At 46.8% G+C, this 71,799-nt stretch overlaps 1 protein-coding gene across 1 annotated transcript; it reads left to right on the top strand.

Moving 5' to 3' along the window:
- The first annotated feature begins 29,672 nt into the window (after positions 1-29,672).
- Positions 29,673-50,319, top strand: NMUR1 (neuromedin U receptor 1). The gene is made up of 2 exons (XM_020811254.3): positions 29,673-30,603; positions 41,424-50,319. The coding sequence occupies exons 1-2, from the start codon at positions 29,694-29,696 to the stop codon at positions 41,822-41,824; spliced, it is 1,311 nt and encodes a 436-aa protein (XP_020666913.3). The 5' UTR covers positions 29,673-29,693; the 3' UTR covers positions 41,825-50,319.
- Positions 50,320-71,799: the final 21,480 nt, after the last annotated feature.

The following is a 71,799-nucleotide window of genomic DNA, read 5'->3' as shown; positions in this document are numbered from 1 at the left end:
GTTAACCATAGCAATTATGCATTTAAACATTTACCATATACATTACATTCATTTACCTTTATTTATACAAACCAAATTCAAAACCAGGTACATTTAACTTTTGTCATCATTATATACACATAGTCCATGTTCTTTCGCCGTCTTCATTCTTCAGGTCTTCTTGATAAGGCGTCAGCAACACAGTTCACTGACCCTCTGACCACCTTCACTTCAAAGTCATAGTCCTGTAGGTTTAAAGCCCACCTCATAAGTTTGCTATTGTGGGTTTTCATTGTCTTTAACCATTGCAATGGTGAATGGTCAGTACACAGAATAAAATGTCTTCCCCAGATGTAAGGCTTGGCCTTCTGGATCGCGTAGACTATGGCCAAACACTCCTTCTCCACGGTTGCCAAATGTCTCTCACCTTTTTGAAGTTTCCTACTCAGGTAGGACACTGGATGCTGGTCACCATTCTCATCCTCCTGGCACAGAACTGCTCCTACCCCGCTGTTAGACGCATCGGTGTAGATGATGAACTCCCGGTCGAAGTCTGGAGCACGCAGGACAGGATAGTTGATTAACGCCTCCTTCAACCTCTGGAACGCCGCCTCACAGTCGCTGGTCCACGGGATGCGGTCATCAGCCTTCTTCCTCGTCAGATCGGTCAGCGGAGCCGCAATCTCGCTAAACCTCGGGATGAACTTTCTGTAGTAGCCCACCAACCCAAGAAATGATTTGACCTTTTTCTTGGTGTTGGGTCTAGGCCAATCACGAACAGCTTCTATTTTGGCCTCCAGGGGTTTTATCATTCCTCCCCCTACCATGTGACCCAAGTATTTTATTTCTGGGCTACCCAGCTGACACTTGCTGGCCTTTACTGTTAGCCCTGCTGCACTTAACCTCTGCAGCACTAACTCCAGGTGTATCAGGTGATCTTCCCAGGTATTACTGAAGATCCCTATGTCGTCAATGTAGGCCACTGTAAAGTCACTGAGCCCTGCCAAGGTCTGGTCCATCAGCCTTTGGAATGTGGCTGGTGCATTTCTGAGACCAAAGCTCAGGACTCGAAACTCATAGAGACCAAAAGGGCTGCAAAAGGCAGTCTTTTCTTGATCCCTGGGATCAATTCTTAATTGCCAATATCCCTTTACCAGGTCCAATGATGAGATGAACCGACAACCCCCTATGGTTTCAATCAGGTTGTCTAGCCTGGGCATTGGGTAGGCATCAGGAGTGGTTACACGGTTTAATTTCCTGTAATCAACACAAAACCTAATGCTCCCATCAGGCTTGTCCACAAGGACTATCGGAGAGGACCAAGGACTAGAAGAGGGGACGATTATGTTCTCCCACAGCATTTCGTCCAGCTCCTTCCGCACCTTGTCCCTATAGGGTCCCGTTACTCGGTATGGGGATACTGCCTGCGGGGGTGCATCCCCTGTGTGGATCCGATGCATCACTCCCTTCACTATCCCCGGCTTGTTGGAAAACACCTGTTGATATTTACTAAGCAGCATTTTTAGTTCCTGCTGCTGGTCTTGGGTGAGTGCAGGACTGATCTTTACCTCCTCTGGGTTGTATTTTACTTCCCCTCTACCCTCCCAGAAGGGTAATTCCGCTTCCTCACTCTCAGCTGCTTTTATCGCGAATAAAACCCTCTGTTCCCCTCTGTAGTAGGGTTTTAGGGCATTCACATGAACCACCCTCCTTGCTTGGTTCTCCTCCTGCTCTATAAGGTAGTTCAGGTCTGACATCTTGGAAATGACCCTATATGGTCCTGCCCATTTGAGCTGCAGTTTATTCTCTCTGCAGGGCCTAAGCCAAAGCACTTCCTCCCCTGGGTCAAAGTGCCTCTCTCTAGCTTTGTGGTCATACCATGTTTTCTGTCTGACCTTCTGAGCTTGCAGGTTTTCTGCTGCCAGCTCTAGATTTCGCTTTAGGTCATTCATCAGGGTGTCTATGTATGTCACAACGTCTTGTGGGTCATCCTGGGTGATCTGCTCCCAATCTTGTTTGATCAAATCAAGGGGCCCTTTCACCCTTCTCCCAAATAAAAGTTCAAACGGACTGAACCCGGTACTGGCTTGTGGCACTGATCGATAAGCAAACAAAAGGGATTGCAGCTTCTGGTCCCAATTGTTTGGATTCTCTGCCAAGTAAGCCCTAATCATGCGCATTAGAGTCCCATTGAACTTCTCAGTTAACCCATTACTTTCCGGATGATAGGCAGTGGTTTCCTTGTGCTTAATTCCACAGATTTGCCATAAGCGTTTCATGAGCTTTGATGTGAACGATGCGCCCAAATCTGTGATTATCTCTGAGGCAAATCCCATCCTGGACATATACCCCACCAAAGCATCGGCCACTGTGTTAGTTTCAATGTTAGTCAAGGGTATGGCTTCAGGATACCTTGTGGCATGGTCCACAATTGTTAGAATGAACCTGTTCCCCCTCTTTGTGGCCTTGGGCAAAGGTCCCACAATATCCACCCCTATGCATTTGAACGGAGTGTCAATCACAGGCAAAGGGCACAACTTTGCTTTGGTCCTGTCGCGGTTATTCCCCTGCCTTTGACACACATCACATTGTTTACAGAACTCCCTGATCTGCTTCCCTATGTCAGGCCAGTAGAAATTCTGTGTGATTCTCTGCTGTGTTTTGTTCACCCCTAAGTGTGCAGCAAACATGTCAGAGTGCCCCCTTTGTAAGATCATGGGGCGATACTTTTCAGGTACCACCAGCTGACTTCTGATCCCATCTCCCCCTTTTGAGATATTCCTCAGGGTTTCTCTATATAAAATCCCCTTTTTCTCCAGAAATCTCACTGGGGTTTCAGGTGTTAGCTGGGCGTCAGTCACCTGTTCAAAACACTTTTGGAGAGTGGCGTCTGCCTTTTGCTCCTGTCCAAATCTGCTGTCTGTGGTTAAGGTTTCCACCACAGCTTCTGAACTCCCCTCTGCTTCCGTCTCTGGCTCATCATTACCCCCCTGAACTGTCCCTGTGGTGGCTTGTGAGCGTGTAATCACTAGCACCCGTTTCACATGTTCAGCCAGGTCATTTCCCACGAGCACGGCTGCTGGCAGAGTCGATGAAATCGCTAGCCGCCAATCTCCCCTCCAGCCTTGAAAGTTGACAGGTACCTCTGCTACTGGTAGAGAGATTATCTGCCCCTCAATCCCTGCCACCTTTATGCTCTCATTTGGGATTATAAACTCCCTAGGGATGATATCTGGATGGCACAGGGTTACCTGGGAACAAGTGTCCCGCAGCCCCCTATACTGACGGTCAAGTATTCCTACGTCCACCCCGGCTGTCTCAAACAACTGAGAATCTGTTTTTACCAGCAAGCAGCGCTTTACCTCTATAAGAGGACCATTTTCCTCAGCCTGATCAGCAGAGGTAGCTGTTCCAGACTGAGTAGCCATGGCAACAGGCTCCCTCTGTGACACTGAGCCTTGCTCTTTCTGGACACAGAACACAGCTTTTGGCTTGGTCCCACTAGAATTCTGAGGCACCATTCCTTTTAGCTGCTTTAATTTCTCACACTCTGAGATTAGATGACCCTTTCCCTGACAGAAATAACATTTTCTTGTGTATTTTGATTCTCTCTCATCTTGTTTTGGTTTTCCCTCCAAAATCTGAGGTCTTTGTTTCATGTCTGAGGGCTTCCCTTCACCATGGGCCCCTCCCCCTTGCTGGCTTTTCCCTGGTCCCTGAGAGTACTTGCTGTAGGTTTCTTTGGGTTTACCTACAGATTTCCCCTCACCCAAGGGCTTTCTTATTTGGGAAATAAAATCCGCGATCTCTGCGGCTGCTGCCACAGTTTTTGGTTTCCTTTCCCTCACCTGGAATTTCAATTCCCCTTGCAGGACTGAATAGAACTGTTCCAGCGCTATCAAATCTTTAAGCTGTTCAAAGGTCTCTGTCCCCTCCTGCGATAGCCATTTCTCAAGCAGCCTCACCAATTGGGCCCCCACTTGGGTAAAAGTCTGCTCTGGCTTCTTGGTGAGGGACCTGAATCTTTGTCTCAGCTGCTCTGCATTTATCCCATGTCTGGCAAACACCAGTTTTTTAAACTCTGCAAAATCTTTCATCAGTTCCTCAGGCATCTCGGCATAAACCTCAGCCAGGCTACCACTGATTAAAGACCGCATGATGGTCATCTTCTCAGTTTCCCTCACTGAGAAGTCCACAAACGCTCTTTCCACTAAGGAAAAGAACACCTCAGGACAATCTCCCTTGTGGTACACAGGGAATTTCTTCAGGTCAGCCTTAGACAATTGGCCTCCCTCAGAATCCCGATTGTTATTATTGTTCTGGTTCATCATTTCCAGTTTTCTTAATTCAAACGCCATCCGTTCTTTTTCCAGAGCCATTTTCTCTCTCTCCAATGCCAATTCAAATTGTCTCTGTCTCTCTCTTTCCCTTTCCTCCATTTCAAATTGCCGCTGTTTCTCTCTTTCCCTTTCTTCTCTTTCCCTTTCCCTTTCCTCCACTTCAAATTGCCTCATCCTCAGTTCATGCTGTTGGGCTATGAGCATTTTTCTAAGTTCTGGGTTCTGCTCTCCTGTGCTATCACCCTGCACTGAGCCAAATTCATCCTCAGAACCTTGGTCAATCTGGGGGTCTTTCACATCACTCATTTCGGCCATCTGGCTTCGAGTCAAGGGCATAATCCCCCCTCAGAACAGGCTGCTTTAAAAAGTCAAGCCTCAAAATAAAACGACCGCTTTTTTTTTTCCTCTTGCCTCAGAACCAGCTTTCCCTAGAGATTGCTGCTGTTCTTCAGCACTCCTTGCAACAGTATCGAGTCAGAGCCTACCCCCCTCTGCTGGGCCTCTCAGCTGGCAAGCTAGCTCACTGTTGCTACGCAGTTTTGCCTCAGCTTTTTCCCGCCAAAACTAGGCTGCCTCAGAGCACCTTAATCTAAGTCTCCCCAGTTGGCACGTTCTTCTACTAGCGCACCTCCCCGTGAGGTACACCTAGAAGATTACCTACGCGCCTCAGACTGTCCCTGACTAGACCCCCCTTGCTCTGGGCACACTTGCCAAGGCTTTGCTGGACCGCTGGACAACTGGACCAGTCGTATCCCACACGCTGGACACCAATCAATGTGACAAACCCAGACCTACTGGGACCTGTCACACAGTTACACTAAGCTGCCACCAACCATTCCCTATAATAAGTCACACAGACCAGGGATGGATTTTCAAACAATAAAAGAATAAGGTTTATTTAAATACACACAGGGAAAAATAAACAATCAGGTGAATAGGATAAAGTAACGTGGCTTATTCTCATTCATACAAGCATACAGTTTGGTTCACCCAGAACCCTTAACTTGAAGCACAGACCCTGAACCTATCAGTTCTGGCTAACCAACAGACACCTGAACCTATCAGGTTGGTACTCTGACACACAGAAGTACCCTGTCTGACACACAGACTCCCACAACAGCTTCTTCTTCCCAGCTGCTGCTTCGTCACAACCCAGTGTCTCTCAGTGTCTCTCAGTGTGTGTCCCTTCACCACACAGGCATCACATATTTATACAGTACAGCCCCTCCTCCTGATGTCCCGCCTTCCACTCCCCATAGGATGGAACTTTCCCTCCAAACCCATGACAGACAGGTAACATCAGTGCTGTTATGTAACAGGGGGCACTCACTGAAAGCCTCTGAAGACGATCAAGGTCTTCCAGGCTAGTATATATTGGAGGAGATGATCCTTTCGCGAACCTGGTTCTCAGCTGTTTAGAGGCTAAAGCCAGCACTTTGATTTTACTTATGGAGACATCCGCCTGAGGGGTCTTCTAGACCCCGCATTTGTCTTGTCCCCCTTTTCAGCGCTTCATGTCAAAACAAACAGGGGTTTACCAGGATTTCCTCTAAGCTGTTGTTGACCGAATTCTAGGATGCCAGACTTTGGCTGAAGATCAGGAAAAAACTTCCTAACTGTTAGAGCAGTACGACAATGGAAACCGTGACCTCGGGAGGCGGCGAGGGCTCCAACCCTGGAGGCCTTCAAGAGAAATGGAACCACCCTCTTTCGGATCTACTTTGATTTGTATTCCTGCATCAAGCGGAGGGACTTGGTCCAACTCCATTGTTCTGTGATTCTATAAGCGCCTCTTAAAATGTCAAGTTCAGAGCCCTTCTCCCTAAGCAATCACAATCAAGGTTCCCTCTAAGGTGTATGCCTGTGAATGCCCTCCTCAATCTAGTTAAATCCTTAGTCAATTAAATATATATATATATATCAAAGGCTTATTATACGTATGTGGCATTTACAGGTTAGTCTCCGGAGTATCCTGCAGGTTAGTGCTTTACCTGAAAGAAATGCTGTCTCTTAGAAGACCTGCCTTGTGACATAAACACAAGCGAGAATCTGTAATTTCTTCCTCTAGGCTTGGTTGCTCCTTTGTTTTGCTGCTGTTCCAGATAGTTCTCCATTTTATGTTCAGTGTTTCACTTTTAAAAAAGGTTTCCCATTTTCTCCTTGCCCCAGCGAGGCTGGTAGGGGGATGCTAGGCTTCGTAGTTCCCACCCACCCAACCGAAAAAGATTTTTCCACGCTCTGATTTTCTCCCATCCTAGATCTCTCCCTCAACCTGCCGGACCGGGAGGCTGAAGGACGCCAATCCAGGATTTCCTTCCTTCTCTCCCTCCCGCCAGCACAACAAATATTTGCCTTGGATTGTCCCACACAATATCAGGCACCTTTTATCCACAAGGTTCTGTTCCACCCCTTTATTTCCCCCCCCCGTCTTTTGCTGCTTGCAGTTTTGGCCCTGATCTGCCACTTCCAGTGAGATCTGTGCCGTTGGTATGTATGGATTTGTTTCGAGTACTTCTTATTGATTTTTTTGGCCAGATGCAAGCTCTCTGTTGTTTTTCTGCTTGTTCTGTATGCTTTATATATAAAGGGTGACCATTTCAAGGACAATCACGGACCAAAAGTTATTGCTAGGTCTAAAACCAACCTGGTAAGGTAGACTGCCACCTCGCTGCCCTGCTCTGCCTGGATCAAGGGAATTCCAACCTTGGCAGGACACAAGGTGTAACTGAGCACAAACCCAGCACCCTCTCCTCCTAGAGTCCTTTGCCCAGAATTATGAACAGGTGGGCATGGTGCCGCTGTGGATTAAACCGCAGAAGCCTCTGTGCTGCAAGGTCGGAAGACCTGCCATCGTAAGATCGAATTCACACGACGGAGGGAGCTCCCGTCGCTTGTCCCAGCTCCTGCCAACCTAGGAGTTTGAAAGCATGCAAAATGCGAGTAGATAAATAGGTACCACCTCGGTGGGAAGGTCACGGCGTTCCGTGTCTAGTCGCGCTGGCCATGTGACCATGGAAACTGTCCACAGACAAAAGCTGGCTCTACGGCTTGGAAATGGGGATGAGCACTGTGCCCTAGAGTCGGACACGACTGGACTAAATGTCAAGGGGAACCTTTTATGAACAGGTAGGAAGCCAACCAGTGCTAAGGTATCAGAACAAGTATTAAAGTGCCTAAGAAGAGGTACCGTTTTTTAGCGATGCGGTTTTAGTTGAAAAGGAAAAGGACTAAGCGGGTGACTCCATTTACCCTGCTCTTTCTGTTGGATTGTGATGAATTCCAATTAAAACCCACGGACTGCAAGATGTACAGCTCAAGGCGGAGAAGCCTGTGGTGGAATCGTTTATGTGTGTGTGCAGGGAATGGCCCTTGTTTGGGTCAGCTGGCAGAGATGGATTGAGCCTTCCTTCTCTTCAAAATGACTGCCTACATGAGTGAGTGGCCACACGGCTGGCTACGTGAGTGACTTTTAGGTGGATCGTTCGGCGTGACGACTCCGACTGGGTCTTTATTCTAGTGGTGTTTACCTTCTCTCAGCCTGCTTTTTCTTTGCTCCTCTTGAGTATTTGCCTACTTCTTGCTTTTGCTCTGATATTATCTTTTAACGACATAAGGTGCCTCTTTACTGTTCTTACTTATTGCCCTGAAATATTGTATTTTAATGATGTGAATCACTGTTGTATATAGTGTACTCATGGTTTTTTGTTTTAAATATTGTCTCTCAAGAATGTCAGCTGCCTTGGGCCATTTTTAAAGAGAAAGGCAGGGTAAAAATATTTTAAACAAGTCAGTAAATATTAACCTGTTCTGCTCAACCTGACATCAGTTTTGTAAACTTTCTGCCAGGGTGATCCTGACCCTGTTACCTCCAGGAGTAAGGCCTGCTCCCTGTTTGTTACTCACTATTATTGTGTCTGTTTTGTTATTGTTGGGCAATGTAAAATAGACTTAACGCACTTATATAATGCATAATCAAGCCATTAAATGCAATTGCCTTTGGAAATGATGCTGTTGGTGTGCTCTCTTCCATCCTTGCCTAAAGGGAGGACCACGTCTCCCCTTATGAGCCTGTTCGGGTGCTAAGATCCTCAGTGAAGGCCTTTCTCTCGGTCCCGCCACCTTCACAGGTACGGCCACGGGAGGGGGCCTTCTTGGTGGTTGATCCTTTAGACTCTGGAACTCCCTGCCACCGGAGGCCAGCCTGGCCCCGTCTTTGCTTTCCTTCCTCAAGCAGGCGAAGACCTTGCTCTTCAGGCAAGCTTTCCCTCAGAGACGGGCTGCCTCAGTGCAGATTTTTTTAATGGCTTGTTGTACCTCTCTGCCTTTTGTTTCTGTCTATGGAGTTTTCTTGGCAAACATACTGGAGTGGCTGGCCAGTTCCTGCTCCAGTTGGATTGCATTGAGTCGGAACTCTCCACTATGACCTGTCCGTCTTGGGTGTCCCCGCGCACCATAGCCCGTAGCTTCTCTGAGTTACTCAAGCCCCTTCGCCACAACAAGGCAGCAATCCACGATTGCTGGAGGAGACTCTTGAGAGTCTCCTGGACTGCGAGGAGAACAAACCTATTCATTCTGAGGGAAATCAACCCTGAGTGCTCCCTGGAAGGACAGATCCTGAAGCTGAGGCTCCAATCCTTTGGCCATCTCATGAGAAGAAAAGACTCCCTGGAAAAGACCCTGATGTTGAGAAAGTGTGAAGGCAACAGGAGAACGGGAGGACAGAGGATGAGATAGTTAGACAGTGTCACTGAAGCGACCAACATGAATCTGACCCAACTCTGGGAGGCTGTGGAAGACAGGAGGGCCTGGCATGCTCCGGTCCATGGGGTCACGAAGAGTCGGACACGAGTGAACGACTAAACAACAGCCTCGCTGCACTAAATATGTTTTGATGTCCCTTATGCCATTAAGTACTGTACTGCGTTCATTCCTCCTTTTAGTATGGTCTACTCACGGTGACTAACTGAAATACCCTCTTTTAACTATTGTAAGCCACCTTGGGTCCTTTTTAAGGAGAATAAAAATGAATATATATTTTAGATAAATAAATCCATAAAGGGGGCATGGGCGACCGTAGGCAAAAGGCGCCGGCGCCTCTGAGCGTGTGCAGAGCGCTTCCCCCCATCCCACCCCGCCTGCTTGCCCGGGAAGCGCCTGGGCCAGCTCGCTGCCTCCCTCCCTCCCTCCCTGTCGGGCCAGGGTGGGCGGAGTTTCCCGGCGCCCCAAAGAGCCCAGCGTCCAGCCGGGGCCGGCAGAGGTCTCCCGCCGGGCCGAGGACGGACGGAGCGATGGCGGGGAGACGGAGCGCTCCCGGAGCCACCGGCGGGCCGGGGCGGGCGCAGGCGGCGGTGGCGGTCGCGCGGCGCGGGCACGCCCTCTGGCGGCGCTTTAAGAGCACTGCGAGCGGCGGAGGCAGCCTTCCAGCCCCGGCGCTCGGGCGCTTCGGACGGAGCGGAGCCGATCGGAGGAGCAGGAGGCGGCGGAGGAGGACGCGAGGACGCGCCGGTGCCGCCAGCGATCGGGGCAGGATGTGAGTCCGGCTGGGCGAGCCACACCGGCCGGCACCCGTCCCGAGAAGGGAGAGCGCATCCTTCGGGCGAAACCACCCGGAGCAGCCGTCGAGGAGGCAAACGGACGGGCGCCCGGCTTGCCCCGATCCTCCGATCCCCGCGCAAGTGCCCGCTTTGATGGACGGATCCCACCGCCGGCCGGCGGGCAAGAGACCGAGGTGAGCGGATCAAGGAACGGGCGCTCCCTTTTGGGGTCTCGACGAGAAATCTGTGGGGCTGGAATTCTTCCTATCCCCTCCCTTTCCCCCCCCCCACATCTGTCCTGGAGGCTTTGCTCCGTTTCCCTCCGTGCTTGGGGGGGGGTGTGTCGAGGAAGAAGACGCGCTTTGCACGGGTGAAGCAAAGGAGTCCTGTGATACCTTGCAGATTACGCATTTGTTAGCCGGGATTCCGGGTGTCTTTTGCCGCAACAGACCCGTCCTTTTGGCAAATCATTAAGGGATCCATCCTGCCCTGCCCCTGTAAGATTTCAGGTAGGTGCACAGACCCAGACCGCCCGGGTTTGGAGGAATGGGGGGAAAACCTAGCAAAGAGAGTAAAGAAGACAGGCAGACCTCCAGACGGGTGGGGAATATTTGCCTGGCCCGCCTTTGGAAGCCCTTGAACTGTTGCAAAGAGGACGGGTGGCCAGGGAGCCAAACTCAAGGCGCCAATGGTATATATATTTTCACCCCACTTTTCTCCCTTTAAAAAAGGAGCTCCAGGCGACTTGAATCAGGAAAAAATGAGATTTAAAAGCTAAGAACCCTAAGTGTAACAGATATATTCAAGCGAACCCTGTGCTTAGAATGATAAAACAGAATCAGCCCCAGAAACAGATTCAAAGCAAGGAGGCGGAAACATCCATTTAATAAAAACCTCTCCCAGACCGTCACCGGGTGAAAGATACCAAGTGGACAGACCAGAGATGCCATTAAAGATGGGCAGGAAATGGGCAGGCAGGAGGGAAAGACAGAGGCAAGCAGCTGGAGCAGGCTTGGGTAAAGTATGCAGAGAACAGAGCCCACAGGCTTCTTCCCTGTGGCTTTCCCATCTGTGCCCATCGCCTGATAATTGTATAATTCGGTTTGGAGGCACTGGGCGCATAGCGAGCTTCTGTCCGTGTGTTGTGCCGGCCGGGTTGAATAGAACACCGGTCTTGGGTCTTGTCCTGTCCTGGCTCTTAGAATCGGGCATCGCTTCTGCCGTCTCACTCTGTTGCTGGCAGGCCGGTTGTCCAAAGCAAACCTCAGGAAGGTGGGCTCGGTTTGGTGTCCAAATCATGCCCTTTCCAGGGCTGCCTTGCCTGGAGGATTTTGGGAGATGTAGTCCAAACCAGCAACTTTTCCAAATACTGGTGAAGAGATCTGCAGTATGTCAGTTTAAAATCACAGCCGCCTGGACTGTGCCGGTTGAAGTATGGGAAAGGTAGGCAAGGGAAGACTGGAGGAAGCCCATCCTCCGTTTTGACAGACTCTCCGTCCTGCTACGGCACGTCCAAGTTCGTTATTGAGACGCCAGTGATCCTCTAAGGAGCTTAAGATAGTGTATTTACCATATTTTTCCATGTATAAAACTATACTTTTGTCTAAAATCTTTAGAGTAAAAATTGAGGGTTGTCTTATACACGGAGGTAAGTTGAGGAGAGAGCAAAAACAAGTGGAAGGGAAAGCAGGGATCAAAGCGATCCTGCAGCGCTTTGATCCCTTTCCCCTTACACTTGCTAAGCCCCACTTAAATTTCTTAATTTTGGATTAGAAAAGTGAGGGGCGTCTTATACACAGAAAATACAGTCATTTTCTGTGCGTTCTTCTCGCCACAGCCCTGTAAGGCAGGCTACACTAAGAGTTTTGTGGGCTAAGTGAGGATTGAAAGGTTGGTCTTCCTGGTCACATCCAGGCTATGCATGGGGAGCAGCTAGAATGAGGTGGGGGTGCCCTTGGGTCAGCAGCCATGAACCCCCCCCCCCATCCAGGTTCTCTGTAGATTCTGTTCCACCTTTCAAGTAACATGAAATTATTGGAAAGCTCTTCCAGGAAACTGATTTACTCCACCATCCTTTTGATCTTTAGAGGAGACCCATTCAAAGCCACGGGACCTCAGTTACACTGATTACTGCCTTATTTAAAAGCAGTAATCAGTGTAACTTTTTACACTGATTACCCTTTTTAAAAATGGGTCTACTCAAGTATGATTAGAGCCAGATCTAACCCACTTTCCGTGATGCTGGATTTTTAAAGGGTTGAAAGTTGAAGCCTTTGTGTGATGCGACAGAAATTCAATTGCATAAATCATCTTCAGGAGTGTCTTTAAAAGCTCTGCCCCCCCCATGCAACTCTCATCATCCTTCGTCTATTGCAATGGCACCATTCAGAGTTTAGGGGTGTTGGTTATTGGGGGGGTGACAAGTCTCAGAGTCCCCCATCGGGTGTGTAGCTGGGAGTTGTGGTTCAAACGTTTCTAAGCTCTGGCGCCGACCCTGCAGTGTGGGCCAAGATCAGGCACAGGGGCCTCCCTTGAGTTTTGGCAAGGCAATGGCTGAATTTCGGCCTCTCCTCTCTCGTCGCTTGTCAAACACACAGGTGCGAGCCGAGTGGATTTCTTTCTGAGCCAACATTGGCTGAATCGGGTTTGGGTTATACGGAGCGTGCTGAACGGGGACACCTGCAGAAATGCACAGATGCAGCTGAGGGAAACAGCTGTTGGTCATACTGCCTGCTTGTCCACTGTGAGTGTGGGGGTACCCCTGGGGGGGGAACAGAAAGACCCCCGGAGTCTTCTTAGGGCACTTTGTCACCTCCTGGCTCGATGCGGTAGAGCAGTTAGGTAAAAGGTAAAGGTTCCCCTTGACATTGAGTCTAGTCGTGTCCGACTCTAGGGCGCAGTGCTCATCCCCGTTTCCGAGCTGGTGTTTTGTCCGTAGACAGTTTCCGTGGTCACATGCCCAGTGCGACTAGACACGGAGCACCGTTACCTTCCCACCGAGGTGGTATCTATTTATCTACTCACATTTTTGCATGCTCTCAAGCTGCTAGGTTGGCAGGAGCTGGGACTAGCGACAGGAGCTCCCTCCGTCGGGTGGATTCAATCTTACGACGGCTGGTCTTCTGACCTTGCAGCCCAGAGGCTTCTGTGGTTTAACCCGCAGCGCCGGTTTTGCAGTTAGAACCGGCTTTATTGAAAAATTTGCCAAGTGAGTAAAGAGAGACTGCAGTGCCCTGAGGGATACGCAGAGTCCGGTCCTCAACATCCCTGCTCAGTGCTTGCAAACTCAGCCGAGTGGTTTCCTTGAGGGAGTCGGTCCATCTCGTATTTGGTCTTCCTCTTTTCCTCCTGCCTTCCACCATTCCCAGTTTTCCTGTCTGTTTTCAGAGAACCCTGCCTTCGTGTGCCCAAAGGAGGAAAAGCCACAGTGTCAACACCTAGTGGCACATAACAACAATGTGCTTATCACTGGGTAATAATAGCAGATGGCCCGTGCCCACCTTAGTGATGCTAAGCACTGTACAGGCAGGGTGAAGCTTTACAAAAGTACGGAAGAGAATTAGGCAAACGCCTGGAAATGAGGAAGGTATGTGAAGTAGAACTTGGAAAAGTTGCTCCTTGGGGACTACACATTCCAGAATTCCCTAAGTCAGCAGGGCCTGAAGGATTCTGGGTATTGTAGCCCAACTTTCGCAGACTCTGAAATACATTTTTGTATAAAAATTCGTAGTGCCCCTTTTGTAGGGTGTCTGTCGGCAGCCTTGAAGGGGAACCCCCATGTTCGGTTGTACAGAAAGCAAGAAAATTTGGGAAACACACACACACACACACTCCTCCCCTTTCAAAGCAGCCTGGTATCCTCAGTGAGCATGGGATGATGACTGATTGTTGGACGTGGAAAAAAGAGGATGGGGGGGAGTGTGAGGATGGAGGAGTGGAAGGCGAAGGGAGATTTCCAGCAGAGGGTGGGAGAGCCAGTGACCGTGTCATCTGGGAGTTGCCGTGGAAAAAAAGTAGTTTTTCTGAGCTTCGGGCATTGATTTAAAATATTTACATGCCACTTTTCTCCTAAAGGATCCAAAGCAGTTTACAGCATTAAAAGTAAGAAAGTTAAATGCTAAATAGTAAATTATTATGATATTTTTAAAAGCACCAAATGCATATAGTATAAAAACATAAATGAGAGTAATATTGAGAGCTCAGGTTAAGCAACTAAATGACCCCTTTAAGAAATCGGGAACGGTGGATGGACTGGAACAGTGAATAAATAGGTTGGACTTCTTGAGCTTGGAAACCAGAGCTTCGAAAAATTTAAAGTTTTGGACTTCCACTCCCGGAATCGCCCAGCCAGGAGTAGCTCCTTCTCCTTTGAATTTTTATTTTTTAAAAAAACCAAATGCTTCTCCACTAACATCCCATGTGTCAGGTCACGATTTTTCTGGCAAGAGTAAGAATTCATGCTTCCAAAAATCGCCTAGGAATGACAGACAAAACAGGGCCACAAAAGGCACCGATCTGTTGGTATCGAAGGATTAGCTGAGAGAGCCTGGGAGTTCAAAAGGAGAGGGTGGGTTTTAAAATCCAGAGCTTATTTTTCAAACATCCTGACCTGATCCCACAGCTATCCCACAAACTGCACCAGAGCACAGACAGAGTTCTGGCTCCTGTCCTCTGAAGATGCCCATGGCCACAGAGACTGGCAAAAGGTTAGGAAGAAAAACCTTCCAAACACGGCCAGACAGATCCAAAAAACCTACAACCACCATTGGATCCCAGCCGTGAAAGCCTTCGAGAATACATCCCCTCTTAAATTGTGCTCCCCCCTCCCCATATAATAAGGAGGGGCAGGGCCATGAGCCTCGGTTTAAAGGGGGATTATAGTTATCAAAACAAGCATTTCCACATTTGAAACAAACTAAAGTAAATAGTTCAGAGGTTGCAGGAGCCCTTCAAAACAGGAAGGGGGCACGCACAGCCCGTGGTCCGTCCCCCCCCCCCCGTGGCCCTTTCTTGGACTGAAGGAGTGGTCCACCTAACGAGCCTCCAGCTCCAGGCAGTGACTGGCTGAATCCCAGCTTGAGGCAACAATATAGTCCTCCCTTGTGATTTTTCCCCTCTCCGTTTGACACTCAAGAGATGCATCTATTTGTCTCTTGCTCATATAAAACGCAAGTCGATATTTTGTGTTGCTGCTGCTTCTGGCTATAGGCAGACATGTTTGCAACGCAGAATTATCTCTCCCCCATTTTAAAAGCTGTGTTGGTGCTTCTCCATTGCTTCTCTAGAGCCTACACACAACCCTAAAATAAAAAAGCAACGGTAAAAAGCTTAAAAAGCCATTTTTTTCCTTTTCCATCGTTTCTCAGCAGGAACTCTACAATCCTAATTTGTTTTTTTCAAATCAATTTTGGGAGGCTCTGTATTCTCCCTCTATTTCCAGCCCTGAAACGTCTGGTTTTCTTGAAAAATAATACATTAATCGTCGTCGTCTTCTTATAACTGCATTGCTGGAAGGCAACCTGCAAATTATTAGGTCCAGCTTCTGTCAAGAAGGTGCGGTGGGGAATTGAACTCCCAGCCTCTGATACTGGACCCCCTGAGCCATCCAGCTTGGATTTATGTATGTAATTAATTGGTATATTTGAACCCCAGCATAACCTACAGAGGGCCAGTGTTGTGATAGTGTAGAGGGATTAAAGTGTTGGATATTCAAGGGGGCGGCAATGGTAAACCACCACCCCCTGAATATTGCACATACCTTGACAGCACAATTAAGGACCCCATAAGTCATATCCTATAGGCTTATTGCTATTAACCATCTATTAATCATCTGTCAGAGCTGCTTTGATTTGGATTCCTGCCTTGTACAGGGGGTGGACTTGATGGCCTTAGGGGCCCCTTCCAATTCCATTATTCTAGGCTTCTAAGATTATTAAATAGATCTCTCTTCAAGAAGTGCTCCATGGCTAATAGAGAGAGATGAATTACCGCCATGAAGAGGCAAAATCCAAAATTATTACTTCGCCCTCACCCCGATTCCCCCCAGAGCCTGTAAGTGTAATTTTGGACAAAAGAAGAAAGGGGGGGGGGTGGAAATATAACCATTGCCGTGAAAAATCCAGCAGTCTTATTTCCAAAAGAGTATTTTGAGGTGTCTTTAACGGCATCTTAAGACAGTTTCTTCAGGCTCAATGTGGTCCTCGTTTTTTATTTTTTGAACCATAAAAAATTAACTTTTCCCGTCTCTGATCGCTCCCCACCCTCAAAAAAAGGGAAGAAAGAAGCTGCCTAGAGTGGTCAATCGACTAGATAGGCAGGATATAAATAAAATAAAATAAAATAAAATAAAATAAAATAAAATAAAATAAAATAAAGAAAGAAAGAAAGAAAGAAAGAAAGAAAGAAAGAAAGAAAGAAAGAAAGAAAGAAAGAAAGAAAGAATTGCAGAGAAGTGTCAGCAGTAGAAGTGTGGAGTGCCCAGCAATACAGCTGCTCCTTCCCTTGTCCCTCCCATAATGCGCAGCTGGGGCGAGGGGACGCCCATGCGGGTATGTCGCTTTGAGAGCTGGTCAAAGACCTGAACGTCAGGTGCACTGCTGACCGGCTGCAGAGAGAGAGACAAATGGAAGCCTTTTCCGTTAAAACGGTGACAGAGAAGAGGTTATTTTAGTAAAGGGAGGACAAGGCATCCATCGTGGTGCAGGTTGGAAGAATGACAGAGACCATTAATTTTCATGCCAAAGTTGTCCACGGAAAAGCTGGCTGTTTGGCTGTAGATGAGAAACAGGTATGTCGTTGCTAGACGCTGATGGATGAAGCTGCTGTCCTGTTTCAACTGGGTGTTTGAAACAGTGAGGTTTAGAATTTGAAGAAGCCCTTGTCCAGCCAGCCGAGGCAAAGAGGCCGTCCGGAAACCAGCCAAAACCGGGGAGCTGGACAGGAGACAGATTGTATTTTTGTCTTCAGGGTGGAAGGGATGGTCATTCTTGAATTGGCCTTCTCAGCCACACTAGATGCTGTTCCAAGTCCTCCATTTAGAGCACATTACCATCGTCTCTTGCGACTGAAGGATGCCTACAAATAACCCCTCTGGAATTTTTAGCATGTAGTAGTAGGCATCCTTCAGTCTCGAAAGACTATGGTAGCGTGCTCTGTATGGAGGACTTGGAACAGCGTCTAGTGTGGCTGAGGAGGCCAATTCGAGAGTGACAATCCCTTCCACACTGGAGACAAATCCAATCTGTCCCCTGTCCAGCTCCCTGGTTTTGCTTCCTTTGTGACTTCCTCTTTGCCTCAGCCTGCTGGACAAGGGTCTCTTCAAATTGGGAGAGGCCGTGATGTACTGCCTGCCTCCAGGCTGAACGATCTAGCATGTACACATTACTGAAACAGTGGTGTCTATGTTGGCTCGGGCAAGTCATGAGAATGGCTGACAGTCGGATTCCAAAAGACCTCCTGTGTGGAGAAGAATTGCAGGGAAATCGCCCCAGAGGGAGACCCCAGCTGCGATACAAGAAGATCTGCAAGTGGGATCTGAAGGCCTTAGAAATGGATCTCAACAGATGGGAAACCTTGACATCTGAGCGTTCAGGAGGAAGGCGGGTGCAGCATGGTCTCTCCCAATTTGAAGAGACCCTTGTCCAGCAGGCTGAGGCAAAGAGGCTGTCCTGAAAGCAGCCAAATCCGGGAGCTGGACAAGGAACAGATTGTATTTTTGTCTTAAGTGTGGAAGGGATTGTCATTCTCGGATTGGCCTTCTCAGCCACATTAGACACTGTTCAAAGTCCATACAGAGCACGTTAGTTAGCACAATCTCTCAAGACTGAAGGATGCCTACAAAGCCTACTAGAATTGAAAAGAAAAGAGTCTCCACGTGGGAGAATCTCTACATCGCCAAAATTGTGCGTTCAGGATTGGTGGGGTGACAGCAATTGGGAAACTGGGGAGGTCAAGCAGATGGAGAATCGTCCAGGGAACATTATTTTTCTGCATTACAACTCCGCGGCTGGCTGGGAGATTCAAGCAGTTGTGCTCCAAAGAAGGAACGCTCTTCTTCTTGATCTCTTTTGTTGTGTGTGCATGTGTGCCTACCAGCACTGCTCCTTTTTCCTCAAACCTGTGTCTTCATGTGTCTGCCAGGTCTGGTGACAGTGGGAGGGCTGTGCCTTTGCTGTCCCCTGAACTCTGCTGCCAGAAGCAACTGCCTCACCCAGCCTAAAAACAGGACTCTTTGAATTACCTGGACCACTCTCTCTCTCTCTCTCTCTCTCTCTCTCTCTCTCTCTCTCTCTCTCTCTCTCTCACACACACACACACACACACACACACAAGGACTACTTAAAAATGCATGCACAGACATGCATTGCAAAACAGAGGCATGTATTTTGCATTTTGGAGGGAGGGTGTTCCCTTAACGCTGCAATTCGAACATACAGCCCTGCCATCGGCTTTCTTCCTTATGCTGGAAGAAGAATTTTCTGGGCGCTGTTCATCAGGCCAAAGGAAAGTTATGCATGAGTTAGAGGGTAGATCTAAGCAATGAAAGGCGCTACGGCTGCAAATCTGTTGGCCATGGAGACGCCAGAAGGCCCTTTGCCTTGGGAAACTGACTGCCAGTGTTAATACTACAGTCGCCATCCATGGCATCCATTTCAGTCGGTGCTAACTGTAGTTAGGAGCGCTGTGTATAAATTTATGGTCTACATATCAAGGGCCACACGTGTCACAATGTTCTTGTTCAAGCATTCCAGTCTGTCCATTATGGGGATCAGCCGATCCCAGATGGGTCTACGGTTGAAGCCTTCTGTTGATTTGGAGCAAATTGGTCCAAATCAACACTTTGGGATGATCAAGAACAGATCCTGCCCTCCTCTGTAGGACTACCTTTCTAATATTTGAAAAGCGCTCTCCTATCTCCCCTCTGTCTTCTTTTCTCAAGGCTAAACACGCCCAGTTCTTTCAACCTTTCCTCCTAAGGCTTGGTCTCCAGCCCCCTGATCCTCCTGGTCATCCTCCTCTGAACTTGTTCCCATTGGCCATCATCCTTCTTGAAATGTGGTGTCCAGAACTGGACACAGGACTCAAGAAGAGACCTCACTAGTGCCGAATAGAGGGGGACGAGCACCTTGTGGGGTTTGTAGACTGCACTTCTGTTAATGCAGTCTAAAATGGCATTAGCCTTTTTTGCAGCCCCGTCACACGATTGGCTCCTATCCAGCATGTGATCTACGACAATTCCAAGATCTTTCTCGCTTGTAGGATTACTGAGTTAGTGTTCGAGGTGCCAGATATTATTTGTCTTGTTTTGTTTCTTTGGATTTTGCTTGATACACTTATTGAGCCAAATGTTCCTCATCTTGCAACTGGCAGGACAAAGTTCCAAACAGAGTAGTCCTAGAACGAGCTGGAATATTCAGCATGTATACATTACTGAAACAGCGACGTCTACGTTGGCTTGGGCATGTTGTGAGAATGGCTGATGGTCGGATTCCAAAGGATCTCCTGTATGGAGAATTAGTGCAGGGAAATCGCCCCAGAGGGAGACCACAGCTGCGATACAAGGATATCTGCAAGCGGGATCTGAAGGCCTTAGGAATAGACCTCAACAGATGGGAAACCCTGACATCTGACCGTTCAGCCTGGAGGCAGGCGGTGCATCACGGCCTCTCCCAATTTGAAGAGACCCTTGTCCAGCAGGCCGAGGCAAAGAGGAAGTCACAAAAGCAGCAAAACCAGAGAGCTGGATAGGGGACAGATTGGATTTGTCTTCAGTGTGGAAGAGATTGCCACTCTCGAATTGGCCTCTTCAGCCACACTAGACGCTGTTCCAAGTCCTCCATACAGAGCACGACACCATAGTCTTTCAAGACTGAAGGATGCCTAAGCCAGCCTTTGGGTTTTCTTGTCTAGGTGCAGAACTTTGCACTTCCCCCTGCCGGTTAAATTTCAGGGGTGTGTGGTCTGGCCATGACAATGGATGGCGCCCGTTGTCCTATTTTGAAGTGAAAGGGGCCTTTTGTGTAAAAATACTTTCCCACTTTTGCACTGATTCACTTCAGCGCTATGCCACTTACTAAAACTTAATTTAAAACAAGAGAAAAAGAACAACATGGGGCTGAAGTGTCGCACTCGGTGTGCATTTAAAAACAGTATTCAAATTCCCACCCGCCAGCTAACGGGAGCAGGCTGTTTCCCATCCGGCTAGCAGCTCTTACAAAAGAGATGAAGCTAGGAGGGGAGGGAACACATTGCCACCGGACAGACCAAAATGGATCCATCCAGCACCAACAACATGGGGTTGACTAGATTACACCTACAAGGGCTGCAACCTCCATGGGTATGGTAGGGGGTGATCTGATCGAGCCTCACCCTTCCAAATTGTTCCAAAGCAACCCGGACAAGAGTGCTCCCAGTTGCTAATGTAGCCATACATGGAATCCCCAGTTGGAATTAAAAACTGAAGCCGAGAATGTGAAGGGGTTTTTGAGACCCACGTTGGGTGAGAAGGCAGGGTAACCAGCGAAAGCTTAGCCTTGGCAGTTGGAAAGATTGCTATCTGCTGCCTACAATTAATTAGAGTTCTAGTCTGAATTTTCCTTTAGCCCAATAGTTGGTTAATCACATATTAATCAATTAATTAAGTTGGTTGGTAGCTCCCGCATGTGGCAGATGCTTGCCCATTCCTTTTGATTAACATCCTTGTCTTCCATCTGGCCTCAATCCTGTCCAATCGCGGCTGCAAATATGAGATAACATCGCCTCCTTTCCGCCCCCTTTATTCATTCCATTCGGGGGGGACACCCAATTACAGAATTTAGTATTTATCCTATTCATGATTTATGACGGGCGAGTTATTCAATGAAACTTTTTGTGGAAAGTTAAACTTTGCACCTTCAGTCACTAGCCCACCTGGAAGAGAAAGCATGTGCCAGGGAATTACAGGCATTTCCTGGCCCCGTGTCCTCCACTAAATGTTGAATTACAGCTCTCATGATGCTCAGCCAGCATGGCCAAGAGACACAGTGGGCACAAAGCTGGGTATGTTTGAGATCTTGGAAGTTGTTGTTTAGTTGTTTAGTCGTGTTTGACTCTTCGTGACCCTATGGACCAGAGAGCACACCAGGCCCTCCTATCTTCCACTGCCTCCCGTAGTTGGGTCAAATTCATGTTGGTTGCTTCGCAGACACTGTCCATCCATCTCGTCCTCTGTCGTCCCCTTCTCCTCTTGCCTTCACACTTTCCCAACATCAGGGTCTTTTCTGGGGAGTCTTCTCTTCTCATGAGATGGCCAAAGTATTTGGAGCCTCAGCTTCAGGATCTGTCCTTCCAGTGATCTTGGAAGTAGTTACGTACAATTCATAAACAACAAATAACTTGTCATAGGTAAAGGTAAAGGTTCCCCTTGACAACTTTTGTCCAGTCGTGTTCGACTCTAGGGGGCGGTGCTCATCCCCGTTTCCAAGCCATAGAGCCAGCGTTTTGTCCGAAGACAATTTCCGTGGTCACATGGCCAGTGCGACTTAGACACGGAACGCTGTTACCTTCCCACCGAAGTGGTCCCTATTTATCTACTTGCATTTGCATGCTTTCAAACAGCTAGGTTGGCGGGAACTTGTCATTACAATTACGAATACTGTCATTACAGTAACTTGTCATTATTCCTTTTTACAATAACGAAGGTGTGCCCACATTTATATTACATCACCTCCGAGCTTTAATGTAAGAAGACGAGACCTCACTTTTTGTTGTTGTGTAACTATATTTTTAGTTACTTTTATACCTGGGGTATTTGTGTGACTCTGAGCTTAGAAATGGTAGCTATTTAGGGCTATGACTCGCAGAATTCACCTGCCATTGTTGCCAGGAAACACTCTGGATGGAGGATTTTAGAAACTACAGGAGGACCCCCTGTATCTTTGAGAGATCGGTTTCAAGCCAAGGCTTGAAAAACACAGATTATAGCAAATGATATTTTCATGGTCTCTGGCTCTCACTGGTGGCCAGTTCTGGTAATTTCATCTTTAGAAATACATAGATTTAGGATTTTTCTTTTAATGTTTTTAATATTTTCAGACCCTGGATCAGTGGATACTGATCCCGCGGATATGGAGGTCATATGGTATAGTAAAAAAAAAACCCCTAACATTTCTGAGCTCTGGGGTGGCTTCATCAAAGGGATGGAGGAGGAATATCACATTGATTTAAGTGTTATTCAGGCTCCTGCTTTGACTTCTGCTCAGTTAATGATAAAACATCAAGGCGGACAGAAGGAAAGCTGATAAAATATCAAGGTGGACAGAAGGAACCCCCCCCCCCTTTTGTGGCTTATATGTGTTTTGAAAAAGTAACTTATTGACTAATTTAGGGGTTTTTTTGAGAAATGAGTAAAGAGTTACTTTTAATTTTTTAAAAAAACTGTTATAAAGCCTTGCTGTGCTAATTAATTACTTTTAAAAAACAGTCGAGAGTCAAGAGGCACTTTAAAGACGAACAAGCTTTATTTGGTTTATTTGTCTGAGTGAACTGCACTTTTTGTCTTCAGATGCCTACGGGATGCAGGCCACTCAAAGACTGACAGGTAATAAAGCTTGTTAGTCTTCAGAGTTCTTCATTGTGACAGAAAAATACATATTTTCCCATTTCCAAGACTTGGATTAGAAACGAGTCCTGCATTGACGAGATTGGGGGAGGGGGGAAAATTTATCTTATGCAGTGTTTTCCCTCCCTGTTATCACCATCAAAATACGTTGAAAAGACATGTTCGAAATGATGTTATTGCAGTCAGTTGAAATTGTGACAAACATCAAGTCAGATCGAAGTGTTTTCTCCTCCAGCACGAGACTAATCTGACGGCTTTACCAGAGATCAGGAACCGAAGATTCCAGTCAGAGCTTGGAAAAGTTACTTCCTTGGATTATAATTGAAGCAGTCCTGAAGGAGGACTCACAATTTACCTGGTGGAGCATCTAAGAACTTATGGTCCTCATTTATATGAAGAAAACCAGCTTTCTCAAGTACAAATAGCAGCTGGAGGAGGGCAGTTTGTATTCAGGGGGAGCAAAAGCCTTCTCCCCGAGAACCTCACTCGGCCTCCCTAAGATTATGGATCTCTTAAAATCCGGGTAGGCAATCTGCGGTCCGTACACCACATTCCTCACAACCGGGGGTCCAAATGTGGCACCCTACCCATGGTTTCTCCATCTTGTCCTGTGTAAAAGAGTTCTGATGATTTCAAAAACTCATCTTGTAACTGAGGGTGCAACTACACTGGCAAACCAGAGCGATTCGGCTTTGCAGTGGCTTGATTCGCAATTATTTTTTACAGTGGTATTTCATTTAGGTGACCCTTGACTGTTTTGGTGCCAGTGGCGACACTGGTCCTCAGTCCTGTGCAACTTTGATATGTGGCCACAGCCCACAGCTCATCTGTGATATCACACACCTGGTGATCATCAGCTCTCCTTTCTTGTGTGTCTCTGTGTTTTGAAATGCACAGGGGTGATCTACCACTAAAGTGTTTTATCAATGTACTGTAGTGATAAGGTGATCTGGCACTAAACTCAGTAGTTTTGTTTTAAATAAATACTTTGGACAACTAGAAAGAAACACTGCATGTTCCCACGGTCCCAAAACATCATGCCCCATCTTAATATGTCACTTGAATACCACCTAGGTAAAGGTTCCCCTTGACATTGAGTCCAGTCGTGTCCAACTCTAGGGCGTGGTGCTCATCCCCGTCTCCAAGCCGTAGAGCCAGCGTTTGTCCAGGTCAGGTGGCCCGCGTGACTAGACACGGAACGCCGTGACCTTCCCACCGAGGTGGTACTTATGTATCTACTCGCATTTACAGGAGCTGAGACAAGCGACGGGAGCTCCCTCCGTCGCGTGGATTCGATCTTACGATGGCTGGTCTTCCGACCTTGCAGCCCAAAGGCTTCTGCATTTTTACTCACAGTGCCACCACATCCCTGTTGAATACCACCTACCCTTCTCCTTTTGTAGAAAGAAACACTTAGAAAAAGCAGCCTTCAAATTGTTCTGGATTTTAAACTTAGAATACTTTTTAAAGGTAGAAGCCCCCTGTGACAGGGGAGAAAACTCGGGAGACTGAAGCAAAAAAGGACCCAGCTGATCCGCACTGGCCTGAACATCGGGTGATCATTGGAAAAATGCTTCAAATTCACCCGTGCGAATTGTAGAGTGTATCATATCAATGTTGGAGTCAACTCAGGTAAACCTGGTAACTTTTAAGGGGCCACAACATATTCTTTTTAAGTTTTGCTCTGTTTCTGTGGAAAGCTTGAAAGCGTGTTTTGTTCATAACTGAGGTAAATCTGATAGGTTTCATCTGTATTTTTACTTTGGTTTTGTTATATGGGGTGTATCAGACCAACACAAGTTTCCTCTTAGAAAACAATTACAGAGGTACTTCGTAGCTTTGCTTTTTCTCTAAACAAAAATCATTTTCCAGTGACTGCACAATAAACCTAAGGTTGTATGCCATTCGAGGTAATAAAACCTTGCTCTCAACAATGTTAATGGTTTCTATGCTCAATTTTTATTTTCCCTCTAATTGCCCAGCCAGCAAAAATGAAGATCTACTTTTAGTGCAGCAATTTGCAACTCTGTCTTAAATAGGGAACACATTTTGCAAGGACAGTTTAAATAAAACACAGCCTTTCTTTTCAATTTCATCAGGACAGCAAACACACAACTCTTTTTCCTATTCTTAAAGTACAGTCAGACTCCCCCATCTGCTGGTTCAAAACCCACAGATTCACATACAGTGGTGCCTCGCTTAATGATGATAATCTGTTCCAGCGAAAACATCGTAAAGTGAAATTAAAAACCCCACTGAAATGCATTGAAAACCGTTCAATGCCTTCCAATGGGGTAAAAACTCACTGTCCAGTGAAGATCCTCCATACGGTGGCCATTTTTGCTGCCTGTATAGCGAGGAATCCATCCCTAAGCACAGCGGGTAGCCATTTTAAGCATCCGGTGGCCATTTTGAAAACCCGACGATCGGCTGTTTTTTATTGTCGTAAAGCTAAAATCGGTTCCTGAAGCAGGGAACCAATCATTGCTAAGCGAAATTCCCCCATTTAGACCATCGTTTTGTGATCGCAAAAAGATCGTCATAAAGCGGATTTGTCGTAATGCGGGGCAATCGTTAAGCGGGGCACGACTGTATCCGTTGCCTGAAAATATTAAATAATTTTTTAAAAGAAATATGTATTTATATATACAGTAGGACCCTGTATCCACAGAATCAGTATCTGCTGATTCACTTCTCTGAAAATATTTTAAAAATAGGACGTTGTAGAAGACCTGTTATTAGAATGTGTGAAGATAAACTGGACGTAAAACCCTTTTGGGATATTATAAATCTCTGATTCTCAAGTTGGTTCCCACAACCAATACTTAGCAAATCCTGATTGTGTGTTATTATTTTTGCAAAGATTTATACTGAGGATTCCAAGTTAGGCCAGACTGCAGGTCCCGTTCCTGTGACCTGGAACAAACTGCAAGCTTGCCACAGAAGATGGTCACTGCAATCCAGCCCTCTCTGTATTTACTCCAATGAAAGTCCCACTGGGAAGATGAATTAAAACTCTTGTAAGATGTAAAATATCCTTCCTGCTTTTGTATATCTTTATGAGATTCTCATCAACTGCCGTAAATTGAAAATGCAAGTAAGGACATGTTTGTCCCAACATGGAAGCAAAGCATTACCATTCGCCATTCCCCAGGACATTCTATATTATATAAGAAGCTTGCAGTTGAACATTAACTACATAGTATATAATTGTAGACCATCCTGTTTTGGAAGGTACACCAGGCCATAGCACCTGCTCATAGAGTCCTGGTTTTCTATTTTGTCTAGCATCATAAATGTGTCTAGAACTATCTAGATAGACACAACAAAAACACACTGATCACCATAATCACCCATCTCCTGAAAAGGACAAAAGCTGATCCCACAGCTATAAATACTCAACTCCCAAACAAACTGCACCAGAGCACAGAGTTCCGACTCCAGTCCTCTGAAGATGCCAGCCACAGAGACTGGCAAATGTTAGGAAGAACAACTTTCAGAACATGGCCAAAGAGCCCGAAAAACCCACAACAACCATTTGATCTAGACAGACTTGAACCTTGGGCCCTATCCAGTAAGGTGCAGTTCAGTGGCGGGAAAAGTAAGGCCCTGCACTTAGGACGGAGAACCCAGATGCGCAGGTACAGGACAGGTGGTGCCTGGCTCAACAGTAGTACCTGTGAGAGGGACTGAGGTGTCCTGATGGATCTCCGCCTGAGGATGAGTCAGCCATGCGCTACGGCTGCCAAGAAAGCCCACACCGTCCTAGGCTGCATCAAGAAGGGGACAGCATCAAGATCACGGGAAGTGATCGTAGCACTCTATAACGTGTGGGTGAGGCCACACTGTGTCCATTTCTGGTCACCACAATACCACAACATAAAAAAGATGCTGAGTCCCTGGGAGGGGTGCAGAGAAGAGCAGCAAAGATGATTAAGGGGAGGCTAAATCCTATGAAGAACGACTCAAAGAACCAGGTATATTTAGCTGAATGAAGATGAGACTAAGGGGAGACATGATCGCAGTCTTCCAATATCTGAAGGGATGCCCCAGAAGAGGGCATTGATTGATCCTCCGTGGCGCCTGAGGGAAGGTGAAGAACCCATAGGTGGGAACTCATCAGAGGGAGATCCAACCTGGAAATAAGGAATTTCCTGGTGGTGAGAACCATTAAGTAGTGGAATGGCTTGCCTCCTGATGCTGCGGGGGCCCCATCGCTGGAGGTTTTCAAGAAAAGATTGGACAGCCGTCTGTCCAGGATAGTATGAGGTCTCCTGCCTTAGGCCCCAGGGGGTCAGACTAGAAGACCTCCAAGGTTCCTTCCAACCCTATGGCGATTCTATGATGATTTTATGAATGCTGCCCAGAACCTGAGAAGCTTACATTTTAAAAAATACTGCACCGAGATCTCCGCCACCTGCCGTCCGGAAAAATGACTCTTCCATATTCTGATCTTGTCCATTCTTTGCAACCTGATCCATTTAGCTGCAGGGGCCTGCAGGAAAGCCTAAAGACGACTCTGCTGGGGGGTTGTTTTAGTTCTGTATTTATTGATAATATTACCCTTGGGTCCTAGTTGGGCTCAGAAATGTGTCCCCCCCCCCCCAGTCACTGACATGTCAGTCAAAATAATTTTAAAGCTTCATAGCACAGGAGGAAAAAAATAAATGGGGAGAAAAAACCAATGTTTTTTTTAAAAAAAGAGGGTAGTGGCAATACATATAAAAGCACCCCAAAGTCGCCTGAAACAAGGCTGTTGTAATGGCCTGCTGAAAAGGAAAATCAAGAAGAGATCACATAAACCTCTTTACTGTCATGGTGCTTCTGTGGTTGTAGTCACTGTTATGTGCCGTCAAGTTGCCTCTGACTTATGGCGGTTTTATCTCCAAAATCTTCTATCCTCAACTGCCCGGCTTAGTTCTTGCAAATTCAAACCTGTGGATTCCTTTAGGGAGTCTGTCCATCTCGTGTTATTGGGTCTTCCTCTTTTCCTGTTGCCTTCCACTTTTCCCAGCATGATTGTCTTTTCCAGAGAATCCCGGCTTCTAACCATGTGTCCAAAGTAGAGCAACCCCAGTTTCGTCATTTTTTGCCTCCAGAGAAAGTTCTGGCTTGATTTGATATAGGATCCATTTGTTCATCTTTATGGCGATCCACGGTATCTGCGAAGCTCGCCTCGAACAACACACTTCCAACGGATCCATTCCCCCACCACCACCCGTCTGCTTTCTTTACTGTCCAGCGTTCGCACCTGGACATGCAAGAGTGTGGATTATCTTGGTCTCTGCTCCTATACGTAGAGAAGGTTGAAACTTAGAAAATTCGCTTTCTCCCCCGCTAGTTGGCCAGAGGACAAAGGGACTTGTAATTTTTTAAAAGGACATTTTCAAGTCTTACCCTATTTTCCCACAAACTAACACCTGTTAGCATTGGGTTGTAATAGAGTCACAAATTCAGATTTATGTTCGCGAAGGCTTTCACAGCCGGAATCTAATGGTTGTTGTGGGTTTTTCGGGCCGTTTGGCTGTGTTCTGAAGGTTGTTCTTCCTAACGTTTCGCCAGTCTCTGTGGCCGGCATCTTCAGAGGACAGCACTCTGTGCTCTGGTGTTATTGGCCGAAAGACCCCGAAAGACCCACAACAACCATCAGATTTATGTCCTAGTGGCTTAAATTCTAGAGCATAGGTTCTTAACCATTGTGTGCCATGATGTCCTCATAGGGCATACCCGAAGGCTTGAAGAAATGTTATGACCTTTGGCCGTTAAAATAGAAAGAAAGAAAGAATGAATGAATGAACGAAAGAAAGAATAGTAAGTATTGTTATTATTTTAAATTTGTGGAGTCATTCCAATTAAATATTATAATAGGAGTGTATGAATTAACAGATTAACTTATTTCTCCCTTCTCTCCAAATCTGAAGACCTTTCTTGAATAAATATTTGGTGCACTTTGGGATTTTAAATCTTGAGTTAAGCCTTAGTGGTCTGTGGCAACAAAAGATATTTAAAGGGGGTCCTTGCTAAAGGAAAGGTTAAGAACTGCTACGCTAGAGCAGGTATCTCCAAACATTTTCAGCCTTTTTGAGGGCTGAAGGAACAGGAACATGCATGCATATATGCGTGGTTGCAAGCACACGCATGCACACCATGCATGCACGCATGCACAGACACATGCACACATGCACCCCTGTCCGCATCCCTGGCGTGCACACACACGGGCTGAAGGGAATGGGCTGGATAAAACGGCAAGGCAGGCTGGATGTGGCCCGTGGGCCATAGTTTGGAGACCCCTGCTCTAGAGGGTAAACACATTGGGGAGTCAACAATCTTTCAGTCTTACTGGTACATGGGCACCAACTTGGCTCTGTGCCATCTTGGGAAGCCATGCTTGATCTACAATGTTTTCCCTCGGACCACTACTATGTCTTCATGTTCGTGGGCACCATCATGTGGCTCAAGGTGTTGCACGGCTACATCCACAGCTGTTGTAGCCCGTAGCTGGGGATGATGGGAGTTGCAGTCTGGGAACATCTGGAGGGGCACCCCCGGTTATACGTAGACCCTTTTGGCTCCTTGTAGTCCAAACAAGGTAAAGGGAACTTTTCAAATCTCCGAGTCGTTCCTGATTTGCGCCGACTTTTCTGACGTGCCTCCAGAGTTCTATGTGAGCATAGACACGACAATCTGTGTCAACCTATGTTCCCCTTTCAGATCCAGCAAATGGTCTCCTAGCTTGCATGGTCCATCCTGTTTCTTTTGCAGAGTTCTGCATTTCTGGTTAAATTCCTCTAGCTGTGAAAGGGAGGAGCAGGGAATTGACAAAGCAGAATAGCTTCAAGTTCTTTCATGCCGGCCAGTCTTTTTCTAATTAACTAGCACTTATATTCTCATTAACTCATCCTGAGATATCGGTAGTAGAAAGAATGAAAACCATTTTCTTTACTTACAGTTGCGAACAGATCAAACAGCAAACTGACAGACATAAGTGCCTTCAGCAACGGACTACTGCTTCCAACAGGTTTAAGAGAGGGAGAAAACACTGAACAAAGAGGCGGGGCTCTCTTTGAATTGACAAGCAGGGAAGGAACGATTGGGTAGCGCTGGATAGACTGTCTGTCACCCCAGCCTAGAAAACTCTCTCCCAGCCACACCCATCTCCAGGCAGCATGCGGGGTTGTAAAAGCTCCAATAGTTTCTCCCTCCAGTTTACTTACACTTCTTCTCTCCTTCTAGCCCAAGAACATGTATCCCTCCGCTGCCAACTGTTCTAATTTGGAGTTGCAGTTCTCCAGCCTGGAGGCGCTCAAGAAGCCGGCCTATGAGCGTCTCTGCAATGGTAGCGACCAAGAGGGCAACGTCAGTTACTGTGACCCTGAGGTCTTCAACATGACCGCAGAGCAGCTCCGGTTTAAGTACTTGGGCCCCCGCCGGACGGATTTCTTCGTTCCCATCTGTACGACGTACCTCTTGATTTTCGTGGTCGGTGCCGTGGGGAACGCCCTGACCTGTTTGGTGATCATCCGGCACCGCTTCATGAGGACGCCCACCAACTACTATCTCTTCAGCCTGGCCGTCTCGGATCTTCTAGTGCTCCTCGTGGGGATGCCCTTGGAGATTTACGAGATGTGGAGCAACTACCCGTTCCTCTTGGGTTCTGGCGGCTGCTGCTTCAAGACCTTGCTCTTCGAGGCGGTCTGCTTTGCCTCCATCCTCAATGTGACTGCGCTGAGCGTGGAGCGCTACATTGCTGTGGTCCACCCTCTTAAGGCCAAGTATGTGGTGACTAAGAACCACGCCAAGAGGGTGATTGTTGCTCTCTGGGTCTTGTCCGTGGTCTGCTCCATCCCGAACACCAGCCTGCACGGCATCCAGACCCTCTACGTGCCCTGTTGGGGGGTGGTCCCAGACTCGGCCACCTGCACGCTGGTGAAGCCGCGCTTCGCCTACAATCTCATCATCCAGATCACCACCAGCGTCTTCTTCTTCGTCCCCATGGCCATCATCAGCGTCTTGTACCTCCTCATCGGCCTCCAGTTGCGGAAGGAGAAGATGCTGGAAGCCCTCGAGGCCAAGTCGGGAAACAGCTGCGATTACCATAACGTCCGCCTCCAGCAGAAGAAAGCCAGGCGGAGGCAGGTGACGAACATGCTGTGTAAGTGGAGGGTGAGGGACCCAAGAAGGGTCATGAAGGTGCACACGTTCAAGGAGGGCTCACAGGGCAGTGGTTCTCCACCTTTCAGGTCATCAGCGATTCTGGACGACAGTTCCTAGAATCCTGAACCATTGCCTTTTGGGGGATTGTTGTGGTTGTTGGACAAAGAGGTGGAGAAATAGGTAGTGAGAAATCATGTCAACTCATCAGCCTTTCCCAGTACAGTGGTGTTCCCCTTGATGATTACCCCGTTAGACGTTGAAATCGCTTGACAATGATTTTTTGCGATCGCTATAGCGATTGCAAAACGATGATTCCAATGGGGTTTTTTCATTTTACGACAATCAGTTCCCTGCTTCGAGAACCATTTGTTCGCATTACGACGATTAAAAACAGCTGATCATTGGGTTTTCAAAATGGGTCCCCACTGTTTTCCGGACCTATTTCTGGAAGACAGCGATGCAAAATGGCTTCCCCTATGGAGGATCTTTGCTGGACAAGCAGGTATTTCCCCCATTGGAACGTATTGACCGGTTTTCAATGCATTTCAATGGGGTTTTACTTTCGCTTGACAACGATTTCGCTTAACAGCGATTTTAACGGAACGCATTATCGTCGTCAAGCCGGGCACCACTGTACAGTGGAAGTGCTTGTAGATGTCCATCCCCATAGCAGAGGGTATGAAACTTCTTAGCATCTTTCAGGATCACACCCATGAGGGTCAAATTCAGCCCTGAGCAGGGGGTTAGACTCGATGGCCTCATAGCTCCCTTAATAATAATAATAATAATAATAATAATAATAATAATAATAATAATAATAATAATAATAATAATAATAATAATAATAATAATTGCATGTTGTCAAGTCAGTTCTGGTTTCTGGCGACCCTTTTCAGGGTTTTCCAGGTAGAGAAACCTCAGAAGTGGCTCCCCATTTCCTTCTCCTGGGGTTATTCCTGGGACGGTGCATCTGGCCCAAGGACACCCAGTCTGGCGCTTTTTGCAAAAGAGGCAAAGTCGGGACTCGAACCCCCAACATACCTAAGCCACTGAGCTATCCAGCCAGCTATAATAACACATGCTGCTGATTCCAACTTATGGCAACCCTTCCTAGAGTTTTTAAGGGAATAAGTACAGTACTTAGAAGTGTTTTCCCATTCCCTTCTTCTGCAAACACCCTGGGAAAGTGTGTGTTCTCAGTGCAGCCAGGGAGGGAAGAGTCCCTGGGATAGGGATCCCAACCCTTCTAAGAGATAGATAGTCCTGGCATTCTCTGCTGTTTCTTCAAGATTACAGGTGGGCACGAACCACCCATTCGGGGGGTGGGGGGTGGGGTTCGTTCCCCTTTGTTTACCACCGCAGAAGGTGTTGGGCAGTTCAGCACCCTGCCCCCTCCAGCGGGCACCCGCTCAGAAGCAGTGTCCTGACTTCCCTGCCCTGCCTCCTCCAGGGGCTGCGTCCAAGCGGACACCTGCTGCAGAGGTGGTAAACGAACTGGGACGAATCGCCAAACCAGCGCTTCATGCCCATCGCTATTTGTGATTCATAGATGTTCGAGGGAGAAACTTCTCCTTGATTTTAACTGGGGGAGATGTGGATGGTGGCCGAAGTGTGGATGCGTATTTGACACAGATTACTTTAAGTGTCAGATTACTTTAAATGTAGGGACGTGGTGGCACTGTAGGTTAAACTGCAGAAGTCTCTGTGCTGCAAGGTCCGTCGTAAGATCGAATCCACGTGACGGAGGGAGCTCCCGTCGCTTGTCCCAGCTCCTGCCAACCTAGCCATTCGAAAGCATGTAAATGCAAGTCAATAAATAGGTACCACCTCAGTAGGAAGGTAACAGCATTTCTCCCAGCCACGTGACCACAGAAGACAGACAAACGCTAGCTCTACGGGTTAGAGCAGGGATTTTAAACTCAATTTACCTGGGGGCTGCTAGAGACAGAGTCTGGGTGAGGCTGGGCCGCATCAGATTTTCCGCCAAGCGGAGCAAAAGCCAGAGGAAGCTGCCCAGGAGTTACCTTAGCCGACAGACAGGTGGGCCGGCTGGCAGGCTGCAGTTCTGGATGTAGGCTGCGAGAGGTGCTGTCTTGGGAGAGAGCCGGCGAGCGAGGCAAGGCTTTTTTTTACTCTTGACAGCAGAGGATGTGTGGGCGCTTTGGCGAGGCAGGCAAGGCAGGGGCCACAAACTATCATCTGGGGGGCCGCAAATGGCCCCCAGGCCACATGTTTGAGACCCCTGGGTTAGAGGGAGCACCGTGCCCTAGAGTCAGACATGACTGGACAGATTGTCAAGGGAAACCTTTACCTTTACTTTAAGTGTCAGATGTATATGAACTACACAGTTCTAGTGGAACAGCTTTGACTGAGATGGCTCGTCCTAAGATAGTGTGATACTTCTCTGTTAGAAAATCCTGGTGCTCTATAGCACTGGTTCTTAACCTTGGGTTACTCAGGAGTTTTGGACTGCAACTCCCAGAAGCCTTCACCACCAACTGTGCTGGCTGGGGTTTCTGGGAGTTGCAGTTCAAAAACATCCGAGTAACAAAGGTTAAGAACCACTGCTCTATAGGACTCTCCCAGCCGAAGATCCCAGCCTTCTGCCGGGTGCAGTGATGGAACTCAAGGCTCTGTTAAAGGGCCATCCCTGTGCAACATCGATGCACAATTGGTCACAAACACATGGAGTCAATCTCTTGCCCCGCTGCCATTGGATTCTGCTTGAGAAATGAGCTGTACACAGTGGTGACCGAAACCTGTATCTGTACCCCACTATCACAGCTACTGTACTTGATTGCCATGGCTCCATTTGACAAAATCCTGTATTTTTAAGTTTGGGGAAGGTGTTTAGAAGTCTCCGCTAAACTGGTCAGAGAGCCCTCACTTGACGTAGAGTAGAAAGTTTGAAGGCCCTTCCCAGAATATAACCGCCCGGATTGCTTAGTATCGAACCATGGCAAGCGAAGGGCAAAGTCCCAGCCCCTTAACACCTCTATACTCAAAAAAATAAAAATCAGGGCATAAAAGACGTCTTTTGTGTCTCCATGTCTTGAAGGGCCCTCAAACACACGATCAGTGTGTTTGGCCCCCAAATGTTTGGAGACCGCTTCCCTTGGAGATGGCTGCCCCAGTTTCCGCTGTCAAACGAGGTGAATGTTTGATGTGAAGTTGTGTCTGTGCAGTATTTACGCCCGAGGAGTCTGACTGACAAGATGTATACTGTCTATCCGGAGGATGACTGAACTGCACGGATTTCCTTAGATGGACTGGGGCATATGTGTGCAAAAGGATTTAAACAATATTTGAACTGTGATTAGTCTGAAGCAACCAGAATTCGGTGAATTAAAAATGCAAGCTAGATAAATAAGGGAGTTCCTATTCCGTTGTTTGTATTTGGGCAAAAATGTAAGTTAACAAGCCTCAAGCAACAGGGGTTGATCTGGAGAGAAAGGAAACATGAAGAAAGAGCCGCTGTAATTAACGGCCTGCAGCGAATCAAAAAGCCAAGTTTTGCCTGGAGGCAGTGGCTGGTTCGTCTCCCGCAGGTTCAAAGGGTTCCTGGGTCTGATTGCTTCATTAATGGAAAAGTATTTAATTTTGCTAATAAAAATGGCCAAATGCCAAAGAGGGCCCCGGCCACCAGGTGCGGCTGCATTTCTGTGCAAACAAGCAATCCGTTGCAGAAAGTGTTCCTGGAGAGCAGATCCACGGGGAGTGTCCAGTTATGCAAGTCCAACGGTGTCATTTTGGAAAAGCATGTATTCCGGGAATAGGTAGCTCAACCATTGTGTAAAACTGCCTGCCAGGTTTGTGAGTAACCCTGGTATCTGGGCAACCCACCCCTTTCCCCCACCCTGACCCAAGGCCTCATTCTGAATATGGAAAACCCCTCCATCTCCTTTAATTTTTAGTAGTGCTTCTTTCTCATGGTGGAGAGGTTAAACTGAAGTACTGCAGTGAAGACTCTGCTCACCTGAGTTTGCTCTCAGTGGATTCAGGTACCCAGCTCAAGGTTAACTAAACCTTCCATCCTTCTGAGGTAGGTGAATTGAGTGCCCAGCTCACTTGGGGAGGGGGCAATGTGTAGCCTGCATAATTAACTTGTAAACCACCCAGAGAGTGCTTTAAGGACTGTGGGGCAGTATATCAACAACACATTTTGCTTTGTTGTTGCTGTTTCCTCACTGAAGTTTCTAAAAATGACCACTTAAGTTTTGCAACTTGTAGAGCAATGTTTGCCAACCTAAGGGTCATGACCCCCAAGGGCATCACAGAGTATTTTCTGGGGTGTCACAGGTTGCCTTATATGTCTTTAATTTCTTCCTTGATCTTTCAGAGTGGGATATTGAAAGTTAGAGCCAACTGCTCGCTAACAGCCAGCAGACAGAGAGGGGAACAGACACTTAAGCAGAGAGGCAGGGCTCTCTTTGAATTCAGAGGCAGGGAAGGAATCATTGGTTACTGCTCGATTGATGGGCAGTCACCCCAGCCCAGAAAGGGCCCTCCCAGCCAGACCTAATAAAGGCTGCATACAAGGATGAAATAACCCCAATACCAACAAGCTAGCTTTTTTCACAGCCTCCTCTTATGACAAAGCTGCCTAGCCGCTTCTCATTGAAGAAAATCCGGTTGGGTCCATTTGTAAAGGGTTGGCCACGTCAGTCTGTGGCAGCAAAAAGGACAGCTTATCTTGTATCTCGAACAAGAAATAAAAGCAAAGTCAAAACAATATATATATGGCCAGGTGGGGAGACAGATAAACTACCGAGCTGTGCATAACAGCTGGCACAAGTTGTAAACTGTGTGAGTCTTGTGGCACCATTTTAAAAATTAACAGATTTATCATTGCACGACATTTCGTAGGCTTTAGCCCACTTCTCAAGATTCTTGAAGTGGCACCAAGAATTATAGAGGTAGAGGAGGAGAGACGGAAGTGCAAACTTTGCACCCAATTATCAGTTCTACAGCATAGTAATAATAACAACCTTTGCAAGATCAGAGATGCAAATTCCAAAGCAAAGCACTCTGCAAAACCTTAGCAGACTGGGGACGCAAATGGAAACTCCCTTGGGTGCGTTTTCCACGGGAGGAGACAGGAGATGTTGTCAGTAAATATGCACGGGATTGTGCTGCTGGAGGAATGAAAAAGAGCCAGGCCAGTCTCCAACTCATGTACATTTTCCCCGGCAGTTGTAGAAAGACACTTTGGCAATTTAATTAAAAGGGCTTGTGAAGCCTAAAGACTGCGATTGAGTGCAAATTTGAGGAACTTGGACGGAATGCAAACATCATATTGAAAGAGCAGCCACTGTGACTTTTTCTCTCATGGGAGCAAACACCGATTCTTGTGTGCAATTTCAAGTGCTTCCAGATTTGGTTCGGTTGTCTTCCCCACCCCGTCTTCCCACCACGATTTTTCGGTTAAATATCCGTTTGTCAGTTTTTGTTGCTGTCAACAGTGTATTTGATTTTTTTTTCCTGCCGTTTTTCCCAGAATCCCCCTGCCAACATGACAAATGGGAGTTTATTGTCCAAAAGGTAACTTCCCAAAGCTCTAGAGACAAGATAGAATAAGGGAGGGGCACAAACTGAACCAGAAAAAGCAGGGGGGGGGGACGCTTCAGGAGAAGATAGGGCGAGAATAGGGGGCAGTGGGAAAGGGAGGGGTGGTGGGAGGGGTGGGCGGGCAAGCATTCCCCCATCTCATCATGAATTTTTAAAAAAACGAACTGTGAACTGGTTCCTTTTTCAAGGGTTCGTAATCGTTTGTGGTTCACGATTCGTGGAGAGCCACGAACCATCATAAACCACTGGTTTTCTGGTTCGCGCCCATCTCTAGGGAGAATCATAGAACTGGCGAGGAGGAAAAGATCTCGGGGGTCATCTCGTCTGCCCTCGGCTCTAACAAAGAATTGTGATGTTGTCGTGCCCTCTGCCCGATGAGCTCTGTACACTGTCCGGGGACAGTGAGGGGGAGAAGCAGGTTCGCTTAACCCACACAGAGGTGTACCTCCAGAGGACCTCTGCCATTCAGCTGATGTTCTGTTTATACCCAGGCTTATCCCTGTACAAGAGAAACGGGTGAGTCAGCCAAAACGAAGCATTACTGACCAGCAGAAGAATTCAGCCTCATTTTGGCCATTTGGCTGGGGAAACATATTTATGTTCTGGGTCATTGAGTCAGTTCTGAGTTATTGCAACCCTAGTAGGCTTTTTCTGAGACAATGGAGCAGTGGTTTAACCATTGGCACCCCACCCCAATGAATTTCCATGATCGGGTGAGGATTCAAACCCAGCTCCCAGAGTCCTACTCCGACACTCCATCCACTACATTACATTCCTTCTCGGCCCCCACACTGGCTCTGGGAGGGTAGCGTCCTCCAGATGTCCTTGGACTGGCAGCTGCCATCATCTTGCACTAGCTAGGCTGATGCAAGTCACCCCGTAGCCACTTCGGACTTTGGCTGAAATAGCTGGGAGATTTGAGAAGCTCCGAGGGAGAAGCGGCTTGTCGAAGGATCTGGCTGAACGATTTCTCTATCGGCCGAGAAATAAACACACACACATCGTGGAGTCCTAGCTGCAGGAAAGTTCGTGAGCCACCAGAGGCTTGATGTAAACCAGAATGCTTCTCCCATATCTCTCCCCTCCTTTCTAATATTTTCCCCCACTGTTTATTTCAAATTTTCCAGATCGGTGCACAGCATTTTCTTCCCTTTTTTTGCTTCTGCTGTCAAATAAATTTCCAACCCCGTTCTCGATGGAATCTCGAGAAGGCGACGGAGCTAAGGATCCGATCAAGCAGGTTGATTTGTTACCCCAGTCTCTGAAAACCCACACCTACCTCTACAGTCCAGCTTCCTCCATTCCAGGGCAGCGTTTAGGGGAAAAAATGCATTTTTAGATTACTGAGAATCCCCCTGCATGCTTGGTGGCTAAGTAGGGGATTCTGAGAGTTGTAGTCCAGTGGCTGGATGGCTCAGTGGTTTTGGTCTCTGGCTATGGGGCCAGAGGTTGGGAGTTCGATTCCCCCACTGGGCCGCCTTGACAGGGGCTGGACTGGATAATCTCACAGAGTCCCTTCCAGCTCTGCAATTCTAAAGTTATTATTTTTATTAAAAGGCACATTTTTCAAGCTCTGGATAAACCTCTAGCAGATGGGCTTTGAGAGGTGCTACTGAATTAGGAAACCAAGAAGCCCAGCAGCAAAAAAAAAAAAAGTTTAGTACTTCATGATGACATGATTATGGGTGAGCTTGCAGGGGCGGTGATGTGTGTGGCCATCCAAACGGATTCAAAAACAGCCTTCTCCAGGCTGGTGTCCTACAGATGGCGGATTTTAACTCCTCTTAGTTCTAAGCAGTGTAGCCAAAGACAGCCTTCTCCAGCCTGGCACCTTTTAGATGTCTTGGATTCTAGTGCCCATCATCCCCACTGCTGTGAGTCAGGGTTTTTCTCTCTCTCTTGGAATGTTTACAACCTCACATGCTGCCTCTAGTAGGCATGGCTGGGCGGTTGCTTTCTGGACTGTTGGGACTGTCAATCTATCCAGCACTAACCAATAGTTCCCTCCTGCCTCTGAATTCAGACAGCCCCGCCTCTCTGCTCTCTGTCTCTTTTCCTCTCGGTTACCTCTTGGGAGCAGTCTGTCCGTGGAAGCAAGCAGTTTGTAGCTGAAAGTCAGTGTTCGGTTTGCTGTTGATCTGTTCAACAGTAAGCGATGCAATGTTTTATTCTTTCTCCAGATAATGTCTTGGAGTGAATTGTTGAGACTGTTAAGCGCCAAGTGATGAGGAAAAGGGGTGGACTACTTTGGGGAGGTAAAGGTAAAGGTTCCCCTTGACAATTTGTCCAGTTGTGTCCGACTCTAGGGGGCGGTGCGCATCTCCGTTTCCAACCCATAGAGCCAGCGTTTGTCCAAAGACAATATTCCGTGGTCACGTGGCCAGCGTGACTAGACATGGAACGCCGTTATCTTCCCACCGTGGTGGTACCTGTTTATCTACTTGCATTTTGCATGCTTTTGAACCGCTAGGTTGGCGGGAGCTGGCACAAGCGATGGGGGCTCACTCCGTAGCAATCTTATGATTGCAGGTCTTCTGATCTTACAGCACCGAGGCTTCTGTGGTTGAACTTGAAGCTAATTCTGTCCTGTGAATCCCTGCACGTCTGCTGTGCAGCTAGAGGAATTGAACCAAAATTGCAAAGCTCTGCAACGTGTCCAGCTTATAATTGGACATAAAAGTTGGGGGGAACGAAACTTGCAATTAGAAATCGATCCCTGCCTATTAAAGTCGTTCCATTTCTTTTGAGTTGCTCTCTGTCAGCTTCCAATGGCACCTTTTTTAAAAAAAAATATCTGCACATTCTGTGGGTGCACCTGGTTGGAGAGGAATAAAGTGTTACCAGGGAGGTTAAAAACGTAGCCTTCCAAATATTGTTGAACGGCGACTCCTATCGGCCTTCATCATTGGCTGTATTGGCAAGGATGCATGGAAGTCCCGCTATGACACATCTGAAGGGCCACATGTTCAGCCTGGCAGATACAGATCCTTGCTGCTTCTTTAAAGATGGTTTGCACAGGGAGCAACAGCTGTGTCATATACACCGATCAGACAGATGCATGGGGCACATTTTTATCAAGGTGCTACGAGATGTGAAAGCTAGCTGTAGAGCCTCCATGTACAGATGCAGATTACCTCATATTATTGACAATATATGACGTTAAGTGAACTCTTCATGGGAGGTGAGGAATGAGGAGTTTGTCTTATGGAACAAACAGATGCCTTTTGCCTTTTAAGACAGCCCTGCTTTTAATGATGTGCTAAGTGTAGTGTCTCGCTGGCTGGATAGCTCTGTGGTTTCGGTATCTGGGTGCGGAGCCAGAGGTTGGGAGTTTGATTCTCCACAAGGTCTCCTGGAAGAAGAGCCAGCCTGGGTGGCCTTGGGCCAGCTGCACAATAGTCCCAGGGATCCTCCGGAAGAAGAGAATTTGAAACTACTTCTGAGTATTCTTTACCTAGAAAACCCTGAAATGTATGTAAGCTGCCCCAAGTAGACCTGGTCTAGAGGGGCGGTGTATAATCTAATTAAAGTAAAAGTAAAGTAAAGAAAAGGGTCAACGTATGTCAAAATTGAGTTCATGGCACATTATTATTATTCTTCAAAAACAAATTATAAAAACCTTGACTGGTATTATATTACATTTACTGTACAAGTTTTGACCAAAAACCTAAGTATCTGTTAAATATCGGCACAGTATGTAGGAACTGTGTTCCTAATATTGCCGTTTTTTGTAGCTCCGATGACGTGGTTTCTGAGATCTGCAACTGCTTATAGGACTGCGTAAATTTTCTTGATATTGTTCCCAAAGCCCCAATGACTACGGGGACCACTGGAGTACAGTGGACCTCGACTTACAGACGGCTCGACTTACAGACTTTTCGAGTTACAGACTTCTCCGGCTGCAAAATTTAGATTCGACTTGCAGCCGGAGAATCGACTTACAGACCAGAAAAACCCCAAAATGGAACAAAAATAGAATAAAAACTGCCGGTTATGGGATTAATCGGTTTTGAATGCATTGTAGGTCAATGGAGATTCGACCTACAGACTTTTCGACTTGCAGCCACCGTTCCAATACGGATTAATTCCGTAAGTAGAGGGTCCACTGTATGTTTCTTCCAGAGGCGAGATGTTTCAATGGCCAGGTCTCTGTACTTTGTTAGTTTTTCCTATCTTTTATTTTCAACTCTGGCATCCCCTGGAATTTTAATGTCAATAATTATGAGGATGTATGTTGTCTGGTTCTGTCAGGAGGATGTACGTTGTCTGGTTCTGTCAGTCTTTGCTAAATTATTCTAATTCACATAATCACGATAAAACGGTTTTCCTGCCTATATCTGTCCTCTTGGTATTTCTTCTGAGGACATAGAAAAGCTGGCTGATTAGTGGAGGTCTCTACAGGTATCTGTTAATAGTGTTACCTTTGGTCTAAATGGATGGGGTAAAAATTCAATAAAATAAAATAAATCGTGCTACGACAAGCTTATCATGTTACTTTTGAGAAGTAGTTCGTTACAGGTTACAGCTCCAAATGTCAGAATTGTAATTCGCGAAGGCTTTCACGGCCAGGATCTAATGGTTGTTGTGGGTTTTTCGGGCTCTTTGGCCATGTTCTGAAAGTGGTTCTTCCTAACGTTTCACCAGTCTCTGTGGCCGGCATCTTCAGAGGACAGCAAACTGTGCTCTGGGTAGGCTTGAGAGTGGGTGGAGTATTTATCGCTGTGAGAAGGCTAGTTTGTGAGATAGGCTATTGTCCTGATCAGGAGATGGTTGATTACTGTGTTTTGTTGTGGCTGTATTATTTTGATAAGGAGGGGAGATTATCTGTCCCTGTGGTTGATGGGTGTCATTAGCTGGTTTTTTGTGTGCAGTAATCCCTTGACCTTGTGGCTGGGTGGAGTTCCTTGACCTTTTGCACTCTGTGTTTTTGAGAGCTGGGAGCCAGGTTTGTTGAGTTTCAGACATTCCTCCTTCCGGTTGAAGTTTTGTTGATGCTTGTGGCAAAACGTTAGGAAGAACCACTTTCAGAACACGGCCAAGAAGCACGAAAAACCCACAACAACTGTCAGAACTATAGTTGGTTATAATTGTAGTTGCAATAGTTAACTTCACCTTGTTTTTTTAAAAAGTAACTTGACCTCCTCACGATTCAACGAAACACATGCCAATGGAGACTGTCCAACAGGTATTACGATGTGCTTCTTGCCGTTCCCTAGTAACGTGTGTGCGTTGTGTCTTTGCCCCTCCCAGTTGTGCTGGTGGTGGTCTTCGGCATCTGCTGGGCTCCCTTCCACACCGACCGGCTGGTGTGGAGCTTCATCACCCACTGGACCGAGACGATGCAGCACATGTTCCAGTACGTCCACATCCTCTCGGGGGTCTTCTTCTACCTGAGCTCCGCCGCCAACCCCATCCTCTACAACCTGATGTCCACGCGCTTCCGCGAGATGTTCAAGGAGGTGATGTGCCACAGGCACCTTCAGACGCTGGGTTCCCGCAAGCATTCGCCCAGCAGCACCCGGGTCACCGTGCGCAGCACGGTCTCGGAGCACATCACGGGGGACAACGGGCAGCCTCTTTCCGACCTGGAGGAGTACGAGATGGACCCGGAGGGAGAGGACATGGAGGAACGCAAAGCGCCATACCTCTGAGGTGCCTCAGCCGCAGGTCAAGCTCACAGAAGATTGCCAGCGCCCTGAGGCAGGGACCTGGTGTTTCTGCGTCAGCTACAAAGCGTGATGAAGAACATGGGTGTCGTTGCATCAACGATAAACTGTCAGAACCAGTGACGAGGACGGACATGGGTTGCGTTCATTCCCCACTATTTTTGGCACTGAATGTACGCCTTGCCTCCATGAACTCACTAGAGACCCATCGGCTACCTTTTGTATCCTCGGTGTAGTGTTGCGTAGTGGAGAGAGCCATGAAGTAGGTCTCAGAAGGCCTGGGTTCGAATCCCTGCTGAACCATAGAAATTCACTGGGGGAGAGGCGGAACAGGTAAAGCTGCTCCTTAACGCTCTCACTTGCACTGAAAGCCCTCCTGGGGCGGCTACGACTTGCTCGGGCTTAACAACACATAACAACATTATGCATGGGGCACAAATTGCTCTCTTTTGAGGTCCGCGATGATTAAAAACAGCAGTGGGCTGAAAGGGAGCCTTATGCGAAGGACCTCATCACTGTAGGCCAGTATTTTGCTTTTTTGCACTTTTCCCCCTCAGCTGATTCTGGTGTCGCCTTCAAAAGGGTGGCTGTAGGAAGGATGGGGTGTTTGCCGTTGCCTTCGAACCCATGAAGCTACAAAGGATGGCAAGGTGTACGGAGGAAGCTTCTGGAAAACTCTGTGATTTCAGGGGAAATGGGGAGCATGGAATCTTCTCACCATGTATTTCGGGCTAAGGAGAAGGCTGGAGAACTCCTCTCTGATGTCTGACACCTGTCTACAGACTCCATCTGTAGCTGCTTTCCACAGCCTGGAAAAGTTATTTTTTCGGACGACTGCCTCTAGAGACTCCCTGGCCGCTCCCAAGCTCTTACGCTTTTCTTACTGTGTGTGCCGACTACTGTCGCTCCTGCAAATGTAATTTATCCCACAGGTAGAGAAACACAGACCTGAAATGTCGTGGCCGGTGCAGAGAGACCTCGAGCGCTTGAATTCCCTACATCGTTGTGGGTTGGTTCGTTTGTTTCTTTTATTAATACCCTGCAGGTTCCAACAGGTCGATAAAAGTCAAGGCTAGCCAACGTTTAGAAAACTAGTAATGAAGGGGGAAAAAAGCAAAACTGTGATTGCTAAAACACAGGAAGAGAGACCCAAGAGGAGCAGTAAGGAAAAATAGCTTGATCAACTGACTGCAGATTTAAAAAGAAATACCTGGTGGCTGAACTAAAGACATAGTAGATACCGTCTGAAGTGAGGGTCCAGAACTGCTGGATAGCTGAGGGGTTGAGGCATCTGACTGTGGAGCCAGAGGCTGGGAGTTCAAATCCGCCATTGTGCCTCCTTGAGAGGGGCTGGACTAGATGATCCCACAGGGTCCCTTCCAGCTGTGCCGTTCAAAGGTTGCTGTCGTCAAGGTAGACTTTTCTTCTTATGTGTCACTTCTTGTGATGTGTCACCTCACTAGACAAATACCAAATTCAGGGTAGAAACTGGAATCATGTGAGACAGAGAAGGAAAGATTAAATCTCAGCTATCGCTGCAGTCCAGGATTGCTGTTACTACGCTGTTGCGGTGGCTTTACTGTATGTACACCTCGTGGCATCAATCATCACTACATTTCAGAAGATATGTGTCAATAGGGAAGATCCATCTGTGTTGTTCTATCGGTGATGCTTGAACACCTGCCAACTTGTGACATATCACAGCTGTGAAGCAGCAAACTCTATTTGCTGGTGTAATTCCTGCGACTTGCATGGCTAACGGTTCCTAAAAATTTGTGCTTCTAACACTTACCCAGAAATTGGAAAATTTGCTTATTTATGCTGGTTGGGGGGGATCCTGGCATTGCAGTCCACAACAGGAACTTTCTTTTTTGAGCTCTGAATATTCTCCTTTGAAGATGGAACAGCACTAACGTTACTGCCTAGAATTATATTTTCATGTTGTTTTATGATATGCCCATGGAACATTGGGCACCTTCTGAGAAGGCAGGATTCTCTGGAGAAGACAATAATGGTGGGAAAAGTGGAAGACAGCAGGAAAAGAGGAAGACCACATATGAGATGGACTGAGTCCCTAAAGGAAACAACAGGCTTGATTTTGCAGGAACTCAGCAGGGCTGTTGAGGGGCTAAGTCATGAATCTGGGATAAAACACTACATCTTAAGCAGAGCTTGGAAAACTTGTTGGCCTGTCATTCTTCGACAGGAGAAGTTGGTTACTCCACTAACATCATTTGGAAGTCACTTGCTTGTGATGCCAACTTATGGGGAAATATCCCCATAAGTAGTGTGGGAAATGCAGCAGAGAATAGGTAGAGAAGTAGTACAGGGTTACCCGGCTACCTTGGATGAATTTAAGCCTCCTGGGCCGGACGAATTGCATCTGAGGATATTGAAAGAACTGGCAGAAGTAATATCAGAACCATTGGCAATCATCTTTGAGAATTCTTGGAGAACAGGGGGAGTCCTCACAGAAGGGGTGAGGGCAAATGTTGTACCTCTCTTCAAAAAGGGGAAAAAAGAAGACCCCAATAATTATCGCCCCGTCAGTCTGACATCAGTTCCTGGAAAGATTCTAGAGAAGATCATTAAGCAGACAGTTTGTAATTACTTAGAAAGCAATGCTGTCGTTACTAGAAGTCAACACAGGTTTCTCAAAAACAAGCCATGCCAGACTAATTTGATCTCTTTTTTTATATAGAGCTACAGGCCTGGTGGATGAAGGAAATGCTGTGGATGTAGCATATGTTGATTTCAGTAAATCCTTCGACAAGGTTCCTCACGATATTCTTGCAAAGAAGCTAGTGGAATGTGGGATAGATAGTGCTACCGTTCAGTGGATGGACTGACCAAACCCAAACGGTGATCACAAAATAGCTCCCCTTCATCCAGGAAAGAGGTGACTAGTGGGGTCCCCCAGGGTTCTGTTCTAGGTCCTGTGTTATTCAACATCTTTATCAATGACTTGGATGAAGGAATAGAGAGTATGCTGATTAAATTTGCAGATGATACCAAATTCGCAGGGTTTGTTAATTCCCAGAGGACAGGATTAAAATACAAAATGACCTTGAGAGATTAGAGCCCTGGGCCAAAACTAACAAAATGAATTTCAACGGGGTTGAATGTTGCCGAAAAAGGTCTGCATAATCAAAACTATGGTTTTTCCTGTCGTGATGTATGGAAGTGAGAGCTGGATCATAAAGAAGGCTGACCGCCGAAGAACGGATGCTTTTGAATTGTGGTGCTGGAGGAGGCTCTTGAGAGTCCCCTGGACTGCAAGGAGAACAAACTTATCTGTTCTGAAGGAAATCAACCCTGAGTGCCCCCTGGAAGCACAGATCCTGAAGCTGAGGCTCCAATCCTCTGGCCATCGCATGAGAAGAGAAGACTCCCTGGAAAAGACCCTGATGTTGGGAAAGTGTTAAGGCAAGAGGAGAAGGGGACGACGGAGGACGGGATGGTTGGACAGGGTCATTGAAGCAACCAACATGACTTTGACCCAACTCCGGGAGGCCGTGGAAGACAGGAGGGCCTGGTGTGCTCTGGTCCATGGGGTCACGAAGAGTCTGGCATGTCTTAATGAATAAACAACAACAACAAAAACTTGGGGGGTTGGAGAAAGAAAAGGAGCAGGGAGAGAGAGCCTAAGGCCCTAACGGTGTGATCTGTTCACTCAAAGCCCACACAGCTGCCATCGTTCCACTGTTACTCACACATTCAGTCCTAATATCACAACGGAACCCATGACCTCGGGAGGTGGGGAGCGCTCCAACGCTGGAGGCCTTCAAGAGAAAGTTGGATCACCCTCTGTCAGATCTGCTTGGATTTGGAAATTTCCATTGAGCAAGGGGTTGGACTCGATGGCCTTGCAGCCCCCTTCCAACTCCATTGTTCTACAATTCTGTGAATAATATACTGCTAAATGACACTTTTTGTTAAAAAGTTTGCTAAACTGAGCTGAGTGTATAGCGGGGAGAAGCAGCAGATATGCAAATCAGTTTGCCCCACAGCTTTGAGAAATAACCTGGCAGCACAACACAAAAAGAAATAATATTTAGGATGAGGACAATTTTGTAAACTAAGCTGAATGGAGAACATGAGAAAGAAGAGAGAGTTCTAACGCAGTGCTTCCCAAGTTTGAGAAACCAAGTTGTTTTTGGACTGCAACTCCCAGAAACCCCAGCCAGCACAGCTGGTGGTGAAGGCTTCTGGGAATCGTAGTCCAAGGATACCTGGGTTCTCCAAGGTTGGGAACCTAGCATTTCATCTCAGTTCTTAGGCATTGGCACCACAGGTCTTGCATGTCCCACCTGGCCAGTTGCCCCACTCACTTATCTCGGCACGCTGCCTGGTCTGTCCTCCATTTCCAGCTGGCCAATCCGAGCAGAAGCCCAGACATCCCTTCCCTGCCTCCTCTAGCAGCCAACCACTCAGGAGAGGAGGCGGGATGGGGATTTTCCCTGTGCAGCCAAGTGAGTGGTCAGCTGCTGGAGGAGGCAGGGAAGGGACCAGACTGGACAACTGGCGATAGAGAATGACCCCGGGCAGCATGCCAAGGCTTCTGAGTGGGGCAGCCAGCTGAAGGGTGGGGTGGTGGAGTGAACACACAGCACCTGTGGTGCTGTATGGGGGACTCTTGGGTTGCACTGCCCAGGGCAGATTTTGGGCTTTATTAGCCAAGTTAGCCAAACATTCTAGATTGTTGTGTGCTTCACAGCAGATAGCCAAACCAGCTGAAGGACAACAGAGCTGCCCCACTGCCCATGGGGACTTGTGTTTGGTTGCTAGTTAGGTTCAGGCCAAGCGGTATCCCCAGAAACAGCCTCCAGCCCTACCAGAGATGCAGCATCCCCTGAAATGATGGGGTGAGGTCCACCACCCCCCAATTCAAACCATGGCCCACAATTTATCCCCACCCACCTCAAAGCCAACCTTACTTTCCAATAGTTGGAAGGTTTTGCAATTAGTCTACATTATTTGGAAGTTTTATCAGGCAATACAACCTGTTTTCAGAGTTATATGATTTAAAAGAATTCTTCCAAAAAAAAAAAAAAAGCCAGCTTAGCTGTTCCAATCAATCTGATCTCCCACCCCCCAGGCAAATAATTATTTGAAAGAATCCATTTGTCATCCGTTTTCGAAACCACATTGAAATAATGGGCAGCTCTGAGCGCCTCTGGCTCTTTGTTGCTGGCCCCTTTTTGAAAAAGAGATTTACGGCACTGTTTATTATACTCTCAATAAAAGAATTTGGCAGTTTAATATAAATATATTATTTTTTTTAAATGCCAGCAGCTCAGGCCACCATTCAGCGACTCGGTGAACTATGTCTCCTGGGGAATTATTTGTTCCATCTTTTTTATTACCGTGGAGAACAGATATTCATAACTTGTTTCTCCTTACAATCCTTAAACCTCATAACATTTGTAACTGAAGGAGCTTGCTTAATTGGAGGGGGCGTATTGGGGGGAAAAAGGAGCAACCGAACACCTTCAGCTCAAAAAATATGCAGCCACATTTTTCAGCAATGTGCCCAAAGACTGGGAAAATACATAGTCTTCTGATGATAGAGAGAACGCCATCAGTGAGAAAATGGACAAGGTCACATTTTGAATATTAAAAATTCCAGGTTGATAACTAGGGTTAAACAAAGTCTGAGGTTAAATTCATGGTCTGATTTGTACATTGCTAGCACAGTGGGGCAGCTAACTTAAATGTCACCTTTTAGGGCATGGAGAAGAAGCAGCTAGAAAATGTAAATGCCATGTTTTTAAATTGCTCTAATACTAACAGATGGCAGAAAGTGAGGAGGAATTAAAGAACCTCTTAATGAGGGTGAAAGAGGAGAGCGCCAAAAATGGTCTGAAGCTCAACATCAAAAAAACTAAGATCATGGACACTGGACCCATCACCTCTTGGCAAATAGAAGGGGAAGATATGGAGGTAGTGAAATATTTTACTTTCTTGGGCTCCATGATCATTGCAGATGGAGACAGCAGTCACGAAATTAAAAGACTCCTTCTTGGGAGGAAAGCAATGACAAACCTCAACAGCATCTTAAAAAGCAGAGACATCACCTTGCCGACAAAGGTCCTCATAGTCCAAGCTATGGTTTTCCCAGTAGCAATGTATGGAAGTGAGAGCTGGACCATAAAGAAGTGACCGCCAAAGAATTGATGCTTTTGAATTGTGTTGTCGTAGGAGGCTCTTGAGAGTCCCCTGGACTGCAAGGAGAACAAATCCATCCGTTCTGAAGGAAATCAACACTGAATGCTCACTGGAAGGACAGATCCTGAAGCTGAGGCTCCAGTCGTTTGGCCATCTCATGGGAAGAGAAGACTCCCTGGAAAAGACCCTGATGTTGGGAAAGAGTGAAGGCAGGAGGAGAAGGGGACGACAGAGGACGAGACGGCTGGACCAACATGACTTTGACCCAACTCTGGGAGGCAGTGGAAGACAGGAGGGCTTGGCATGCTCTGGTCCATGGGGTCACGAAGAGTCGGACACGACTTAATGACTAAACAACAACAACAATACACACTTGCCAAATGGATGACTGCTGAAGAGTGTACCTCACCAGGACAAGACTCTAGGCTAGACCATCTGGAAATTAATACACTTTGAAACAAAGAGGGGATATCAAAGACTAATCCAGTAAAATGGGTTTACTTGAATACATGATCAATGTTTTCTTGGCCATGGAAAAATTCAATAGATGCAGCACTTTATGAGTATGCAATTTATGTACCACAATGTGTATAAAAGAAGATCCAGCAAATGGCCCAGAGAACGCTATTGAGATTGCCTGCTTCTGGTTAAAAATAATCTAATTCTCTTAATATTTTAATGTATCTAATCAGCCCTTTCTCATTGTTAAAATGAAACAGTTTGGAAGTGGGGAGGCTCATTTCATAAGAAAGGACCACAAACCACACACATTGATGTAACTAACGGTGCCGGTTGGTGGCCATTCTGTACAAGCTTCAAATGCAAGGTCAGTCCCGGAAATGGACATTCTGAAAGGCAGCTTCAGACCGTTCCTCTGAAATATCTGATTGATGTCTAGCTGGATATTGATCTCTGCTTATTTTCTGCCTGTGTCTATAAATGTCATTAATTTGCAGAAAATACAAAGACAGGGCATTTCAGAGAGATATTGAACGCTAAGCTGTATTTTAAAATTTGATTTTTATTATTAAAATTCTTATCGTTAGGGTTATTCAAAAATATCAGGCACAGTCAATCAAAAACAACACCCTCGTCATTAAAAACGGATTCATTTGAAAGGTGGTGCTGGAGGACGCTTTGAGGGTGTTCCCTAGACGACCAGAAGGATGAAAAAGGGGGTCCTAGAGCAAATCAAGGCTGAACTCTCTCTGGAGGCAGAAGTGTTGAAACTGAGGCTGTCTGACTTCCATCAGATCATGAGAAGGCAGCGTTCCCTTGAAAAGACAGTCATGCCAGGGAAGGCGGAAGGCAGCAGGAAGTGGTGCTTCAGACTAATAATAACTATGAATGAACCATCTTCAAAATGTTCCATCCTCGAAACAGCCCTGCTCAGCTCTTGCAAACTCAATCCTGTGGCTTCTTTTAGGGAGTTGATCCTTCTCATATTGGGGTCCTCCTCTTTTCCTGCTGCCTTCCACTTTTCCCAGCGTTATTGTCTCTTCCAGAGAATCCCGCCTTCTCATGGTGTGCCCAAAGTCCGGGGTATTCGCAAAGCTCGCCTCTAGCGTGACATTTCAAAGGAATCTTTTTTTTTTCTTGGCAGCTTTCTTTACTGTCCATCTCTCACATGATGATCAGAAAGACAAAGAGTGCGGATGATCTTGGTCTTGCTCTCCAGTGACACCTCTTTACCCTTGATGATATTTTCTAATTCCATCACTGCTACCCTTTTGAGTTTTCAGCCTTCTTCTGATTTCTTGGCTCCAATCTCCCTTTGGATTGATGATTGGACCAAAGTATTAAAAATCTCTTCTATCAATTTCTTCATTCTCAGTATTAGAACTGCTGGAGAGATCAGTGGTTTGGGTATGGTTTCCAGTTCTAAGATGATGATGATGATGATGATGATTAAATTTGTGCAGTTCTCCTGTACTCATGATTTTGGTCTTCTTAATCTTCAACTGCAATTCTGCTTTGGCATTTTCTTCTTTCAAATCATTGCTGCTTTCTGCCAGTAAGATGAATTTTAGGCAACTATTAAAAAACATATTTATTTGTTCATGCAGGGTTTGAAATATAAACTCATGAGATTTCTCTTGTTTGAGATTGTATCTGTCATGTTTCATAGGTATATTTAGATTTTAATTTTATGGCCTGATGTTTCTAACTGTTATGTATAAATTATGGTTTATTATTATTATTATTATTAATTTGTGCATGGGTGTGGTATCCTTTGGGAGGAAGGTCAGCATAAAGTAAGATACTATAAAATAAAAAATAAAAATAAAATAAACTTCTATCAGCCATATGGATTCTGGGTGAAAAGATTGCTCAACTTTCTGCTATGTATTTAAACATGCTGAAACACCTTGATTATCCTCTTGTGTGCAATACTTACTATTATTATCCTGTTGCAGTGCAACTAATGGGAGATTTTAGCAGTTTAGCTCATGCAAAATATCTTAATCATGTTGGTTTTTAAGTCATTCCCACTGCTTCAACGCTGAGATCTCACCGGATTTCTTGAACACATTCAGGACTATGTAGTTTTAAATTTCAGGCTCATGGTTACGTGCCCTAACAGTTTGAATGGTTGCCCCTTTCCATGACAGCGTAACACAGGCATTAAGATTTTACTTGCTAGATACATGTAGCGCAGAATTTTAGAAAGAATTAGGCAAGCTTAGGGAACAGCCATAAAACATGCCACCACTTTAAAGGCCTGATAAGGAATATGTTGTGTGAACACACATAGACACACACACACCCCTTTTCAACTTTGCTCTGTTTGTAACTAAAGATGGGCAGTTGAGCAGTTTGTGCTAATCTGTTATTCAGACAACCAGGTGACCAGTGGTTCCCTGCCCCGCCTCCTCCAGGGGGCACCCAATCAGAGACAGTGCCCCACCAGGTCATTCCCTGCCCCGCCTCCTCTGAGCGCTGCCTCTGAATGGGTGCCTGCCAGTGGAGGCAGGGCAAGGAAGCCCTGAACAATGATTTGTCCAAAATGCACCAGCCGCTGAACCAGTGATTGATGCCCATCTATATTTGTAACCAATGGCTAATACTTCCATTGTCCTGCCACAAATCTCTGAACCACACACATGAACATTTCATTTTAAGGATGATGTGATGAATTCAGTTGGGCAGGGGCTCATCATGGGAATTCCCTTAGCAAGCCACTCCTCGAGGAGAGTGTAAAAACATGAGCCTCTGGAAGGAGCTACAGCAACAAGGGCATTCCAGAAGTTTCCTTTCCCCTGCAGCTGTTGCTTCTGGTGACAGCCTTGATTCGGGCAGTGATTGACAGGGATCAATCACTGGAGCAGTCACTTCACACTTACACATCACTGAACACAGGCTTGACGGACGTCAGGCTTCGAAGGAAAGGACCTCCAAAGGCCAGATGCAGGGGAGGGGGATCAGGAGACAGGGATCTGGTGGGCTCCCAGAGGCCTCTGGTGGGGACACAGTGAGATCCAGGAAGCTGGGCTGGATCGGCCCTTGGCCTGATCCAGTACAGGGCTCTTCTTCTTAGGTTCAGGGTGCGTAGCTGCTAGACTAGCAAATGGCGTTTTGTAGGGCTAACGGCACTTGCTTGTCCATTCAAGACCAAAACACTCTGAAATACTTTGCATTGCCACGTGTATCAGTATCTCATTCCTGGGAAAATCCATTTCTGTTCCATCTACCGCAAGGTTTACAGTGAAACTCAGAGAGAACAAGGAAACCAGGTGGGGGTGAGGATGATTTCCTAATCTCTGCTCATCGGGAAGTTATGGGGCTTTATTTATTTATTTTATTTATTTATTTTATCTATATCCCGCCTATCTAGTCACTTAAGACCACTCTAGGCAGCTAGCTCTGGGAGCTGTGCCTCTGCCATGTCTCTGGCTATACTGAGGCTGAAAACACATGTTAAGGGGGGGGGGGGAACACATATATATTCTGTAGTTCCAACTTCAAGGGCATGCAATTCTCTCAAAGCACTCTCAACTGTGCAAAGAAGCCCCATGCTTACTTGCCCAGTTACCATTCGCAAACGAATTGCAAGATGACAATTAAAGCAAGCTCACTACAGAGTGAACAGATGCCTTTTCCCTTTGAAGGCAGCTCTGCTTCTAATGAGTCACCTCATCTATCCCATCGGGTTCAGTCTAAAGCAAACAGAGTGGGAAGAGAGAAAAGCTGTATGAGAATAGGGTTTTTAGAAGGCCAGGCCAGGACCGCTCTCCGCTCAGTTATAAAATTCACTCGTTCTTACTTACGGGATTGCTCACGCCCACATATACCGTGGTGGGTAGAGTTTCAGGCAGCGTGTTTTGGAAAATGCCAGAGAAATGTCACATCTCTTTGTTCAAACCGGCCACGGCTGTGGGAAGGGGTGAGAAGTTATCTCTGGAGATCCATCGGCCTGATTCTCCAGAGAGCGTGGGAAGAATATGCCACCCGTCTCGAATTTCTCAATACCACGAGGGAAAGACACTCTTCGCCAGCTACCCCAGTTCTGTCCCCCTGCTCCCTCCCACAGAGAAATGGGAAATAAAGCAGTCACTTAACCCCACAGATGGGGTCTAGCCGCCTTCTCTGGGAAGTCTCTGGTTCGGAACAAAAAACATCCAAGCCCCAGAGCTTGGATTATTCATCCCGCACACTCCCACACAACTATTGTGTGCGCGCTGTTAAGTGCTGTATATTTTAGGGTCAGCCCCCAGACCGTATTTTGGGGTCTCTTCAATTTTCAGGCCCTGGGCCCTCCCTGCCGCACACACCCTGGAACAAAAGAAAACAAAACGTGCAAAAATGAAGGATGGGCATTTCTGGAAAAGCTCTAAGATCAGTGATTCTTAAAGACCAGCGATTCTTCCTTAAAACAAGCCGCTGCTAGGGGCACAGTGGTTAAACTGCAATACTGCGGTCAAGATTCTGTTAATGAGCAGAGTTCAGTCCTGGGCTCAAGGAGCTGCTGGCTCAAGGTTCACTTAGCTTTCCATTCTCCCGAGGTCCGTAAAATAAGTACCTGGCTTGCTTGGGAGGGGTCAATGTGTAGCTTGTATAATTAAATCGAAAATCACCCCGAGAGCTTTAAGCAAGCACTATGGGGCAGTTTATAAGCAGCACCCCGAAAGAAAAGAACAACATTTGGGGGGGCATTATAAAACTTTTGGGAGTTTTATTTTCAGTTTTTGGGAGGGTGCCACCTGCAGTGGGGGTAGAAAACAGGGACTGGGTGGGGGTCCCTGTGGCATGCCCAAGCCTATTATAATTTAATTGGGGAAAACCTTAAGTGCCTGTGAATTATCTACAGCTGGTTAATGCACATCTGTCCAAAAGAACACCAGGAATAATTTTCAGGGGGCTTCTTGCTTTTCTAGTGGGTACAAATCAGTTCATGGTAGTTGTACTAATTAGTCAAGATCAGGGGAGTGTTGTGAAGTAAGCAAGAAGTGTTGGTGTTTTATGAGGTGCAACGGTTCCCCTTGGGGGGGGAGGGAGGGGGGATCTACTGTAGCCCAGCTAGAATTTTGTCACCATTCCTTGGTCTGGAAATTTCTTCCTACCTGGAAAGGACTGAAGTGGCTGTGTAGAAGCATGCTACAGTCATGTCAAGACTTGGCTACTACAATTTGTCTTGTGTGGGGCTACCCTTGAAGACAACGAGGAAGCTTCAACAGGTACAGCCTGCAAGCAGCGACGCCATAGAGGGGAGCCTCTTACCGTAAGACTGGCAGTGCTTCTCCAGGTAGATTCCAAGCCCTACATAGCTTGTGCAAACCCCACCATCTACTGGACCACCTCTGTGTTGGGGACCTCTTGAGGTCATCTTGTCCTGCCCTTTTAAAGAGGCTGCTGCCGAAGTTCCTTGACTTTGGCATTTTAGGAACAGATCTCCTTACATTACTGCACTGGAATTCTACAAGTCCCTGTGACGTCTTTTTAGGGATTCAGGACAGAATGTAAAGCAGCCTTTGAGCTTCTGCTTAGTTTATTTGCATTTCTACCACTTTATGGTGATTTTTTTTGAATACATTTTATCGTTTTAATATTGTTTACTTCTTTCTGGATGTCCTCAGATAGAAGAATGGCACATAAATGGAAATAATATCGTGTTTTTCCAAAAATAAGACAGGGTCTTATATTAATTTTTGCTTCGAAAAAAATGCATTAGGGCTTATTTTCAGGGGACGTTTATTTTTTTCATGTACAACTATCTACATTTATTCAGATACAGTCCTGCCATCTTCTTCTGGTTGCTGCACAAGGGTGGAGAGTGAGGTTTCACTTAGCTAGGGCTTATTTTGGGAGTAGGGCTTATATTATGAGCCTCCCAAAAATCATACTAGGACTCATTTTCTGGTTGGGTCTTATTTTCAGGAAAACCGGGTAAATAAAAAAAAATCATTAAAAGCCTCTCGTAAGATGAAAACACATTACAGTGGTGCCCCGCATAGCGAGGTTAATCCATTCCGGATTAACCTTCGCTATGGGAAAACATCGTTAAGCGGAATGGGGAAACCCATTGGAACACATTAAACTTCGTTTAATGCGTTCCAAATGGGACCAAAACTCACCGTTCTCCGATGTTTTCCCATGTTCCAGCGGCCATTTTGGGTGTCCCGGCGGCCATTTTGGGTGTCCCGGTGGCCATTTTGGGTATCCCAGCGGCCATTTTGGGTGTCCGGTGGCCATTTTGGGTGTCCGGCGGCCATTTTGGAACCGCCAAACACCTGTTCCCCCATCCTAATGTGAGCATGCCCTCCCATTAGCAATGGGGAAATCCGCATCGCAATGCGGATTCATCGTTCAACGGTGCGCTTGTTATGCAAGGCACCACTGTACAAAATAAATTCTGGAATTTTTAGCATGTATACATTACTGAAACAGTGATGTCTACATTAACTCGGCAATGTCATGAGAATGGCTGATGGTCGGATTCCAAAAGATCTCTTGGATGGAGAATGAGGGCAGGGAAATTGCCCCAGAGGGAGATCCCAGCTGCGATCCAAGGAGATCTGCAAGCAGGATCTGAAGGCCTTAGGAATGGACCTCAACAGATGGGAAACCCTGACATCTGAGCGCTCAGCCTGGAGGCAGGCGGTGCATCATGGCCTCTCCCAATTTGAAGAGACCCTTGTCCAGCCAGCCGAGGCAAAGAGGCAGTCATGAAAGCAGCCAAATCAGGGAGCTAGACGGGGTACAGATTGTATTTGTCCTCAGTGTGCAAGGGATGGTCACTCTCGAATTGGCCTTCTCAGCCACGATAGATGCTGTTCCAAGACCTCCATTCAGAGAACGTTACCATTGTCTCTCGAGATTGAAGGATGCCTAACTAACTAACTTCATCACAGCTCAAAAGAGAGTGTCCAAAATCTTAAATCAAATAAATAAAATAAACAAACAGACCCTATATTACCACAGAAGGACAACACACACCCTCCCCGACAAGTGAAAAGCGAACCAAACAAATTATTTCCACTCTTTGCAAGCCTCTTTAGAACGAAAAACAAAATGGAACCACTGGACAGGCGTATCGTTCAGATGGTCAAAAACGCAGGCATCCCAAATTAAAATAAATTCTGCCCTGTGCGGATGGGGGTCAGCTTTGGCAGGTGAAAGATGGACAAGAACAATGGGGGTGGTGGAGGATTGTGCAGCGTCTCTCAGAATGGACAAAAGATAGCAAAAGGAAATGAATCCTCTTATCTAGAAAGGAATGATGCCATGGACGTATTATTACTTATTACAGGCACATGGGTAGAATTTCCAGGTAAACAAAAAGATAGGATCCATCAATCTCTTCGTATCTTCCTTCAAAAGGCTTCAGCTGGGAATTAAACAAGAGAAGAAGAAATGAGGGTGGAGGAGAGAAAAAGAATAGGATATGTCGATTCTGTTGTTCCTTAGAAAGAAGATTCATTAAAATAGTCGCCCGACACAACGCCCGGTGACTTCTTTTCGTGAGAGGTCACGCCAAGCGGGTGGCTTTGTTCTGAGGTCTCAATAACCTGCAAGGAAAATAAACCAGAAGCTCGTTTTGAGGTGTGGATTCTATGCTGCTGTAATTGCTTTGTGCAGGCCTGGGATTTCAGACCAAATGAAGCCGTCCCGGTGATTTCTTAGCTTTTACTTGGGAGTGCAGGACAATCAAGTTGCTGGCCCCTAAGGCTCTGGAAATACTCTGGCCGACACGTGGGCGACAGCAAAATCTCACGAGCTGGAGCAGATTTTAGGCAGTTAGGAGGGGGTTGCACGATTTCAGCTGAGCATTATTCACCGTCTGCAGGGAGAGCAAGACAGAGTGTTCTGGTCCAGAATCTTGAGTACTGTACACACAGCAGTGAGCCCCAACTCCGCTACATGCTATATTAAACACACAGCTTGCTCTTCTGCACCACATTCGTTTTAGAGCACAGATGGGTGACACTGTAACCACTCTGATTGCCTTCCTTCCTTCCTCCCTCCCTCGCTTCCTTCCTTCCTTCCGTTCATCATCAGCTCCTTCCTTCCTTCCCTCCTTCTGTTTCCTTTCATCATCAGTTCCGTTCATCATCAGCTCCTTCCTTCCTTCCTTCCTTCCTTCCTTCCTTCCTTCCTTCCTTCCTTCCTTCCTTCCTTCCTTCCTTCCTTCCTTCCTTCCTTCCTTCCTTCCTTCCTTCCTTCCTTCCTTCCTCCCTCCCTCCCTCCCTCCCTCCCTTCTGTTCATCATCAGCTCCATCCTTCCTTCCTTCCGTTTCCATTCATCATCAGCTCCTTCCTTCCTTCTTTCTGTTCATCAGCTCCTTTCTTCCGTTCATCATGAGCTCCTGCCTGCCTGCCTGCCTGCCTTCCATTTCTGTTCATCATTAAGTCCTTCCTTCCTTTTGTTTCCATTCATCATCAGCTCCTTCCTTCCTTCCTTCCTTCCTTCCTTCCTTCCTTCCTTCCTTCCTTCCTTCCTTCCTTCCTTCCTTCCCATCAGAGCATTGCACAATTTAAAATTATGGAAGTATAAGATATATCAATAAATCAAATAAATAATAATAAATAAATATACAAGTAATTTTTTTAAAAAAGTTCTAAGATAATGAGACTATTTTTTTTACCAGAGGCAGGCTATTTCAATAGTGCTCTCTTGGCCTTTTGCTAGATCTTGTTTTGTACGCATGGTGGGGCATAAATTGCATGCCCATAAATGCTGCATGGGTTGAATTTCCCTACAGTCACAGGAAAGTCATCCACTATCCAAGTAGCCCCATCCTGCTTGATTATTCTTGGATCTTCTTACTCCACTTCAGAGTCTATTAAGAGATTTCCAGATGGTCCAGCCAGAGCCTTGTCCTGGTGGGAGACGCTCTTCAGCATTCATCCGTTCGGCGAGGTGTGCTGTTTTTTCCTCTGCGTAGATTTAGTCCAGCTTCATCTGGCTTAATATTTAGAGCTTGAGATGTGTACAGAAAAGATTTGCTCAGATTTAGCTGTCCTCTTGGGGGTCGATGTCCATGGTGCGGTCCTCCCTTGTTTCGTTCATTATTTGCTCGCATCTCCATCAAGAGGTCTTCAATGGCCCAGGAAGCAGCGAGAATTTCCTGTCACTCTTCATTGATCAGAGCAGGGCAGATGAGAAAGGAAGCCGAGAAGCATCTCCCTCGCCCTCAACTGCTTTGGGGTATAAACGTCCCAGGAGGGCCCGACTGAAGCTCTGCTCTTGCACAGCAACGGCTCAGCTCAGCTGGGGGCAAAATTAGGACTCTCCAGACTCCCAGAGCCCCTTAATCAGGCCAGCCCCGTCCTCGCTCTGCCAGGCGATTAAAGATAAAAGGAAGCAGAGGCCGCCCGGGAGCCTGGCAGCAGGAAGCGAGGCCAAACGTGCCCGAGCGCCCGTGAGAAACTGAACCCTCGTTCTCATCACTTTCCCACTGTACTTGGTTATAAATCGCTCCATGATCTCTGTGGCTTACAGTTATGAAAATTGTATTTATTCCAAGTTCTCCAAAGTTGTTGCCATCAGCAAGGAAAAGAAAAAGAATTTTTAGTTTCTAGAGTGAACACGCTTCCAGAGATAAAAAACACCTGTTTCTTTTCTTTTCCTTCCTTCCTTCCTTCCTTCCTTCCTTCCTTCCTTCCTTCCTTCCTTCCTTCCTTCCTTCCCCCTCTACCTCTCTCCCTCCTTCTTTCTTTCCTTCCTTCTTGCTCTCTGTTCCTTCCTTCCTTCTTTCCTTCCTTCCCCCTCTCCCTCCCTCCCTCCCTCCCTTCCTTTTTGACTACAACTACCAGGATTCCCATACTGGTCACGAGTCTTCTTGGACTCATAGAGTGATGGCACATGGTCATGGTGGAAGATATAGACCAAAACATTTCCAAACTCTATAGCTTTCTTTGATCTGGCAGGCTCCAGATGTGCTGCACTACAACACCCATCATCCGCAGCACTCCCAGCTTGCTCCATGCTACCTAGGGATCATGGAAGTTGGAATCCAGGGCATGTGACAAACAGCAACAGGTGTAGAGACAACTGAACCACACGTGCGTGTGCGTGCGCGTGCGTGTGCGTGTGTGTGTGTGGTGTGCCAAAAAGTCAAAGCAAAATTACAGACCTGGTGCAACTCTTCACAATCAGGGCAAGACTGTGGCCAAGCAAAAGATGTTTAACACCCAACAGCTGGAATTTAAGCTGTCTGTGGCAGCCAGTGACTTCACTTTTCTGGGGTACTATGAAGCCATGCCAGGTTTCTATTTGGAGGACAGGGTTCAGCACCTTGCATGCTTCCTTTAAAATCATCATTTGCCACTGTGCTCTGTGTGCGTGAGTGCGTTCGTGCGCGCATGCACGCACTAGCAGTGTGTTCTTCCATGATTTTGGACTGCGACTCCCAAAAATTCTGCCCTGGTGCTACCTGGAAGTCCTACGAGATCTTCCTGGGATCCATAGTCTCAGCGCTCATAAAGTTCTGTCTAAGGACACCTCGGCACATCTGCTTTTATTTGCATTTCCTCGACTAAGCAGGGGATTGGACCAATGGTCTTCCAACTTCATGATTCTGTGGTTCTAGATGGAGGGTGCCTTCTGATGAACTATGACTCCCAGGAAGACCTACAATTCCCAGGCACCACCAGGGCAGCTTCCTTGTTTCTGAAAGCAGGAAAAGGAACCCGTAAGGGTAAATGCAATTTGTTTGTAGATTTCTGTTTAGGGACTCTGCCCGCCTGAATTTTGCCTGGAGGATTCTGGGAGCTGCAGTCCAAGAAAGGCAGAAGAATGCACCTCTTTGCATGCCCACAGTTCTCTATCCATAAGGCATGCGAGCATTACAGTAAGTCTGCCTATTCTGGCTGCACCCTGGAGGGTGTCCTCTTCTTGGACTCATAGAGTGATGGCACATGATCATCTACTGTTATTTAGGATTTTTGGATTATTCTCGAGAGACTATGGTAACGTGCTCTGAATAGATGTCTTGGAACTACGTCTGGAACAGTGTGGCTCAGAAGGGCCAGTTCAAGAGTGACCATCCCTTCCACACTGAAGACAAATATAATCTGTCCCTTGTCCAGCTCCCTGATTTTGCTGGTTTCGTGATTGCCTCTTTGCCTCGGCCTGCTGGACAAGGGCCTCTACAAATTGGGAGAGGCCAGGATGCACGGCCTGCCTCCAGGCTGAACGCTCAGAAGTCAAGGTTTCCCATCTGTGGAGGTCCGTTCCTAAGGCCTTCAGATCCCGCTTGCAGATATCCTTGTATCGCAGCTGTGGTCTCCCTCTGGGGCAATTCCCCTGCATTCATTCTCCATACAGGAGATCTTTTGGAATCCGACCATCAGCCATTCTCACGTCATGCCCGAGCCAATGTAGACGTCACTGTTTCAGTAATGTATACATGCTAAAAATCCCAGCTCGTTCTAGGACTACTCTGTTTGGGACTTTGTCCTGCCAGGTGATACCAAAAATGCATTGGAGGCAACGCACATGGAACATGTTCAGCTTCCTCTCCTACCGTGCACAAAGGGTCCAGGACTCACTGCACTACAGGAGTGTGCTCAGGACACAGGCTTTATAGACCTGGATCTTGGTGTGTGTCGTCAGCTTCTTATTGAGCCATACTCTCTTTGTGAGTCTAGAGAACATGGTGGCTGCTTTGCCAATACATTTATCCAGCTCGACATCTAGGGAGGGAGTGTCAGAGATCGTTGAGCCAAGGTACAAAAAGTCATGAACAACCTCCAATTCTTGAGTGGAGATGGTAATAGAGGGAGGTGAGTCCACATTTTATTATTATAAAGACCTCCTAGCAAAGAAGCTAATCATGGTGAGATAGGTTCAGCATCATAGTTAGCCCCTTTAAAGTTCGGAGTAAAACTCGGAGCAGATTCACTTATTCATGCTATATCAATCCCCAGGCTCCACCAGCAATTCCAAGCCAAAGGGCCCCGAGCTAACAGGAACGGTAAAATCAACTTGGAGTCTTGGGCTACTTCAAACTCTGACAGTTTGCATTCTGGCGTCAGAATTTATGGAGGATAACCCATCGTTAGCCTATGAGTTGTGGACACAGACATCCCTCGATGATAACACAGACATCTTGCTCCTGGCAAGCTGATAAACTTTTACGTTGCAACGAAAAAGATATCACTGTGATGCACACAGCACTTGTCAGAACGGAATCTCTCGATGGCTGTAATGCAGCAGTTTAAAACCACAGAATCTTCCCCTATGTCCCTTTGGTTCAAGAACGGCTCCTTTATGATCACTGTCCCTAGTGATTCAAGTGTCCCTTTGCTTGTGTTCCACTCTCAGCATTCCCAGGTCCGGGCACATTTTTTCCATAATAACTGCCCCGTTTTGCTCTGTCTAGGATGAAAAGCCTTCTGAGTAGACAATCGGAAAACACCGTCTCTCCCCTTTGGCACATCACTGAGAATAGGACCAGACTCACAATTCCTGGTTTTAAGCCCTAACTTCTGTAACTAAATGGTTCAAAGGTAGACACCTTGACTCAGTAGGCAATTTCCAGAAAGGGATTTCACTCCAATGCCACTAGGTACGTTCCACTCTGATTGCAGGGAGGCGGAAGAACCTCAAGCTTCATGCCTGGTGTTCCCACTTCTCGGGATGAGTATCCATGTTTCTTGATGCTGCGGCGTTGGATCTCTTTTGATCCACTCTCAACCCTGAAGAAAAAAAATTCAAGTTGGCTTCTGACAGTACATAATGTCTCCTACTTATGCATGCAGTTGGATCAATCTCTGCAACTTAAGTCTAATGAAAACACTGACTTTATTGATAGCCTTCAGACCTGGCAAAAGCTCAGGAATATGCCTGGAGGCCATGGCAGCTCAACTGCTCTTTTTCTTTTTTTGCCCCAGAAGGATATTCATTATATTTTGAATTCCCCCCCCCCCCAAACAAGCATTCTCTTAAAGGAACAATCAACCACAGGAATCTTAGGACAGGGGGAAGGTGTGCATTGCAGCAGCAGCAATCTGCATGGCGATCTAGAAAAGACAGCCAGGGGTGGGAAATAGCTGGAGTGCCTGACGTGCTGATGGGCTTCACCATCATTCAGGACATTTGCTAGACAAAATGGAACTCAATGGTTTATTCTCTGCTTCTCTGGGAAGCAGGTTGTCTCCTTGTTGTTAATGTGGCTCTGATCCTGCAAGTACAGTAAGTCGTTACAAAAATTACTAATGCATCGCCCTCAGCAACAGGCTGGAGGAAAAGGAAAAACCCTCTGGTTTCCTCTGGGGACAGATTTTGATATTGCACTTTGGAAGCATACAAAGACAAAACCAAAGAATACTTTCTTTTCCATGCAGGACCGATCAGGAAAGGGTGTAAAACCTGAACATCTCTTTAAAAACAATTTTTAAAAGCCCTTCAGAGGTAACTTTTGAAAGCAATTGTGACTTACTCATCGCACCTCAGTAACTCAAATATGGCACTTAAAAGGTAATGTTGAAACTATTGCATTGCTCGCTATTCACAAAGCAACTAGTTACATGTAACTATCACTGCTTGTAACTAGTTACTTCTGAGCTCTACTTATTCAATGACATCCATTCTAACAATAAACTGCACTGTTTTCTCCCTGCTTTTCTCCTCCACAGTTTGTTTAAGCTCCTCCAGGGAGACCGCTGGCAAAGCCGAGCTTTCAACATTTCGATTTGTCTGCTATTTTCAGAGTTTAAACTCCAACAGAAGAAGAACCCCACCTTCTGTTTTGAGGTTTCCTTGCCACGGTCATGTTTTCCACTTGCCCTCAAGAATAAATGAATCCGGTCAACAAAGTCAAAGCTGCCTCGAAGCTGGAAAGGAACGTTTCTATCCAAACCAGAAGCAAAAGGGAGAACATTGGTCTGGCGGAGAGACGGTCGTGGAAAAAATTATGAATGACCTTCCCTGGAAGGAGAAACGGCCTCAGTTTCCAACCTCGGAAAGAAATAATCTTCCCCGGTGGAGAATCAAACAGCTTCCAGGGACCATGATTTATTTATTTTATGGGCCAACTCTTTTAGTGATGGGGGGAAGCGATGGGAACCTCTGGTGTCAGGAGCTCATGGCTTTTTATGCCCCAATCATGCAGGCAGGACCATGTCTAGGAAGGAGGCGGTAAGAGCCCCCAGTGGCCCCTTCCATGAGTCGGACCCCATGGTGCAAATGAACCCAACCTACCCTGTTTCCCTGAAAATAAGCCCTAGTAGGATTTTTCAGGATGCTCGTCATCTAAGCCCTACCCCAAAAATAAGCCCCAGTTAAGAGAAACCCAGCCCTCCACCCTTGTGCAGCCACCAGAAGATGACACGACTGTCTTTGAATAAATGTAGGTGGTTGTACATGAAAAAACAACAACAACATCCCCTGAAAATAAGCCCTAATGTGTTTTTGGAGCAAAAATTAATATAAGACCCTGTCTTATTTTGGGGGGAACACAGTAGGATTTATTCACTGGGAGCAGCAAGGCAACAGCGAAGCTAGGAGAACAATGAACCCATCTACTAGGGACTAAACGAAACCATCGGGGAAGCGTCTATTGAGAGTCCCTGATGGCAGACTCTGGGAGCGGGTCAGAACCTTCCTCTCCAAAGGTTCAGGAACCCTGGAGATGTCCCTCAACAGGGCTGATTTCTCGCCAAGGTTAGGTGGCCATGCATTGGGGTCTCCACCATGTAGTTGTCTGGTGGCTCGTAGCTCTTGAGAAGCGGGAGAGAGGCAGAGGTTGGGGTCCCCCCACCACGGCCGACTCCGCATGGCGGTTCTCCCCCTCTACCATCTCTGGTGCTTTTTCCCAGATGGTCTGCGGTTTCTTCCTTGCTTCCTCCATCTTTTTTTCATCCTCCAGGAGGAACCTCCCTCATGGCTCCCCCCCCTCCAAATCTGTGGAGGCCACATACTCGTTTTTGGCCTCCCCATCATCACCCCAGTCGACAGGGGAGCTGTAGATGGGGAAATCCTTTTGATGAGCGTTCTGGCCTGCTGGATCCGGCCAGGGTGCTCTCTGTGGGGTCCATACTGCGCCCACAGAGTGGAAGGTTTTTTGATGAGTCAGGCTGGAAAAAAAAGCCTCTGGGCTGGGAGGATGCTGGTAAGAGCCCTGCCATGGTGGGGGGTAGACTAGATGACCCTTGGGAGCCCTTCCCTCTCCACAGGACAAATGGATAAGGAAGGGCCACCCTCTGGCATCCTTGCCCAGAGAGGATGCCCCCAGAGCTTTTGCTTCTGTGCTAGTCTATGTGGGATGCAATAGCAGATGTTGGCGTTCAAGCTCTCACCCTGACATGGGCCAAAGAAAGAAGGAACTTAGTAAGAAATAAATGTCAGTACATAACCGTAGACACACCGGTCCTCTTATTGTTGTTTAGTTGCTAAGTCGTGTCCGACTCTTTGTGACCCCATGGACCAGAGCATGCCAGGCCCTCCTGTCTTCCACTGCCTCCCAGAGTTTGGTCAAAGTCATGTTGGTCGCTTTGATGACCCTGTCCAGCCATCTCATCCTCTGTCGTCCCCTTCTCCTCTTGCCTTCACACTTTCCCAACATCAGGGTCTTTTCCAGGGAGATTTCTCTTCTCATGAGATGGCCAAAGTATTGGAGCCTCAGCTTCAGGATCTGTCCTTACAATGAGCACTCAGGGTTGATTTCCTTCAGAACGGATAGGTTTGTTCTCCTTGCAGTCCAGGGGACTCTCGAGAGCCTCCTCCAGCACCACAATTCAAAAGCACAGTCCTCTTACTGTGTGGGAATTCCCTCCAGGCCTGCTGTCTCTGCTGACCGCCAACACAGAGATGCACAGGGCGCTTTCCTGCTCCAAAGCAGGCTGACCCCACGGGCAAGATCTGGGGGAAGCTGAGGCTGAAAACAAGCTCAGCCATGGGGGGGAGGGGTCCAGAATCAGGTTCAAGGCATGCCAAAGTCACGCAAGCAGGATCCTAGAAGAGATCCAAAGGAAAATCCCCACAGCAATCCAGAGTCAAGCCGGTCCGGACGTATAAGGCGAAAAAAATAAACAGTTATCAAATTAATCATGTAATCAATGACAGTGCCACGAGCCTCATCATGAATGCTCTCTTCCCGACCCTAATGCCCCATGCCTCTTTCCACAGGCGTCACTTTGCCTTACTCCAAATTCAGCAGGACGTGGAGCAGTATATGCACACACGGTATATTCCTTTGGTTTGTTCCCTGCACCCAGAAAACACTGTTTTTTCCTTGAAATAACAAGTGCTCTAAAAACCATTGAGCATTTTTGATTTATTTTTCAGTTCCATGTTTAATCTTCATCATGAATTAAAAAACAGGCAGTTCAAAGCGGTTAAGAGTGCCAAATAAAGGTGGGATGGAGAGGGTTTAAATCAGCCCAGCAGTTCCCCTGGGGTGAGGAGAAAAGGTTTCCAGGCGATCAGGCAAATAGCCTGGCTTGTCTGCAAGACAGACTGGTGAACAATTTGGGGGGGGGGATCATTCCTTTTCTGGGCTAGTAATTTCTGCCAAATGATCTGCAAGTCTGCTATCCACAGATTAATTAATGCCACGTTTTCGCGTTTAAAACCACCCCTTTGCATTCCACCGGGGAAGATTGAGCGATATGTGGCGGAGGCTCCTCTCAGCATCCTAAACACTAGAGACACCCAAAGAGAGTTGGATTAATCCCCGTAGTAGCGTTTTAAGGAAGCTGTTATCTTAAAAGGTTGCCTTGATTCTTTTAAAGATCTTATTTGCAATGCTGCAAGGCTCCCTCCTGGCACACCGAGAAATTACCAGCCCATTTGACTCTCAGATTTAAGAGGAAATTGGCCAGGAGGTGCGAGCAAAGCAGAGTGTGACGTTGGCAGCTGTGGAGAAAGGCCCTTTGGCTTATTACACCTCTTGTTGTTTTTATTTTGATTAAATGGAAATTGCGTTGAGGCCAAAGCAAAATCAAACCATGGCTTCCTGGTCTGCACTCGGGAGGAACGTCCTCAGAGAATTCCTCCCCTTCAGAGAAGACGCACGGGGGAAAAATGCAGAGGAATGGAACCTGGCATTCAGCATTTCCCTTAGGCAATTCCAAACGCACCAGCGGTCCAGTCCTATGGGCTTGCACGCAACTTCTCTCCATACAACAGTCTCGTTCCTGGATTGTTTGTGTGCCTTTGTTGGGCAAAAAGGTAAAGGTAAAGGTTCCCCTTGACAATTTTTGTCCAGTCGTGTTCAACTCTAGGGGGCGGTGCTCATCCCCGTTTCCAAGCCATAGAGCCAGCGTTTGTCCGAAGACAATCTTCCGTGGTCACATGGCCAGTGCAACTTAGACACGGAACGCTGTTACCTTCCCACAAAGGTGGTCCCTATTGATCTACTTGCATTTGCATGCTTTCGAACCGCTAGGTTGGCAGGAGCTGGGACAAGCGATGGGCGCTCACTCCGTCACGTGGATTCGATCTTACGACTGCTGGTCTTCTGACCCTGCAGCACAGGCTTCTGCGGTTTAGCCCGCAGCGCCACCCACGTCCCTTTGTTGGGCAAACATACCAAAAACATTCCTTCTGTTTATTCAGTTAAAATATTTTCACCCTGCCTTTCTCCTTAAAAGGACCCGAGGCGGCTTACATCATGAAAAAAATCCAAGATTAAAAAGCTAAAATCAGCATGCGCACGGATATTTAACATGAACTAAACAAATGGTAATTAAAATCAATATTTTAAAAAATACTTTAAAAGCAACAGGGAGTATCAGTCTACATAAAAGCCCCACTCAGGCAGCCGGTCACAGAGGGAAAGCTTGCCTGGAGAGAAAGGTCTTTGTCTGCTAGTGGAAAGGCAGTCAAGACAGGGCCAGGCAGGCCTCCAGTGGCAGGGAGTTCCAGAGTCTAGGAGCAGCCACAGAGAAGGCCCTCTCCCGTGTATGCCACGAAACACACTTGTGAAGGTGGTGGGACTGAGAGAAAGGCCTCCCCTGATGTTCTTCACGCTCAGGCATGCTCATGGAGGGAGGTGCGATCTTTTTGACACCTTCATGCACAGCCCGTGAGCCTTTGTGTCCGCTAGGAATGGGTAAAGAGGGTGCTTCGAATTTAAAGCCACCACATCGACAAAGATCAAACATTCCCCTGCACTCACCGTGTCGCCCCTGAGATGGGTCTTCCCCCATGGGGGACCCAGAGGAGCAGAGCATGGCCTTCACACCACCAGCACCTCGAGACCTAACCAGCTCCATCCCACGCTGCGATCAATGGCCCTTGAAGATCATGAAAGGGTCAAAAGGAGGAAACCAGGTCAAAACATGTTCAAAGTTGTAGCTGTGTTCGTCGGTGTAAGCGGATCAAGAAGAAGCACAAAACAAAAGCCAAAAAAAAAAGGAAGAAGAGGGGGGGAAAGGGGGAGAGACATCGAAGTACCTTAAAGCTCTGCCATTCTAAGATGATGAGGATGATGAGTAGAATCAGCCTGAGTGGCCTTGGACAAGCTACACAGCCCCAGGGCGCTGCCAGAAGAAGGGAATGGGAAACCACTTCTGAGTGTTCTCTACCTGGAAAAATCCTGGAAAGAATCTCCGTAAGTTACAACTGACTTGGCAACACACGATGATGATGATGATGATTTGGCTTGCACAGAAGAGTAGACAGGTGAGGCGCACAATGAGTCGGGGGAAAGTGTGAGCTGAAACTAAACAGGGCTGTGCGTTGAGTGCCTGTCTAGTGTCCCAGCTAGCTAGCCATGACCTTTTCTGGAATATCTGATTCTCTCCCCTCCCTCTCCCGCCCCCCCCAGGTTTCCATGTTTTCTCTTTCAGAAAGGAGCCAACTCCGAGCATGCCCTGTCTCCTTTCCGGCATTCACACTTTTGCAGACTTCTGAGGCTTTCCCCTGATTCTTCTGGCCCCTGGTCCCTGGTCCAGGGATGAGGCTGGATTGAAAAGCAGAGGGTTGTACTGGATGACCTTATAGGCCCCTTCCTACCTGATTATTCTACGATTCCGCGAAACCTCAGGTTCCACACTGCTGTTGTCATATCGGACCTCTGCTTTTTTTATTCATTCTAGAAAGGATGGAAATCAAGAGCCCTCTGCAAGGTTTCAACCCCGTGGGGAAGAAATAGGTTGTCTGTAACCCTTCAGCCCTAACTCAGTTGATGTGTCAGGGAAGGAAGATATAAGTCACTGAATATCACATATTATTTGGGCTTCGGACAAGCATCTGTGCACACCATGATACGCAGCTATAACAACATTTTCACAATATAAACATTTAACATACCCCGAGACCACTGATCCGATTATACCAGACTCCCATTCAGCAGAAATTACTTTTTCAGCATGGATGATTCTATTTTCTTGATCTTCTACGTTATGTCATCTTTTTCCTCCCCATTCCCACTGGACTCGTTTTGCTTTAGCCACACAGCTAAATTGCTCATTAATGGGCCCGTCTTGTTCGTTTTCCCTGTTTGAAACATGACACGGCTCACTTCCGTACTGAACGACCTCTGCATTTTTCAAAAGTCTGTGTGATATAGATCACGAAAGGTCCTTTGCAACAACAAAGAGCAATAAAACATGCCAATGTTTTCCTCTCAAGATTTTCCCACACTTTAGTGTTTAAGGATGAAGAGTGGACCTGTATTCACCTTCTAATGGTCAATTGCCTAAAGGCATCTGTTTGGCCTTCAGTTTGGTCTAATAATGATCATTATTATGAGCCAACCGTGTGATGTGGCTGCAAAAAAGGCAAATGCGATTTTAGGATACATTAACAGAAGTATAGTCTCCAGATGCCATGAGGTACTAGTTCCTCTCTATTCAGCACTGGTTAGGCCTCACCTTGAGTCTTGTGTCCAGTTCTGGACACGGCGCTTGAAGAAAGATGCTGACAAATGGGAAAAAATTCAGAGGAAAGCAACAAGGATGATGAGGGGGGGCTGGAAACCAAGCCCTAGAAGTACTCAGAAGTGGTTGATCATCCCCTCTTTCTGGGGGCACTCTGGCACCACCGTGCAGCTTGCTCATGGCCGTACAAGTGCTAAGGCACATCACAATATGAGCCACATACACACACTCCCTCCAGATGCTCCTGGGCAAATCCTCTCCTGAGAGACATAGTGGCGATGTGAATTCTTGCACCCTGGTTCTGCTGCCTGGTGCTACAACTTACTGAGCCATGCCAGTGCCTTGGCGTTGATCTCACACAGGTCAAATTCTTATGAATTTGCCGGTGTTGCAGTAGCTGCCCATCAACTACAGCAGAGGTCCCCAACCCCTGATCAGCGGCCCAGTGCCAGTCCGTGGCCTGAGTCGGACTGGGCCACGGAGACAGACCTCCCGCCCCATCCCTGCATGCACTCATCCCACACAGCTGATTCACACATGCACATGAACACGATTGCACCTCTGCACAAGCACCACACTGGCGTTTGCGCATGCACACATGATCATTTGCGTACGTGCACGAGCACAGGGGGGTGCCCCACCTTCCCCAGACAGTCCGCGGGGTGAAAAGGGTTGGGGACCCCTGATCTACAGTAACTCCAGTTGTAGAGGCAGGGGCCATTTTTTAAATTATAGCATTCCAAATCATCCCTGATGGGGACCAATCCTTCAGAATATATATATTCTGTTTAAGACTATTGCTGAAGTGGTATGCCAGATAGATAGATAGGTAGGTAGGTAGGTAGGTAGGTAGGTAGGTAGGTAGGTAGGTAGGTAGGTAGGTAGGTAGGTAGGTAGGTAGGTAGGTAGGTAGGTAGGTAGGTAGGTAGGTAGGTAGGTTGGTTGGTTGGTTGGTTGGTTGGTTGGTTGGTTGGTTGGTTGGTTGGTTGGTTGGTTGGTTGGTTGGTTGGTTGGTTGGTTGGTTGGTTGGTTGGTTGGTTGGTTGGGCGGTTGGGCGGTTGGGCGGTTGGGCGGTTGGTTGGTTGGTTGGTTGGTTGGTTGGTTGGTTGGTTGGTTGGTTGGTTGGGCAAAGAGGTTATTAGGGTGAGATGCTTGGTGTTTGTGTTGCATGTACAGGGAACCGTTCTTGCATATAAACACCGCAAAATAAATAAAAAGGAAAAAACAAGTTTTGGAGCGGCACTCAGCCATGGAGGGGTGGAGGCTGATGACACCCACAAGGAATCGCCCCTTCGTAAGAAAGAGCTACCACAAACGGCACAGAGCAGCAACAGAGCCCACACCAGAACAACAGCAACAACAAAAGCCATCACTCAGCCATGTTTTCTCCTGCTTGGATGCAATTTGACACATCGTTTAGCCCTGTGCCATTTGACACAACGTTTAGCCCGTGGTATCCACAAGGAAATAATTCCAAGCCTCTTCCCCCCGCAGATTCCAAAAAATGTGGAATTATCAAATGCTATACATTGCTTGGTTTATGCCTCCCTCTAGTGGCCACATCTGGTAAATACACTCTGGAAATAGGTATAAATAAATACGTATTGCTGGGATTTTTTTATTTAGTATTTTCACCCAGTGGATAAGTGAATCAGTGGATACTGCTCTCACAGATGGAAGGGGTTCCTAATGTACATTTCTGTTACTGTCTTGGGAGAACAGATTGTTAATAAGCGGGACAGCACAAGCCTGTCTACATTTACCTGGAAATGCAAGAATCGTCTCATTCTGTTCAGCTGCTTACTCCCCAGTAGGTTTATCCATGGTTGCACTATATCAAAGATCAGTTCTGTTTCCCTTCATCTGTCCAGAAAACAGTCCAGAATGGATGTGCCAAAGCCAGTGAGGCACAGAGCTTGTTGGGGCATTTGATAAGGTCTGGATTTCAAGCGCCACTTGGCCGCTATATTCACGGGGTGACCCTGGAGCAGCCAGGCTGTCTCCACCAGACCTCTCCATGTTCCGAGTCTAAAGTAGAGAAGGGGCAATCTATATACCTTGCCTTGAGCTTTTTGGAGGAAAAATAAATGAAACAATCAGATGAATGATAAATAATTCCTTATTTCTTTACAGAACGCCTTCTCTCCACATTCTTTATTCCTCTCCAGTGTTCATTTCACTTCAAAGTGAACAACAATTATCAATATTTATTCCTTTACCCTTTGCAGGACTGGGATGAATATCTGCTTTACTTGTGAGTTATTACTTACCCTTCCGGCTAGAATAATTGCAGATTATTATCGGTGAGTCAGCAAATCAAGCCATAGTGGGTTGTTAGATTATGGTTTCAGGTTGTTTCAGACACATAAATCAAAACAGGTTGATCAGACCTGAGATGCAAACTCTGTTCAGTAAAAGCAAACATCACCAGAGTTGATGTACGAGAAGAGGCTGCCGTCCTGAGAAACCGATAGATTAAGTAACTTCTATTTGCCAAGCAGTGTGAGGTTCTATACATAAAAGAAGAAAAATATGAAGGTTGTCTAGTTGTTGTTGTTGTTGTTGTGTGCCATCAAGTTGCTTATAAATGCTGATACAGTGGTGCCTTGCTTAACAATAATCCGTTCCAGGAAAATCGCCATTAACCAAAAACATCGTAAAACGAAATTAAAAACCCCACTGAAACGCATTGAAACCCATTCAATGCATTCCAATGGGGTAAAAACTCACTGTCCACTGAAGATCCTCCATACGGCGGCCATTTTCGCTGCCTGTATAGCGAGGAATCTGTCCCTAAACACAGCGGGGAGCCATTTTAAGCACCCAGCAGCCATTTTGAAAACCCAACAATCAGCTGTTTTGATCATCGTAATGCGAAGAATCGGTTCCCGAAACAGGAAACCGATCTTCGCAAAGCAAAAAAAAAACCAAAACATTTAGACCATCGTTTTGTGATCGCAATTGCGATCACAAAAAGATTGTCGTATAGCAATTTCATCGTAATGCAGGGCAATCATTAAGTGAGGCACCACTGTACAGTGAAGGACACTCTCAAAAATGCCTTCCTCAGTTCTTGCAAACTCACGCCTGTGGTGTCCTTTAGGGAGACAATCCATCTCATATTTGGCCTTCCTCTTTTCCTTCTGCCTTCCACTTTTCCCAGCACTATTGTCTTTTTCTAGAGAATCCTGACTTCTCACGTTGTGCCCAAAGTACGATAGCCTCAGCTTCAACATTTTCGCTTCCAGAGATTGTTCCTCTTTCTGGCAGTCCACGGTATCTGCAAATCTCTCCTAATTAGTATTACCAATTAATACTGTTCTAGGCTACCATTAACTACTAGTCATGCTGGCTATGTATAACTTCCAGAGAAAAGAAAAGTTATTGTCTAACTATTTGGGGAGAAAACATGCTGGCTACGGGGCTGTGGAAATAACAATAATAATGACAATAATATTTTCCTCTCTGACTCTAATTACCTCCAGAATCAGAGGCACTGCAACAGGCCTTTAGTGTAATCCATC

Source organism: Pogona vitticeps, chromosome 3, assembly GCF_051106095.1.
Source record: "Pogona vitticeps strain Pit_001003342236 chromosome 3, PviZW2.1, whole genome shotgun sequence".
In the NCBI taxonomy this organism is placed as follows: domain Eukaryota; kingdom Metazoa; phylum Chordata; class Lepidosauria; order Squamata; family Agamidae; genus Pogona; species Pogona vitticeps.
The sequence above is the reverse complement of the archived record's forward strand: the minus strand, read 5'-3'. Positions and strand labels throughout refer to the sequence as shown.

What these genes read in the sequence shown, in the direction of transcription:
- NMUR1 (XM_020811254.3), top strand. Translation starts at nt 29,694, where the DNA reads ATGTATCCCTCCGCTGCCAACTGTTCTAATTTGGAGTTGCAGTTCTCC. An exon ending in GCAGGTGACGAACATGCTGT is followed by an intron (nt 30,604 to 41,423) that starts GTAAGTGGAGGG and finishes TGCCCCTCCCAG; the next exon opens with TTGTGCTGGTGGTGGTCTTC.